At 46.0% G+C, this 72,089-nt stretch overlaps 1 protein-coding gene across 1 annotated transcript; it reads right to left on the bottom strand.

The window, feature by feature from the left end:
• Window positions 1-15,613: 15,613 nt before the first annotated feature.
• On the bottom strand, window positions 15,614-70,206 carry WDR24 (WD repeat domain 24). The gene is given in 11 exon segments (XM_073660656.1): window positions 15,614-18,031; window positions 18,122-18,306; window positions 28,301-28,638; window positions 61,705-61,809; window positions 61,886-62,001; window positions 62,074-62,189; window positions 65,379-66,051; window positions 66,380-66,557; window positions 66,684-67,290; window positions 67,292-67,339; window positions 70,132-70,206. Coding segments are annotated over 11 exon segments (2,595 nt in total). The 5' UTR covers window positions 70,192-70,206; the 3' UTR covers window positions 15,614-17,862.
• Between the last annotated feature and the right edge of the window lie 1,883 nt (window positions 70,207-72,089).

The following is a 72,089-nucleotide window of genomic DNA, read 5'->3' as shown; positions in this document are numbered from 1 at the left end:
ATATAACTACTATAATACTGCCCCTATGTACAAGAATATAACTACTATAATACTGCTCCTATGTACAAGAATATAACTACTATAATACTGCTCCTATGTACAAGAATATAACTACTATAATACTGCCCCTATGTACAAGAATATAACTACTATAATACTGCTCCTATGTACAAGAATATAACTACTATAATACTGCTCCTATGTACAAGAATATAACTACTATAATACTGCTCCTATGTACAAGAATATAACTACTATAATACTGCTCCTATGTACAAGAATATAACTACTATAATACTGCTCCTATGTACAAGAATATAACTACTATAATACTGCTCCTATGTACAAGAATATAACTATTATAATACTGCCCCCTGTGTACAAGAATATAACTACTATAGTACTGCTCCTATGTACAAGAATATAACTACTATAATACTGCTCCTATGTACAAGAATATAACAACTATAATACTGCTCCCTATGTACAAGAATATAACTACTATAATACTGCTCCTATGTACAAGAATATAACTACTATAATACTGCTCCCTATGTACAAGAATATAACTACTATAATACTGCCTCTATGTACAAGTATATAACTACTATAATACTGCCCCTATGTACAAGAATATAACTACTATAATACTGCCCCTATGTACAAGTATATAACTACTATAATACTGCCCCTATGTACAAGAATATAACTACTATAATACTGCTCCTATATACAAGAATATAATTACTATAATACTGCCCCTATATACAAGAAAATAACTACTATAATACTGCCCCCTATGTACAAGAATATAACTACTATAATGCTGCTCCTATGTACAAGAATATAACTACTATAATGCTGCTCCTATGTACAAGAATATAACTACTATAATACTGCTCCTATGTACAAGAATATAACTTCTATAATACTGCCCCCTATATACAAGAATATAACTACTATAATACTGCTCCTATGTACAAGAATATAACTACTATAATACTACTCCTATGTACAAGAATATAACTACTATAATACTGCTCCCTATGTACAAGAATATAACTACTATAATACTGCCCCCTATGTACAAGAATATAACTACTATAATACTGCCCCTATGTACAAGACTATAACTACTATAATGCTGCTCCTATGTACAAGAATATAACTTCTATAATACTGCCCCCTATATACAAGAATATAACTACTATAATACTGCTCCTATGTACAAGAATATAACTACTATAATACTGCCCCCTATGTACAAGAATATATCTACTATAATACTGCCCCCTATGTACAAGAATATATCTACTATAATACTGCCCCTATGTACAAGAATATAACTACTATAATACTGCCCCCTATGTACAAGAATATAACTACTATAATACTGCCCCATGTACAAGAATATAACTACTATAATACTGCTCCTATGTACAGGAATATAACTACTATAATACTGCCCCTATGTACAGTAATATAACTATAATACTGCCCCCTATGTACAAGAATATAACTACTATAATACTGCCCTTATGTACAAGTATATAACTACTATAATACTGCCCCTATATACAAGAATATAACTACTATAATACTGCTCCTATATACAAGAATATAATTACTATAATACTGCCTCTATGTGCAAAAATATAACTACTATAATACTGCCCCTATATACAAGAATATAACTACTATAATACTGCCCCCTATGTACAAGAATATAACTACTATAATACTGCCCCTATGTACAAGTATATAACTACTATAATACTGCCCCTATGTACAAGAATATAACTACTATAATACTGCCCCTATATACAAGAATATAACTACTATAATACTGCTCCTATATACAAGAATATAATTACTATAATACTGCCCCTATATACAAGAATATAACTACTATAATACTGCCCCTATATACAAGAATATAACTACTATAATACTGTTCCTACGTACAAGAATATAACTACTATAATGCTGCTCCAATGTACAAGAATATAACTACTATAATACTGCTCCTATGTACAAGAATATAACTACTATAATACTGCTCCTATGTACAAGAATATAACTACTATAATACTGCTCCTATATACAAGAATATAATTACTATAATACTGCCCCTATATACAAGAATATAACTACTATAATACTGCTCCTATGTACAAGAATATAACTACTATAATGCTGCTCCTATGTACAAGAATATAACTACTATAATGCTGCTCCTATGTACAAGAATATAACTACTATAATACTGCTCCTATGTACAAGAATATAACTACTATAATACTGCTCCTATGTACAAGAATATAACTACTATAATACTGCCCCTATATACAAGAATATAACTACTATAATACTGCTCCTATGTACAAGAATATAACTACTATAATGCTGCTCCTATGTACAAGAATATAACTACTATAATACTGCTCCTATGTACAAGAATATAACTACTATAATACTGCTCCTATGTACAAGAATATAACTACTATAATACTGCTCCCTATGTACAAGAATATAACTACTATAATACTGCTCCTATGTACAAGAATATAACTACTATAATACTGCCCCTATGTACAAGAATATAACTACTATAATACTGCCCCTATGTACAAGAATATAACTACTATAATACTGCTCCTATGTACAAGAATATAACTACTATAATACTGCTCCTATGTACAAGAATATAACTACTATAATACTGCTCCTATGTACAAGAATATAACTACTATAATACTGCTCCTATGTACAAGAATATAACTACTATAATACTGCTCCTATGTACAAGAATATAACTATTATAATACTGCCCCCTGTGTACAAGAATATAACTACTATAGTACTGCTCCTATGTACAAGAATATAACTACTATAATACTGCTCCTATGTACAAGAATATAACTACTATAATACTGCTCCCTATGTACAAGAATATAACTACTATAATACTGCTCCTATGTACAAGAATATAACTACTATAATACTGCTCCCTATGTACAAGAATATAACTACTATAATACTGCCTCTATGTATAAGAATATAAAATCCTATAATACCATCTCCTATGTACAAGAATATAACTACTATAATACTGCTCCTATATACAAGAATATAACTACTATAATACTGCCCTCTATGTACAAGAATATAACTACTATAATACTGCTCCTATGTACAAGAATATAACTACTATAATACTGCCCCTATGTACAAGAATATAACTACTATAATACTGCCCCTATGTACAAGAATATAACTACTATAATACTGCTCCTATGTACAAGAATATAACTACTATAATACTGCTCCTATGTACAAGAATATAACTACTATAATACTGCCCCTATGTACAAGAATATACTGCTCCCTATGTACAAGAATATAATTACTATAATACTGCTCCTATGTACAAGAATATAACTACTATAATACTACCCCTACGTACAAGAATATAACTACTATAATACTGCTCCTATGTACAAGAATATAACTACTATAATACTGCTCCTATGTACAAGAATATAACTACTATAATACTGCTCCCTATGTACAAGAATATAACTACTATAATACTGCCCCCTATGTACAAGAATATAACTACTATAATACTGCCCCCTATGTACAAGAATATAACTACTATAATACTGCCCCTATGTACAAGACTATAACTACTATAATACTGCTCCTATGTACAAGAATATAACTATTATAATACTGCCCCCTGTGTACAAGAATATAACTACTATAATACTGCCCCCTATGTACAAGAATATAACTACTATAATACTGCTCCTATGTACAAGAATATAACTACTATAATACTGCCTCTATGTATAAGAATATAAAATCCTATAATACCATCTCCTATGTCCAAGAATATAATTACTATAATACTGCTCCTATATACAAGAATATAACTACTATAATACTGCCCTCTATGTACAAGAATATAACTACTATAATAGTGCTCCTATATACAAGAATATAACTACTATAATACTGCCCCTATGTACAAGAATATAACTACTATAATACTGCTCCCTATGTACAAGAATATAACTACTATAATACTGCACCTATATACAAGAATATAACTACTATAATACTGCCCCTATATACAAGAATATAACTACTATAATACTGCCCCTATGTACAAGAATATAACTATTATAATACTGCCCCTATGTACAAGAATATAACTATTATAATACTGCCCCCTGTGTACAAGAATATAACTACTATAATACTGCCCCCTATGTACAAGAATATAACTACTATAATACTGCCCCCTATGTATAAGAATATAACTACTATAATACTGCTCCTATATACAAGAATATAACTACTATAATACTGCTCCTATGTACAAGAATATATCTACTATAATACTGCCCCTATATACAAGAATATAACTACTATAATACTGCACCTATGTACAAGAATATAACTACTATAATGCTGCTCCTATGTACAAGAATATAACTACTATAATACTGCTCCTATGTATAAGAATATAACTACTATAATACTGCTCCTATGTACAAGAATATAACTACTATAATACTGCTCCTATATACAAGAATATAATTACTATAATACTGCCCCTATATACAAGAATATAACTACTATAATACTGCTCCTATGTACAAGAATATAACTACTATAATGCTGCTCCTATGTACAAGAATATAACTACTATAATACTGCTCCTATGTACAAGAATATAACTACTATAATGCTGCTCCTATGTACAAGAATATAACTACTATAATGCTGCTCCTATGTACAAGAATATAACTACTATAATGCTGCTCCTATGTACAAGAATATAACTACTATAATACTGCTCCTATGTATAAGAATATAACTACTATAATACTGCTCCTATGTACAAGAATATAACTACTATAATACTGCTCCCTATGTACAAGAATATAACTACTATAATACTGCTCCTATGTACAAGAATATATCTACTATAATACTGCCCCTATGTACAAGAATATAACTACTATAATACTGCCCCTATGTACAAGAATATAACTACTATAATACTGCTCCTATGTACAAGAATATAACTACTATAATACTGCTCCTATGTACAAGAATATAACTACTATAATACTGCTCCTATGTACAAGAATATAACTACTATAATACTGCTCCTATGTACAAGAATATAACTACTATAATACTGCTCCTATGTACAAGAATATAACTATTATAATACTGCCCCCTGTGTACAAGAATATAACTACTATAGTACTGCTCCTATGTACAAGAATATAACTACTATAATACTGCTCCTATGTACAAGAATATAACTACTATAATACTGCTCCCTATGTACAAGAATATAACTACTATAATACTGCTCCTATGTACAAGAATATAACTACTATAATACTGCTCCCTATGTACAAGAATATAACTACTATAATACTGCCTCTATGTATAAGAATATAAAATCCTATAATACTGCCCCTATGTACAAGAATATAACTACTATAATACTGCTCCTATATACAAGAATATAACTACTATAATACTGCCCCCTATGTACAAGAATATAACTACTATAATACTGCCCCTATGTACAAGTATATAACTACTATAATACTGCCCCTATGTACAAGAATATAACTACTATAATACTGCTCCTATATACAAGAATATAATTACTATAATACTGCCCCTATATACAAGAATATAACTACTATAATACTGCCCCCTATGTACAAGAATATAACTACTATAATGCTGTTCCTATGTACAAGAATATAACTACTATAATACTGCTCCTATGTACAAGAATATAACTTCTATAATACTGCCCCCTATATACAAGAATATAACTACTATAATACTGCTCCTATGTACAAGAATATAACTACTATAATACTGCCCCATGTACAAGAATTTAACTACTATAATACTGCTCCTATGTACAGGAATATAACTACTATAATACTGCCCTTATGTACAGGAATATAACTATAATACTGCCCCCTATGTACAAGAATATAACTACTATAATACTGCCCCTATGTACAAGTATATAACTACTATAATACTGCCCCTATATACAAGAATATAACTACTATAATACTGCTCCTATATACAAGAATATAATTACTATAATACTGCCCTCATGTACAAGTATATTACTATAATACTGCCCCCTATGTACAAGAATATAACTACTATAATACTGCCCCTATGTGCAAGAATATAACTGATATAATACTGTCCCTATATACAAGAATATAACTACTATAATACTGTCCATATATACAAGAATATAACTACTATAATACTGCTCCTATATACAAGAATATAATTACTATAATACTGCCCCTATATACAAGAATATAACTACTATAATACTGCCCCCTATGTACAAGAATATAACTACTATAATGCTGCTCCTATGTACAAGAATATAACTACTATAATGCTGCTCCTATGTACAAGAATATAACTACTATAATACTGCTCCTATGTACAAGAATATAACTTCTATAATACTGCCCCCTATATACAAGAATATAACTACTATAATACTGCTCCTATGTACAAGAATATAACTACTATAATACTACTCCTATGTACAACAATATAACTACTATAATACTGCTCCCTATGTACAAGAATATAACTACTATAATACTGCCCCCTATGTACAAGAATATAACTACTATAATACTGCCCCTATGTACAAGAATATAACTACTATAATGCTGCTCCTATGTACAAGAATATAACTACTATAATACTGCTCCTATGTACAAGAAAATAACTTCTATAATACTGCCCCCTATATACAAGAATATAACTACTATAATACTGCTCCTATGTACAAGAATATAACTACTATAATACTGCCCCCTATGTACAAGAATATATCTACTATAATACTGCCCCTATGTACAAGAATATAACTACTATAATACTGCCCCCTATGTACAAGAATATAACTACTATAATACTGCCCCATGTACAAGAATATAACTACTATAATACTGCTCCTATGTACAGGAATATAACTACTATAATACTGCCCCTATGTACAGGAATATAACTATAATACTGCCCCCTATGTACAAGAATATAACTACTATAATACTGCCCTTATGTACAAGTATATAACTACTATAATACTGCCCCTATATACAAGAATATAACTACTATAATACTGCTCCTATATACAAGAATATAATTACTATAATACTGCCTCTATGTGCAAAAATATAACTACTATAATACTGCCCCTATATACAAGAATATAACTACTATAATACTGCCCCCTATGTACAAGAATATAACTACTATAATACTGCCCCTATGTACAAGTATATAACTACTATAATACTGCCCCTATGTACAAGAATATAACTACTATAATACTGCCCCTATATACAAGAATATAACTACTATAATACTGCTCCTATATACAAGAATATAATTACTATAATACTGCCCCTATATACAAGAATATAACTACTATAATACTGCTCCTATGTACAAGAATATAACTACTATAATGCTGCTCCTATGTACAAGAATATAACTACTATAATACTGCTCCTATGTACAAGAATATAACTACTATAATACTGCTCCTATGTACAAGAATATAACTACTATAATACTGCTCCTATATACAAGAATATAATTACTATAATACTGCCCCTATATACAAGAATATAACTACTATAATACTGCTCCTATGTACAAGAATATAACTACTATAATGCTGCTCCTATGTACAAGAATATAACTACTATAATGCTGCTCCTATGTACAAGAATATAACTACTATAATACTGCTCCTATGTACAAGAATATAACTACTATAATACTGCTCCTATGTACAAGAATATAACTACTATAATACTGCCCCTATATACAAGAATATAACTACTATAATACTGCTCCTATGTACAAGAATATAACTACTATAATGCTGCTCCTATGTACAAGAATATAACTACTATAATACTGCTCCTATGTACAAGAATATAACTACTATAATACTGCCCCTATATACAAGAATATAACTACTATAATACTGCACCTATGTACAAGAATATAACTACTATAATGCTGCTCCTATGTACAAGAATATAACTACTATAATACTGCTCCTATGTATAAGAATATAACTACTATAATACTGCTCCTATGTACAAGAATATAACTACTATAATACTGCTCCCTATGTACAAGAATATAACTACTATAATACTGCTCCTATGTACAAGAATATAACTACTATAATACTGCCCCTATGTACAAGAATATAACTACTATAATACTGCCCCTATGTACAAGAATATAACTACTATAATACTGCTCCTATGTACAAGAATATAACTACTATAATACTGCTCCTATGTACAAGAATATAACTACTATAATACTGCTCCTATGTACAAGAATATAACTACTATAATACTGCTCCTATGTACAAGAATATAACTACTATAATATTGCTCCTATGTACAAGAATATAACTATTATAATACTGCCCCCTGTGTACAAGAATATAACTACTATAGTACTGCTCCTATGTACAAGAATATAACTACTATAATACTGCTCCTATGTACAAGAATATAACTACTATAATACTGCTCCCTATGTACAAGAATATAACTACTATAATACTGCTCCTATGTACAAGAATATAACTACTATAATACTGCTCCCTATGTACAAGAATATAACTACTATAATACTGCCTCTATGTATAAGAATATAAAATCCTATAATACCATCTCCTATGTACAAGAATATAACTACTATAATACTGCTCCTATATACAAGAATATAACTACTATAATACTGCCCTCTATGTACAAGAATATAACTACTATAATACTGCTCCTATGTACAAGAATATAACTACTATAATACTGCCCCTATGTACAAGAATATAACTACTATAATACTGCTCCTATGTACAAGAATATAACTACTATAATACTGCTCCTATGTACAAGAATATAACTACTATAATACTGCCCCTATGTACAAGAATATACTGCTCCCTATGTACAAGAATATAATTACTATAATACTGCTCCTATGTACAAGAATATAACTACTATAATACTACCCCTACGTACAAGAATATAACTACTATAATACTGCTCCTATGTACAAGAATATAACTACTATAATACTGCTCCTATGTACAAGAATATAACTACTATAATACTGCTCCCTATGTACAAGAATATAACTACTATAATACTGCTCCCTATGTACAAGAATATAACTACTATAATACTGCCCCCTATGTACAAGAATATAACTACTATAATACTGCTCCCTATGTACAAGAATATAACTACTATAATACTGCTCCCTATGTACAAGAATATAACTACTATAATACTGCTCCCTATGTACAAGAATATAACTACTATAATACTGCCCCCTATGTACAAGAATATAACTACTATAATACTGCCCCCTATGTACAAGAATATAACTACTATAATACTGCCCCTATGTACAAGACTATAACTACTATAATACTGCTCCTATGTACAAGAATATAACTATTATAATACTGCCCCCTGTGTACAAGAATATAACTACTATAATACTGCCCCCTATGTACAAGAATATAACTACTATAATACTGCTCCGTATATACAGGAATATAACTACTATAATACTGCTCCTATGTACAAGAATATAACTACTATAATACTGCTCCCTATGTACAAGAATATAACTACTATAATACTGCTCCTATGTACAAGAATATAACTACTATAATACTGCTCCCTATGTACAAGAATATAACTACTATAATACTGCCTCTATGTATAAGAATATAAAATCCTATAATACCATCTCCTATGTCCAAGAATATAATTACTATAATACTGCTCCTATATACAAGAATATAACTACTATAATACTGCCCTCTATGTACAAGAATATAATTACTATAATACTGCTCCTATATACAAGAATATAACTACTATAATACTGCCCTCTATGTACAAGAATATAACTACTATAATACTGCTCCTATATACAAGAATATAACTACTATAATACTGCCCTCTATGTACAAGAATATAACTACTATAATACTGCTCCTATATACAAGAATATAACTACTATAATACTGCCCCTATGTACAAGAATATAACTACTATAATACTGCCCCTATGTACAAGAATATAACTACTATAATACTGCACCTATATACAAGAATATAACTACTATAATACTGCCCCTATGTACAAGAATATAACTACTATAATACTGCCCCTATGTACAAGAATATAACTATTATAATACTGCCCCCTGTGTACAAGAATATAACTACTATAATACTGCCCCCTATGTACAAGAATATAACTACTATAATACTGCACCTATATACAAGAATATAACTACTATAATACTGCCCCTATGTACAAGAATATAACTACTATAATACTGCCCCTATGTACAAGAATATAACTATTATAATACTGTCCCCTGTGTACAAGAATATAACTACTATAATACTGCCCCCTATGTACAAGAATATAACTACTATAATACTGCCCCCTATGTATAAGAATATAACTACTATAATACTGCTCCTATATACAAGAATATAACTACTATAATACTGCTCCCTATGTACAAGAATATAACTACTATAATACTGCTCCTATGTACAAGAATATAACTACTATAATACTGCCCCTATGTACAAGAATATAACTACTATAATACTGCTCCCTATGTACAAGAATATAACTACTATAATACTGCTCCTATATACAAGAATATAACTACTATAATACTGCTCCTATATACAAGAATATAACTACTATAATACTGCTCCTATGTACAAGAATATAACTACTATAATACTGCTCCCTATGTACAAGAATATAACTACTATAATACTGCCCCCTATATACAAGAATGTAACTACTATAATACTGCTCCTAAGTACAAGAATATAACTACTATAATACTGCTCCTATATACAAGAATATAACTACTATAATACTGCTCCTATGTACAATAATATAACTACTATAATACTGCTCCTATGTACAAGAATATAACTACTATAATACTGCTCCTATGTACAAGAATATAACTACTATAATACTGCCCCTATGTACAAGAATATAACTACTATAATACTGCTCCCTATGTACAAGAATATAACTACTATAATACTGCTCCTATATACAAGAATATAACTACTATAATACTGCCCCCTATGTACAAGAATATAACTACTATAATACTGCTCCCTATGTACAAGAATATAACTACTATAATACTGCCCCTATATACAAGAATATGACTTTCACTCTATTACATAAGCGTGCATGTCTTGGTATTATCTCCTGACTGCCATGTGCCTTCATTCTTGTCTTCTCCCTCTGATGCAGTGAGAGGGGCGGATGTAATCATCTGTGGTTCTTAAAACCAGTGTGTCAAGATTTTTTTCTGCATAGAAGACATCCTCGTCGCAGTATTGTACACACTGTGTGCCGGACAGTGTGAGATGGCTCTGGCTGTTTGGGGGAATGAGCTGACATGTTGCATCTGCCTGGACCTTTACACTGGACCGGTGACCCTCTCATGTGGGCACAGTTTCTGCATGGAATGCATTCGAGACACATTTGAAACCCAGGAAGGTTATGGACTCTACTCCTGTCCCGAGTGCAGAGCTAATTTCGACACGTGGCCATTCCTTCAAAAGAGCTTAAGGCTCAGTAACATTGTGGAGACTCTCCGGACCACCAAAGCAGAGAACTGCAGCGCCATTCAGTGTAGTCACTGTGTCCACTCGATTGTGCCGGCCATAAATACCTGCCTGAACTGTGAGGCTTCGCTATGTGCAGTTCACGTAAAGGTCCACAACACCTCACTCAACCATGTGCTGACTGAGCCCATCACCTTCTCAAAGGACAGAAAGTGCTCGAAACACAAGAAGGTCCTGGAGTATTATTGCAGAGACGATGCCACCTGTATCAGCGTATTATGCCGACTGGACGGCGACCACAGAGGACACTTGGTGAAGACAGTACAAGAAGCTTCAGAGAAGAAAAGGGATGGGGAACTGAGACCCATCTTGGATAAGTTGTCCTCCAGAAGGAAACTAATGGAGGAGAAGATCCAGGTCCTGCAGGAACGCAAGCAAGAAATACACAACAAAGCGGTCAACTTGACAGCGAGGACGTGCGGACTCTTCAGCCAGATCATAGAACAAGTAAAGGCTCTGGGGAGAGAGGTTCTCGAAGAGATCACCAAGCAAAACAAGCTTCAGTTGCTCTCAGTCTCGGATCTGATCCAGCAGGTTGAGATCCAAAAGGAGACACTGTTGGCGCAGATTCTGGAGGTCGAACAGTTTTGTGCTCATGCCGATCCATTAATCGTTCTCAGGGAAAAAAAACCCGTACTACGACCTCACTGCTGCAAACTCTCCCCTACCGGATATGAGGAACCTGGACGAGGGACCCGTAACTTTAATCTTGCACAGAGGTCTCAGATACTTTGCTAATATCTTGTCTGAAGGAGGCAAGAGCCAATTTCCAAAGACGATAGAGACGTGTAATGTTGTGTTGGACCTCCACACCGCTCACTATAAAATCCTCCTCTCCAGCGACCATACATGTGCCTCCTCTTCTCCCATCTCCTTGAACTATCCGAATCGGCCGGAAAGGTTTAGATCGCGACAGGTGTTAAGCTCCACCAAATTCTCCTCGGGTAAACACTACTGGCAGGTGGACTTGAGCAAGGCACAAAGATGGATTATCGGAGTGGCCTATGGCAGCATTGAGAGGAAAGTTGACGGAGACAAGTCATACATTGGTTATAATGAGAAATCATGGGGATTGACTTTTCGGAAGTACCTCTCGGCCTCGTACAACAAAACCCACCGGGAGATCGATCAGGACGCACCGCCACAGTCAGTGGGAATCTACCTGGACTACGATGCCGGACGTCTGTCCTTCTATGACCTCCAGCCAATGAGACACTTGCACACATTCATTGCCGCTTTCACCGAGCCACTCTATGCCGCTTTCTACGTATTTGAGGATTCCTGTATTAGGATTATGAGTTAACTACAAGCACCAGCAAGCCCTTCCAGTCTTTATCCTCTTAATTCTACAGTAGGTACGAGGAGAAAGGTAGCGGCATATCGTCAGTATACACCATCATTGTGTGATCGGCAAAAGGTGTCTGACCTCTAGTAATTCCACCGATCCTGATGATCAGGGGCCGAGGGTTTAATTCATTCTTTCCCAGGGGGCAGAGCTGTTAAAGAAAAATACATTGATTCTTCATCCATAGGATCATTTTCTGGTCCCAGAGAGCAGATTCATAAAGTGACGGCATATCCTCGCTATATGGCATGATTTTAAAAGATACTGTCATACAAATAATATACTGCTTGGAGACATACAGTGGTGGCCAAAAGTATTGGCACCCCTGCAATTCTGTCAGATAATACTCAGTTTCTTGCAATCACAAATTCTTTGGTATTATTATCTTCATTTAATTTGCTTGCAAGGAAAAAACACAAAAGAGAATGAAGCAAAAATCAAATCATTGATCATTTCACACAAAACTCCAAAAAAGGGCCGGACAAAAGTATTGGCACCCTCAGCCTAATACTTGGTTGCACAACCTTTAGCCAAAATAACTGCGAACAACCGCTTCCGGTAACCATCAATGAGTTTCTTACAATGCTCTGCTGGAATTGTAGACCATTCTTCTTTGGCAAACTGCTCCAGGTCCCTGATATTTGAAGGGTGCCTTCTCCAAACTGCCATTTTGAGATCTCTCCACAGGTGTTCTATGGGATTCAGGTCTGGACTCATTGATGGCCACCTTAGAAGTCTCCAGTGCTTTCTCTCAAACCATTTTGTAGTGCTTTTGGAAGTGTGTTTTGGGTCATTGTCCTGCTGGAAGACCCATGACCTCTGAGGGAGACCCAGCTTTCTCACACTGGGCCCTACATTATGCGGCAAAATTAGTTGGTAGTCTTCAGACTTCATAATGCCATGCACACGGTCAAGCAGTCCAGTGCCAGAGGCAGCAAAGCAACCCCAAAACATCAGGGAACCTCCGCCATGTTTGACTGTAGGGACCGTGTTCTTTTCTTTGAATGCCTCTTTTTTTTTCCTGCACACTCTATGTTGATGCTTTTTCCCAAAAAAGCTCTACTTTTGTCTCATCTGACCAGAGAACATTCTTCCAAAACGTTTTAGGCTTTCTCAGGTAAGTTTTGGCAAACTCCAGCCTGGCTTTTTTATGACTTGGGGTAAGAAGTGGGGTCTTCCTGGGTATCCTACCATACAGTCCCTTTTCATTCAGACGCTGACGGATAGTACGGGTTGACACTGTTGTACCCTCGGACTGCAGGGCAGCTTGAACTTGTTTGGATGTTAGTCGAGGTTCTTTATCCACCATCCGCACAATCTTGCGTTGAAATCTCTCGTCAATTTTTCTTTTCCGTCCACATCTAGGGAGGTTAGCCACAGAACCATGGGCTTTAAACTTCTTGATGACACTGCGCACGGAAGACACAGGAACATTCAGGTCTTTGGAGATGGACTTGTAGCCTTGAGATTGCTCATGCTTCCTCACAATTTGGTTTCTCAAGTCCTCAGACAGTTCTTTGGTCTTCTTTCTTTTCTCCATGCTCAATGTGGTACACACAAGGACACAGGACAGATGTTGAGTCAACTTTAATCCATGTTAACTGGCTGCAAGTGTGATTTAGTTATTGCCAACACCTGTTAGGTGCCACAGGTAAGTTACAGGTGCTGTTAATTACACGAATTAGAGAAGCATCACATGATTTTTCAAACAGTGCCAATACTTTTGTCCACCCCCTTTTTTAGGTTTGGTGTGGAATTATATCCAATTTGGCTTTAGGACAATTCTTTTTGTGTTTTCTTCATTGAAGACAAATTAAATGAAGATAATAATACCAAAGAATTTGTGATTGCAATCATTTTCAGGAAGAAACGGAGTATTATCTGACAGAATTGCAGGGGTGCCAATACTTTTGGCCCCCACTGTATTATGCTACATACATTTCTTATGGAGTCTTATCCTGCCAGATGTGAGAACGTTCTGTCCTGTAATGTTCATATAATGGCCCAGAATTAAATGCTCCATGTGTTTTATTTTCGCGTGTTGTTTCAACACTGACCACTAGATGGCGCTGTAGGTTTATATAATAAATTGCTGTCCGAGTTCGTTGCCGCCGGACCTGTGAGCATGTAACATATTACGGAGGCGTTATTAGGGGGTTAACACTGGTTATCTTTAGTCTGGTAACAGAATTTTTGTATCATGTCTTGGGGGGGGAATGACTACCGTGGTGTGAAGTCATCAGCATAAGTAATTGTCCTAAATGTTCTGTGAGTTTTCTTTTCTGGGTCTATATCTATCTATCTATATATATATATATATACACACACACACACATATATTGATACAGAAATATGCATCATACAACATTGCACCCAAGTGTCGTCGCTACATTGACGACGTTCCACTGAACGGATACAGATCAGACACATTACCGGAAGGGAGTGGTACAAAATGCCGGCAGGCTTTAATAAATACACGCACAATCTAAAACGTCGCGCCTTCCACAAGTGGCGGCCAAGTCACCGCGAGGTAATTGGTGAAAAGTAAGTAAAATATGGGTCCTGCTAGAGAGGCGACACGGATTGTACCCGACTCCATAAGGCAAAGAAGATTGAGGACAACGGAGGTCCAGTATGCTTTCTATATAATTTCCTCGCAGGTTTTAAGATCTCTGCTTGCTGTCATAAGGGAGAGGGGACGGTCACTGTTTACGCTCAGAGGAATAACATCAGTCCAGGTCATTAGTCAGACATATAAGTGCACGGCTCGCTGCAGCACATTTATCGGTGTGTGCTACAGGCTGGGCGGAGGTGCGACCATCACTTGGCCAGGGAGTCAACAATGAAGGGTTTTATTCACTCACATCAAGCAGAGATCTCGTGAGGAACCGATACAGGAAATTTTTAGGAATATTGTATCATTTTTCAACTTATAATGAATACCCTTTACTTGGTAAAAGAGTAGTATCCCTTTAAGAGGAAGCACAGATCTCACGGCTAATTCAGTAACAGGAACGTGCAGGAAACGGAAGGAGCAACCTCAAATCTAGTGACCAAAAGGAGAGCAGAGAGCAAAAATGGGTCTGTCCGCCGAGAACGAAAAAGGTGGAGGGAAAAAGGGGACTGATAAAGGAGAGAAAGAGGGGGAAGAAAGAAACTGAAGAGGAGCAAGAGAGAGCGAGAAGGAGAAGGCAGGGACAAGGGAGAGAAAGAGGATGAGACAGACAAGAATTGGAAGATGGGAGACTTCAGACATTGCTCTGTCAGCCAGGAAGAATAATGGAGAGGAAACGGGAAGGGGAGCGGGAGACCGGAGGGGAAACGGGAAGGGAAGAGGGAGACCGGAGGGGAAACGGGAAGGGGAGCGGGAGACCGGAGGGGAAACGGGAAGGGGAGCGGGAGACCGGAGGGGAAACGGGAAGGGGAGCGGGAGACCGGAGGGGAAACGGGAAGGGGAGCGGGAGACCGGAGGGGAAACGGGAAGGGGAGCGGGAGACTGGAGGGGAAACGGGAAGGGGAGCGGGAGACCGGAGGGGAGACCCGAGGGGAGCGGGAGACGGAGGGGAGACCCGAGGGGAGCGGGAGACGGAGGGGAGCGGGAGACGGAGGGGAGACCCGAGGGGAGCGGGAGACGGAGGGGAGACCCCAAGGGAGCGGGAGACCGGAGAGGAAACGGAAAGGGAGCAGGAGACGGAGGGGAGACCCGAGGGGAGCGGGAGACGGAGGGGAGACCCGAGGGGAGCGGGAGACGGAGAGGAGACCCGAGGGGAGCGGGAGACGGAGAGGAGACCCCAAGGGAGCGGGAGAAGAAAACAAAAGGGAGATAGAGAGAGAAAAAAAAGAAATAAATCAATCACAAAGCAGAGAGAAAGAAAGTGAGAAACAGAGAGGGAACGAGAGAAATAGTAAGCAGTGAATGAGAGTGAAAGTGGGGAAAAAAGCAAGCGAGAAAGTGAGCAACAGAAAAAGAAAGCCAGGAAGCAAGAGAAAGCGATAGAAAGGGGAAGCAAAAGAGTAAAAGTGAGTGTGAAGAGAAAGTGATCAAGAGAAAACAAGTAAGAAAAAAATTAAAAAAAGAGAGTGAATGATAGTGAAAAAGCGAGACCAAGAGAGAACAAAAAAGAAGGTGAGCGAAGGAGTAAGAAAAAGCAAGAGAGTGAAGCAGAGAATGAGAAAAAGAAAGAGCGCCAGACAGAAAGAGCGAGAAAGCGGGTGAAAGTGAGACAAAGCCATCGAAACAGAGGCATGAAGAGAAAGAGCCGCTCCCTCAGCGCAGCGCACGGGGAGTCAGGTTGTTACACTGCAGGCACCGTATGCCGCTACAGGCTGCAGCAGGGGACAAAAAACATAAAATAGATGAATGCGAGCAGAAAATAGATATACTGGATGAAACCCAATTTAAAGGGAATGTCCAGCTGAGGACTCCGCTTCGATCAATCACTAACCCACGATGGTCGCCCAGAACTTCAGAAATAAAGTCCACATCACTCACATGATTGGCAAACGTGCCGGTGGCTAATACCTTTATCAGGATCGGGGCTGCACATCAGAGGTCTCTGTGCCTTTAAATACAAACCGGTATTTACAGGGGAAAACCAATCTTCAGATTAGAGCAGGGGAGGCAGGACGTACCAACGCGGGTGGAAAAATGATGGTGCAGAGGGCGCTGCGGAGAGCCTCCATATACAGATCAGCTGTATTCACAGAGGTGGCCGCAGCCAGCCGGGCAGTGGGAGTTCCCCCGCATCCAGTTCATAATGTGCTGAAGATGGCCACCGTGCCCGCAGCCCTGGCACCAGACAAAGAGGCCTTTCACCACGTGGTGGCACACCGCGCACATACTGGCACACTGCCGGCATCTAGGAAGCAAAACCAAGAAGCAAGTTTGCACCATTGTTGTGATGAGTGTACGGCGCCCCCCGTCTGCAGCCCTCAGTATCACGGCTCACCGGTCGCAGATCCAGCCCTTGTTGCTCATGGGTCTCTTGCAGTTGCTGCAGTTGATGTGCAGCGTGGTGGAGGCCTGGTTCAGGCAGTTGATGGCGCTGCACGTGCTCAGTTTGATCACTTGGTTGGAAACGTTCCACAGCTTGAAGCGTTGCAGCAGATCGATATAGGAGGTGAACCAGTGCTCCTGCGGAAGAGACCGGGCCTTACACACTGCGTTACGGGGGGCCGCCCAGCCCCCACTGCCCAATGCATGCTCAATGCAAGGGGGCAGTGCGGGGAACAGCCATAATCAGCACCATGCAAGGTAGGGCAGACCCCGGGGTCCGCTGAGACCCTCCTCCTTATCCGAGAACATTTATGCATTTTGAAGATTGTTTTTTGTTTCTAAGCAAATTGCGGCAAAACTGATTTGTTTTCGATTTAATCCTGTGCAAATGAGAACAAAACCTCAAGACCAAGATAATAAAAAGGAGGACGACTGGAGGCCACCGAGGGTGGAAGGTAACAAGAAGGGAAAGGAGCATGGATGCAGAGCAGGGGGCACTGTCACTACATGGAGGCGGAGAGGAAGGCACCGTCACTACATGGAGGCTGAGAGGAAGGCACCGTCACTACATGGAGGCTGAGAGGAGGGCACCGTCGCTACATGGTGGCTGAGAGGAGGGCACCGTCGCTACATGGAGGCTGAGAGGAGGGCACCGTCGCTACATGGTGGCTGAGAGGAGGGCACCGTCGCTACATGGAGGCTGAGAGGAGGGCACCGTCGCTACATGGAGGCTGAGAGGAGGGCACCGTCGCTACATGGAGGCTGAGAGGAGGGCACCGTCGCTACATGGAGGCTGAGAGGAGGGCACCGTCGCTACATGGAGGCTGAGAGGAGGGCACCGTCGCTACATGGAGGCTGAGAGGAGGGCACCGTCGCTACATGGAGGCTGAGAGGAGGGCACCGTCGCTACATGGAGGCGGAGAGGAGGGCACCGTCGCTACATGGTGGCTGAGAGGAGGGCACCGTCGCTACATGGAGGCTGAGAGGAGGGCACCGTCGCTACATGGAGGCTGAGAGGAGGGCACCGTCGCTACATGGAGGCTGAGAGGAGGGCACCGTCGCTACATGGAGGCTGAGAGGAGGGCACCGTCGCTACATGGAGGCTGAGAGGAGGGCACCGTCGCTACATGGAGGCTGAGAGGAGGGCACCGTCGCTACATGGAGGCTGAGAGGAGGGCACCGTCGCTACATGGAGGCTGAGAGGAGGGCACCGTCGCTACATGGAGGCTGAGAGGAGGGCACCGTCGCTACATGGAGGCTGAGAGGAGGGCACCGTCGCTACATGAAGGCTGAGAGGAGGGCACCGTCGCTACATGAAGGCGGAGAGGAAGGCACCGTCGCTACATGGAGGCTGAGAGGAGGGCACCGTCGCTACATGGAGGCTGAGAGGAGGGCACCGTCGCTACATGGAGGCGGAGAGGAAGGCACCGTCGCTACATGGAGGCTGAGAGGAGGGCACCGTCGCTACATGGAGGCGGAGAGGAGGGCACCGTCGCTACATGGTGGCTGAGAGGAGGGCACCGTCGCTACATGGAGGCTGAGAGGAGGGCACCGTCGCTACATGGAGGCTGAGAGGAGGGCACCGTCGCTACATGGAGGCTGAGAGGAGGGCACCGTCGCTACATGGAGGCTGAGAGGAGGGCACCGTCGCTACATGGAGGCTGAGAGGAGGGCACCGTCGCTACATGGAGGCTGAGAGGAGGGCACCGTCGCTACATGGAGGCTGAGAGGAGGGCACCGTCGCTACATGGAGGCTGAGAGGAGGGCACCGTCGCTACAGGGAGGCTGAGAGGAGGGCACCGTCGCTACAGGGAGGCTGAGAGGAGGGCACCGTCGCTACAGGGAGGCTGAGAGGAGGGCACCGTCGCTACAGGGAGGCTGAGAGGAGGGCACCGTCGCTACAGGGAGGCTGAGAGGAGGGCACCGTCGCTACAGGGAGGCTGAGAGGAGGGCACCGTCGCTACAGGGAGGCTGAGAGGAGGGCACCGTCGCTACATGGAGGCTGAGAGGAGGGCACCGTCGCTACATGGAGGCTGAGAGGAGGGCACCGTCGCTACATGGAGGCCGAGAGGAGGGCACCGTCGCTACATGGAGGCCGAGAGGAGGGCACGGGTGCTACATGGAGGCCGAGAGGAGGGCACGGGTGCTACATGGAGGCCGAGAGGAGGGCACCGTCGCTACATGGAGGCCGAGAGGAGGGCACCGTCGCTACATGGAGGCCGAGAGGAGGGCACCGTCGCTACATGGAGGCCGAGAGGAGGGCACCGTCGCTACATGGAGGCCGAGAGGAGGGCACCGTCGCTACATGGAGGCCGAGAGGAGGGCACCGTCGCTACATGGAGGCCGAGAGGAGGGCACCGTCGCTACATGGAGGCTGAGGGGAGGGCACCGTCGCTACATGGAGGCTGAGGGGAGGGCACCGTCGCTACATGGAGGCTGAGAGGAGGGCACCGTCGCTACATGGAGGCTGAGAGGAGGGCACCGTCGCTACATGGAGGCTGAGAGGAGGGCACCGTCGCTACATGGAGGCTGAGAGGAGGGCACCGTCGCTACATGGAGGCTGAGAGGAGGGCACCGTCGCCACATGGAGGCTGAGAGGAGGGCACCGTCGCCACATGGAGGCTGAGAGGAGGGCACCGTCGCCACATGGAGGCTGAGAGGAGGGCACCGTCGCCACATGGAGGCTGAGAGGAGGGCACCGTCGCCACATGGAGGCTGAGAGGAGGGCACCGTCGCTACATGGAGGCTGAGAGGAGGGCACCGTCGCTACATGGAGGCTGAGAGGAGGGCACCGTCGCTACATGGAGGCTGAGAGGAGGGCACCGTCGCTACATGGAGGCTGAGAGGAGGGCACCGTCGCTACATGGAGGCTGAGAGGAGGGCACCGTCGCTACATGGAGGCTGAGAGGAGGGCACCGTCGCTACATGGAGGCTGAGAGGAGGGCACCGTCGCTACATGGAGGCTGAGAGGAGGGCACCGTCGCTACATGGAGGCTGAGAGGAGGGCACCGTCGCTACATGGAGGCTGAGAGGAGGGCACCGTCGCTACATGGAGGCTGAGAGGAGGGCACCGTCGCTACATGGAGGCTGAGAGGAGGGCACCGTCGCTACATGGAGGCTGAGAGGAGGGCACCGTCGCTACATGGAGGCTGAGAGGAGGGCACCGTCGCTACATGGAGGCTGAGAGGAGGGCACCGTCGCTACATGGAGGCTGAGAGGAGGGCACCGTCGCTACATGGAGGCTGAGAGGAGGGCACCGTCGCTACATGGAGGCTGAGAGGAGGGCACCGTCGCTACATGGAGGCTGAGAGGAGGGCACCGTCGCTACATGGAGGCTGAGAGGAGGGCACCGTCGCTACATGGAGGCTGAGAGGAGGGCACCGTCGCTACATGGAGGCTGAGAGGAGGGCACCGTCGCTACATGGAGGCTGAGAGGAGGGCACCGTCGCTACATGGAGGCTGAGAGGAGGGCACCGTCGCTACATGGAGGCTGAGAGGAGGGCACCGTCGCTACATGGAGGCTGAGAGGAGGGCACCGTCGCTACATGGAGGCTGAGAGGAGGGCACCGTCGCTACATGGAGGCTGAGAGGAGGGCACCGTCGCTACATGGAGGCTGAGAGGAGGGCACCGTCGCTACATGGAGGCTGCGAGGAGGGCACCGTCGCTACATGGAGGCTGCGAGGAGGGCACCGTCGCTACATGGAGGCTGCGAGGAGGGCACCGTCGCTACATGGAGGCTGAGAGGAGGGCACCGTCGCTACATGGAGGCTGAGAGGAGGGCACCGTCGCTACATGGAGGCTGAGAGGAGGGCACGGTCGCTACATGGAGGCTGAGAGGAGGGAACGGTCGCTACATGGAGGCTGAGAGGAGGGAACGGTCGCTACATGGAGGCTGAGAGGAGGGCACCGTCGCTACATGGAGGCTGAGAGGAGGGCACCGTCGCTACATGGAGGCTGAGAGGAGGGCACCGTCGCTACATGGAGGCTGAGAGGAGGGCACCGTCGCTACATGGAGGCTGAGAGGAGGGCACGGTCGCTACATGGAGGCTGAGAGGAAGGCACAGAGGAGGCATTATTACTATATCGAGCCACAGGGGGCATTATTACTATATAGAGGCACAGAGGGGGCATTATTACTATATGGAGGCACAGAGGGGGCATTATTACTATATGGAGGCACAGCGGGGCATTATTACTATATAGAGGCACAGAGGGGGCATTATTACTATATGAAGGCACAGCGGGGCATTATTACTATATGGAGGCACAGAGGAGGCATTATTACTATATGGAGGCACAGAGGGGGCATTATTACTATATGGAGGCACAGAGGGGGCATTATTACTATATGGAGCCACAGGGGGCATTATTACTATATGGAGCCACAGGGGGCATTATTACTATATGGAGGCACAGAGGGGGCATTATTACTATATGGAGGCACAGGTGGCATTATTACTATATAGAGGCACAGAGGGGCATTATTACTATATAGAGGCACAGAGGGGGCATTATTACTATATGGAGGCACAGGGGGGGTATTATTACTATATAGAGGCACAGAGGGGGCATTATTACTATATAGAGGCACAGGGGGGGTATTATTACTATATGGAGGCACAGAGGGGGCATTATTACTATATAGAGGCACAGAGGGGGCATTATTACTATATAGAGGCACAGAGGGGGCATTATTACTATATAGAGGCACAGCGGGGGCATTATTACTATATAGAGGCACAGGGGGGGTATTATTACTATATGGAGGCACAGAGGGGGCATTATTACTATATGGAGGCACAGGGGGCATTATTACTATATGGAGGCACAGGGGGCATTATTACTATATAGAGGCACAGAGGGGGCATTATTACTATATAGAGGCACAGAGGGGGCATTATTACTATATGGAGGCACAGAGGGGGCATTATTACTATATGGAGGCACAGAGGGGGCATATTACTATATGGAGGCACAGGGGGGGTATTATTACTATATGGAGGCACAGAGGGGGCATTATTACTATATGGAGGCACAGAGGGGGCATTATTACTATATGGAGGCACAGAGGGGGCATTATTACTATATAGAGGCACAGGGGGCATTATTACTATATAGAGGCACAGGGGGCATTATTACTATATAGAGGCACAGAGGGGGCACAATTACTATATGGAGGCACAGAGGGGGCATTATTACTATATGGAGGCACAGAGGGGGCATATTACTATATGGAGGCACAGAGGGGGCATATTACTATATGGAGGCACAGAGGGGAATTATTACTATATGGAGGCACAGAGGGGGCATTATTACTATATGGAGGCACAGAGGGGGCATATTACTATATGGAGGCACAGAGGGGCATTATTACTATATGGAGGCACAGAGGGGGCATTATTACTATATCGAGCCACAGGGGGCATTATTACTATATAGAGGCACAGCGGGGGCAATATTACTATAAAGAGGCACAGCGGGGGCATCATTACTATATAGAGGCACAGAGAGGGCATTATTACTATATAGAAGCACAGCGGGGGCATTATTACTATATAGAGGCACAGCGGGGGCAATATTACTATATAGAGGCACAGCGGGGGCATCATTACTATATGGAGGCACAGAGGGGCATTATTACTATATAGAGGCACAGCGGGGGCATCATTACTATATGGAGGCACAGAGGGGCATTATTACTATATAGAGGCACAGCGGGGGCAATATTACTATATAGAGGCACAGCGGGGGCAATATTACTATATAGAGGCACAGAGGGGGCATTATTACTATATAGAGGCACAGAGGGGGCATTATTACTATATAGAGGCACAGAGGGGGCATTATTACTATATAAAGGCACAGAGGGGGCACAATTACTATATCGAGGCACAGGGTGCATTATTACTATATGGAGGCACAGAGGGGGCATATTACTATATGGAGGCACAGGGGGCATTATTACTATATAGAGGCACAGAGGGGGCATTATTACTATATGGAGGCACAGAGGGGGCATTATTACTATATAGAGGCACAGAGGGGGCATTATTACTATATAGAGGCACAGAGGGGGCATTATTACTATATAGAGGCACAGAGGGGGCATTATTACTATATAAAGGCACAGAGGGGGCACAATTACTATATGGAGGCACAGAGGGTGCATTATTACTATATGGAGGCACAGAGGGGGCATATTACTATATGGAGGCACAGAGGGGGCATATTACTATATGGAGGCACAGAGGGGGCATATTACTATATGGAGGCACAGAGGGGCATTATTACTATATGGAGGCACAGGGGGCATTATTACTATATGGAGGCACAGGGGGGGCATTATTACTATATGGAGGCACAGAGGGGGCATTATTACTATATAAAGGCACAGAGGGGGCATCATTACTATATAGAGGCACAGAGGGGGCACAATTACTATATCGAGGCACAGAGGGGCATTATTACTATATGGAGGCACAGAGGGGGCATATTACTATATGGAGGCACAGAGGGGCATTATTAATATATGGAGGCACAGAGGGGGCACAATTACTATATCGAGGCACAGAGGGGCATTATTACTATATGGAGGCACAGAGGGGGCATATTACTATATGGAGGCACAGAGGGGCATTATTACTATATGGAGGCACAGAGGGGCATTATTACTATATGGAGGCACAGAGGGGGCAATATTACTATATAGAGGCACAGAGGGGGCATTATTACTATATAGAGGCACAGGGGGCATTATTAATATATGGAGGCACAGAGGGGCATTACTACTATATGGAGGCACAGGGGGGGTATTATTACTATATGGAGGCACAGGGGGCATTATTACTATATGGAGGCACAGAGGGGGCACAATTACTATATCGAGGCACAGAGGGGCATTATTACTATATGGAGGCACAGAGGGGGCATATTACTATATGGAGGCACAGAGGGGCATTATTACTATATGGAGGCACAGAGGGGCATTATTACTATATGGAGGCACAGAGGGGGCAATATTACTATATAGAGGCACAGAGGGGGCATTATTACTATATAGAGGCACAGAGGGGGCATTATTACTATATAAAGGCACAGAGGGGGCATTATTACTATATGGAGGCACAGAGGGGGCATTATTACTATATGGAGGCACAGGGGGGGTATTATTACTATATGGAGGCACAGAGGGGGCATTATTACTATATGGAGGCACAGAGGGGGCATTATTACTATATAGAGGCACACAGGGGGCATTATTACTATATAGAGGCACAGAGGGGGCATTATTACTATATAGAGGCACAGGGGGGGTATTATTACTATATGGAGGCACAGAGGGGGCATTATTACTATATAGAGGCACAGAGGGGGCATTATTACTATATAGAGGCACAGAGGGGGCATTATTACTATATGGAGGCACAGGGGGCATTATTACTATATGGAGGCACAGAGGGGGCATTATTACTATATAGAGGCACAGAGGGGGCATTATTACTATATAGAGGCACAGAGGGGGCATTATTACTATATAAAGGCACAGAGGGGGCACAATTACTATATGGAGGCACAGAGGGTGCATTATTACTATATGGAGGCACAGAGGGGCATTATTACTATATAGAGGCACAGCGGGGGCATTATTACTATATAGAGGCACAGCGGGGGCAATATTACTATATAGAGGCACAGCGGGGGCAATATTACTATATAGAGGCACAGAGGGGCATCATTACTATATGGAGGCACAGAGGGGCATCATTACTATATGGAGGCACAGAGGGGCATTATTACTATATAGAGGCACAGAGGGGGCATTATTACTATATGGAGGCACAGCGGGGGCATTATTACTATATAGAGGCACAGAGGGGGCATTATTACTATATAGAGGCACAGAGGGGGCAATATTACTATATAGAGGCACAGAGGGGGCATTATTACTATATAGAGGCACAGAGGGGGCATTATTACTATATAAAGGCACAGAGGGGGCACAATTACTATATCGAGGCACAGGGTGCATTATTACTATATGGAGGCACAGAGGGGGCATATTACTATATGGAGGCACAGGGGGCATATTACTATATAGAGGCACAGAGGGGGCATTATTACTATATGGAGGCACAGAGGGGGCATTATTACTATATAGAGGCACAGAGGGGGCATTATTACTATATAGAGGCACAGAGGGGGCATTATTACTATATAAAGGCACAGAGGGGGCACAATTACTATATGGAGGCACAGAGGGTGCACTATTACTATATGGAGGCACAGAGGGTGCATATTACTATATGGAGGCACAGAGGGGGCATATTACTATATGGAGGCACAGAGGGGCATTATTACTATATAGAGGCACAGAGGGGCATCATTACTATATGGAGGCACAGAGGGGCATCATTACTATATGGAGGCACAGAGGGGCATTATTACTATATAGAGGCACAGAGGGGGCATTATTACTATATGGAGGCACAGCGGGGGCATTATTACTATATAGAGGCACAGAGGGGGCATTATTACTATATAGAGGCACAGAGGGGGCAATATTACTATATAGAGGCACAGAGGGGGCATTATTACTATATAGAGGCACAGAGGGGGCATTATTACTATATAAAGGCACAGAGGGGGCACAATTACTATATCGAGGCACAGGGTGCATTATTACTATATGGAGGCACAGAGGGGGCATATTACTATATGGAGGCACAGGGGGCATATTACTATATAGAGGCACAGAGGGGGCATTATTACTATATGGAGGCACAGAGGGGGCATTATTACTATATAGAGGCACAGAGGGGGCATTATTACTATATAGAGGCACAGAGGGGGCATTATTACTATATAAAGGCACAGAGGGGGCACAATTACTATATGGAGGCACAGAGGGTGCATTATTACTATATGGAGGCACAGAGGGGGCATATTACTATATGGAGGCACAGAGGGGGCATATTACTATATGGAGGCACAGAGGGGCATTATTACTATATAGAGGCACAGGGGGCATTATTACTATATAGAGGCACAGCGGGGGCATCATTACTATATAGAGGCACAGAGGGGGCATTATTACTATATAGAGGCACAGCGGGGGCATCATTACTATATAGAGGCACAGCGGGGGCATCATTACTATATGGAGGCACAGCGGGGGCATCATTACTATATGGAGGCACAGCGGGGGCATCATTACTATATAGAGGCACAGCGGGGGCATCATTACTATATGGAGGCACAGCGGGGGCATCATTACTATATGGAGGCACAGCGGGGGCAATATTACTATATAGAGGCACAGCGGGGGCATCATTACTATATGGAGGCACAGAGGGGGCATCATTACTATATAGAGACACAGAGGGGGCAATATTACTATATGGAGGCACAGCGGGGGCATCATTACTATATGGAGGCACAGAGGGGGCATTATTACTATATGGAGGCACAGAGGGGGCATTATTACTATATGGAGGCACAGAGGGGGCATCATTACTATATGGAGGCACAGAGGGGGCATTATTACTATATAGAGGCACAGCGGGGGCATCATTACTATATAGAGGCACAGCGGGGGCATCATTACTATATGGAGGCACAGGGGGCATTATTACTATATGGAGGCACAGCGGGGACATCATTACTATATGGAGGCACAGAGGGGCATCATTACTATATGGAGGCACAGAGGGGCATCATTACTATATGGAGGCACAGAGGGGCATCATTACTATATGGAGGCACAGAGGGGCATCATTACTATATGGAGGCACAGACGGGCATCATTACTATATGGAGGCACAGAGGGGCATCATTACTATATGGAGGCACAGAGGGGCATCATTACTATATGGAGGCACAGAGGGGCATCATTACTATATGGAGGCACAGAGGGGCATCATTACTATATGGAGGCACAGAGGGGCATCATTACTATATGGAGGCACAGAGGGGCATCATTACTATATGGCGGCACGTCAGGACTGGGGCATCTTTAGGTGCGAGGAACCAAACTAAATCTGTGCCCTAAATATAGTAAGGTCAAGCTCCTACATCCCATCAGGACCCAGAACAGTGACCTCCTCTGAGGATGACCCGGTGTAGGAGGCTTACCTGCATCTGCTCATCTATCTCCTTACGAATGCGATCTCCCAGCACGATGAGGACGGAGGCCGCCATCTGCACATCCCCCTGCTCCGCGTAGTAGCACAGCATGTCCCGCACGATGGGGTTGAAGAAGTCGGCGGGCAGCCTGTTCTCATAAAGGGCATGGGAGATGGAGATGAGGGAGTAAGACTCCACCGGGGTCAGGGACACAGTCTCAGCCTCATTGCCGCTCACATGGGGAGAGTCCGCCTTATCCTGAAGGTGGTCCGGAGCCGAGGGGGTGTCTGTGATCTCATGACGCAGAGGAAACCCCTCCTGGGGGAGAATGTACTCCTGATCCTCAGCTGCAAGAGGAGAAAACCCATCATAGGAGAAAGCAAAAAGCAGACTCCTACAGAATACATCTACATCCTGTATTATACCCCAGAGCTGCACTCACTATTCTGCTGGTGCTGTCACTGTGTACATACATTACATTACTGATCCTGAGTTACATCCTGTATTATACTCCAGAGCTGCACTCACTATTCTGCTGGTGGAGTCACTGTGTACATACATTACATTACTGATCCTGAGTTACATCCTGTATTATACTCCAGAGCTGCACTCACTATTCTGCTGGTGCAGTCACTGTGTACATACATTACATTACTGATCCTGAGTTACATCATGTACTATACTCCAGAGCTGCACTCACTATTCTGCTGGTGCAGTCACTGTGTACATACATTACATTACTGATCCTGAGTTACATCCTGTATTATACTCCAGAGCTGCACTCACTATTCTGCTGGTGCAGTCACTGTGTACATACATTACATTACTGATCCTGAGTTACATCCTGTATTATACTCCAGAGCTGCACTCACTATTCTGCTGGTGCAGTCACTGTGTACATACATTACATTACTGATCCTGAGTTACATCCTGTATTATACTCCAGAGCTGCACTCAATATTCTGCTGGTGGAGTCACTGTGTACATACATTACATTACTGATCCTGAGTTACATCCTGTATTATACCCCAGAGCTGCACTCACTATTCTGCTGGTGCAGTCACTGTGTACATACATTACATTACTGATCCTGAGTTACATCCTGTATTATACTCCAGAGCTGCAGTCACTATTCTGCGGGTGTAGTCACTGTGTACATACATTACAATACTGATCCTGAGTAACATCCTGTATTATACCCCAGAGCTGCACTCACTATTCTGCTGGTGCAGTCACTGTGTACATACATTACATTACTGATCCTGAGTTACATCCTGTATTATACTCCAGAGCTGCACTCACTATTCTGCTGGTGCAGTCACTGTGTACATACATTACTGATCCTGAGCTACATCCTGTATTATACTCCAGAGCTGCACTCACTATTCTGCTGGTGCAGTCACTGTGTACATACATTACATTACTGATCCTGAGTTACATCCTGTATTATACTCCAGAGCTGCACTCAATATTCTGCTGGTGGAGTCACTGTGTACATACATTACATTACTGATCCTGAGTTACATCCTGTATTATACTCCAGAGCTGCACTCACTATTCTGCTGGTGGACTCACGGTGTACATACATTACATTACTGATCCTGAGTTACATCCTGTATTATACTACAGAGCTGCACTCACTATTCTGCTGGTGCAGTCACTGTGCACATACATTACATTACTGATCCTGAGTTACATCCTGTATTATACTCCAGAGCTGCACTCACTGTGTACATACATTACTGATCCTGAGTTACATCCTGTATTATACTCCAGAGCTGCACTCACTATTCCGCTGATGCAGTCACTGCGCACATACATTACATTACTGATCCTGAGTTACATCCTGTATTATACTCCAGAGCTGCACTCACTATTCTGCTGTTGCAGTCACTGTGTACATACATTACTGATCCTGAGTTACATCCTGTATTATACTCCAGAGCTGCACTCACTATTCTGCTGGTGCAGTCACTGTGTACATACATTACATTACTGATCCTGAGTTACATCCTGTATTATACTCCAGAGCTGCACTCACTATTCTGCTGGTGCAGTCACTGTGTACATACATTACATTACTGATCCTGAGTTACATCCTGTATTATACTCCAGAGCTGCACTCAATATTCTGCTGGTGGAGTCACTGTGTACATACATTACATTACTGATCCTGAGTTACATCCTGTATTATACCCCAGAGCTGCACTCACTATTCTGCTGGTGCAGTCACTGTGTACATACATTACATTACTGATCCTGAGTTACATCCTGTATTATACTCCAGATCTGCAGTCACTATTCTGCGGGTGTAGTCACTGTGTACATACATTACATTACTGATCCTGAGTTACATCCTGTATTATACTCCAGAGCTGCACTCACTATTCTGCTGGTGCAGTCACTGTGTACATACATTACATTACTGATCCTGAGTTACATCCTGTATTATACTCCAGAGCTGCAGTCACTATTCTGCGGGTGCAGTCACTGTGTACATACATTACATTACTGATCCTGAGTTACATCCTGTATTATACTCCAGAGCTGCACTCACTATTCTGCTGGTGCAGTCACTGTGTACATACATTACATTACTGATCCTGAGTTACATCCTGTATTATACTCCAGAGCTGCAGTCACTATTCTGCGGGTGCAGTCACTGTGTACATACATTACATTACTGATCCTGAGTTACATCCTGTATTATACTCCAGAGCTGCAGTCACTATTCTGCTGGTGCAGTCACTGTGTACATACATTACAATACTGATCCTGAGTAACATCCTGTATTATACCCCAGAGCTGCACTCACTATTCTGCTGGTGCAGTCACTGTGTACATACATTACATTACTGATCCTGAGTTACATCCTGTATTATACTCCAGAGCTGCACTCACTATTCTGCTGGTGGAGTCACTGTGTACATACATTACATTACTGATCCTGAGTTACATCCTGCATTATACTCCAGAGCTGCACTCACTATTCTGCTGGTGCAGTCACTGTGTACATACATTACATTACTGATCCTGAGTTACATCCTGTATTATACTCCAGAGCTGCACTCACTATTCTGCTGGTGCAGTCACTGTGTACATACATTACATTACTGATCCTGAGTTACATCCTGTATTATACTCCAGAGCTGCACTCAATATTCTGCTGGTGGAGTCACTGTGTACATACATTACATTACTGATCCTGAGTTACATCCTGTATTATACTCCAGAGCTGCACTCACTATTCTGCTGGTGGACTCACGGTGTACATACATTACATTACTGATCCTGAGTTACATCCTGTATTATACTACAGAGCTGCACTCACTATTCTGCTGGTGCAGTCACTGTGCACATACATTACATTACTGATCCTGAGTTACATCCTGTATTATACTCCAGAGCTGCACTCACTATTCTGCTGGTGCAGTCACTGTGTACATACATTACATTACGGATCCTGAGTTACATCCTGTATTATACTCCAGAGCTGCACTCACTATTCTGCTGGTGCAGTCACTGTGTACATACATTACTGATCCTGAGTTACATCCTGTATTATACTCCAGAGCTGCACTCACTATTCCGCTGATGCAGTCACTGCGCACATACATTACATTACTGATCCTGAGTTACATCCTGTATTATACTCCAGAGCTGCACTCACTATTCTGCTGTTGCAGCCACTGTGTACATACATTACTGATCCTGAGTTACATCCTGTATTATACTCCAGAGCTGCACTCACTATTCTGCTGGTGCAGTCACTGTGTACATACATTACATTACTGATCCTGAGTTACATCCTGTATTATACTCCAGAGCTGCACTCACTATTCTGCTGGTGCAGTCACTGTGTACATACATTACATTACTGATCCTGAGTTACATCCTGTATTATACCCCAGAGCTGCACTCACTATTCTGCTGGTGCAGTCACTGTGTACATACATTACATTACTGATCCTGAGTTACATCCTTTATTATACCCCAGAGCTGCACTCACTATTATGCTGGTGCAGTCACTGTGTACATACATTACATTACTGATCCTGTACTGATCCTGAGTTACATCCTGTATTATACTCCAGAGCTGCACTCACTATTCTGCTGGTGCAGTCACTGTGTACATACATTACTGATCCTGAGTTACATCCTGTATTATACTCCAGAGCTGCACTCACTATTCTGCTGGTGCAGTCACTGTGTACATACATTACATTACTGATCCTGAGTTACATCCTGTATTATACCCCAGAGCTGCACTCACTATTCTGCTGGTGCAGTCACTGTGTACATACATTACATTACTGATCAAGAGTTACATCCTGTATTATACTCCAGAGCTGCACTCACTATTCTGCTGGTGCAGTCACTGTGCACATACATTACATTACTGATCTTGAGTTACATCCTGTATTATACCCCAGAGCTGCACTCACTATTCTGCTGGTACAGTCACTGTGTACATATATTACATAACTGATCCTGAGTTACATCCTGTATTATACCCCAGAGCTGCACTCACTATTCTGATGGTGCAGTCACTGTGTACATACATTACTGATCCTGAGTTACATCCTGTATTATACTCCAGAGCTGCACTCACTATTCTGATGGTGCAGTCATTGTGTACATACATTACATTACTGATCCTGAGTTACATCCTGTATTATACTCCAGAGCTGCACTCACTATTCTGCTGGTGCAGTCAATGTGTACATACATTACATTACTGATCCTGAGTTACATCCTGTATTATACTCCAGAGCTGCACTCACTATTCTGCTGGTACAGTCACTGTGTACATATATTACATAACTGATCCTGAGTTACATCCTGTATTATACCCCAGAGCTGCACTCACTATTCTGCTGGTGCAGTCACTGTGTACATACATTACATTACTGATCCGGAGTTACATCCTGTATTATACTCCAGAGCTGCACTCACTATTCTGCAGGTGCAGTCACTGTGTACATACATTACATTACTGATCCTAAGTTACATCCTGTATTATACTCCAGAGCTGCACTCACTATTCTGCTGGTGCAGTCACTGTGCACATACATTACATTACTGATCTTGAGTTACATCCTGTATTATACCCCAGAGCTGCACTCACTATTCTGCTGGTGCAGTCACTGTGTACATACATTACTGATCCTGAGTTACATCCTGTATTATACTCCAGAGCTGCACTCACTATTCTGATGGTGCAGTCACTGTGTACATACATTACTGATCCTGAGTTACATCCTGTATTATACCCCAGAGCTGCACTCACTATTCTGATGGTGCAGTCACTGTGTACATACATTACTGATCCTGAGTTACATCCTGTTTTATACTCCAGAGCTGCACTCACTATTCTGCTGGTGCAGTCAATGTGTACATACATTACATTACTGATCCTGAGTTACATCCTGTATTATACTCCAGAGCTGCACTCACTATTCTGCTGGTACAGTCACTGTGCACATACATTACATTACTGATCCTGAGTTACCTCCTGTATTATACTCCAGAGCTGCACTCACTATTCTGCTGGTGCAGTCACTGTGTACATACATTACATTACTGATCCTGAGTTACATCCTGTATTATACTCCAGAGCTGCACTCACTATTCTGCTGGTGCAGTCACTGTGTACATACATTACATTACTGATCCTGAGTTACATCCTGTATTATACTCCAGAGCTGCACTCACTATTCTGCTGGTGCAGTCACTGTGCACATACATTACATTACAGATCCTGAGTTACATCCTGTATTATACCCCAGAGCTGCACTCACTATTCTGCTGGTGCAGTCACTGTGTACATACATTACATTACTGATCCTGTACTGATCCTGACTTACATCCTGTATTATACTCCAGAGCTGCACTCACTATTCTGCTGGTGCAGTCACTGTGTACATACATTACATTACTGATCCTGAGTTACATCCTGTATTATACCCCAGAGCTGCACTCACTATTCTGCTGGTGCAGTCACTGTGTACATACATTACATTACTGATCCTGAGTTACATTCAGTATTATACTCCAGAGCTGCACTCACTATTCTGCTGGTGCAGTCACTGTGTACATACATTACATTACTGATCCTGAGTTACATCCTGTATTATACCCCAGAGCTGCACTCACTATTCTGCTGGTGCAGTCACTGTGTACATACATTACATTACTGATCCTAAGTTACATCCTGTATTATACTCCAGAGCTGCACTCACTATTCTACTGGTGCAGTCACTGTGTACATACATTACATTACTGATCCTGAGTTACATTCTGCATTATACTCCAGAGCTGCACTCACTATTCTGCTGGTGCAGTCACTGTGTACATACATTACATTACTGATCCTGAGTTACATCCTGTATTATACTCCAGAGCTGCGCTCACTATTCTGCTGGTGGACTCACTGTGTACATACATTACATTACTGATCCTGAGTTACATCCAGTATTATACTCCAGAGCTGCACTCACTATTCTGCTGGTGCAGTCACTGTGTACATACATTACATTACTGATCCTGAGTTACATCCTGTATTATACTCCAGAGCTGGACTCACTATTCTGCTGGTGCAGTCACTGTGCACATACATTACATTACTGATCCTAAGTTACATCCTGTATTATACTCCAGAGCTGCACTCACTATTCTGCTGGTGCAGTCACTGTGTACATACATTACTGATCCTGAGTTACATCCTGTATTATACTCCGAAGCTGCACTCACTATTCTGCTGTTGCAGTCATTGTGTACATACATTACATTACTGATCCCGAGTTACATCCTGTATTATACTCCAGAGCTGCACTCACTATTCTGCTGGTGCAGTCACTGTGTACATACATTACATTACTGATCCTGAGTTACATCCTGTATTATACTCCAGAGCTGCACTCACTATTCTGCTGGTGCAGTCACTGTGCATATACATTACATTACTGATCCTGAGTTACCTCCTGTATTATACTCCAGAGCTGCACTCAATATTCTGCTGGTGCAGTCACTGTGCACATACATTACTGATCCTGAGTTACATCCTGTATTATACTCCAGAGCTGCACTCACTATTCTGCTGGTGCAGTCACTGTGTACATACATTACATTACTGATCCTGAGTTACATCCTGTATTATACTCCAGAGCTGCACTCACTATTCTGCTGGTGCAGTCACTGTGTACATACATTACATTACTGATCCTGAGTTACCTCCTGTATTATACTCCAGAGCTGCACTCACTATTCTGCTGGTGCAGTCACTGTGTGCATACATTACTGATCCTGAGTTACATCCTGTATTATACTCCAGAGCTGCACTCACTATTCTGCTGGTGCAGTCACTGTGTACATACATTACTGATCCTGAGTTACATCCTGTATTATACTCCAGAGCTGCACTCACTATTCTGCTGGTGCAGTCACTGTGTACATACATTACATTACTGATCCTGAGTTACCTCCTGTATTATACTCCAGAGCTGCACTCACTATTCTGCTGGTGCAGTCACTGTGTGCATACATTACTGATCCTGAGTTACATCCTGTATTATACTCCAGAGCTGCACTCACTATTCTGCTGGTGCAGTCACTGTGTACATACATTACTGATCCTGAGTTACATCCTGTATTATACTCCAGAGCTGCACTCACTATTCTGCTGGTGCAGTCACTGTGTACATTACATTACTGATCCTGAGTTACATCCTGCATTATACTCCAGAGCTGCACTCACTATTCTGGTGGTGCAGTCACTGTGTACATACATTACATTACTGATCCTGAGTTACATCCTGTATTATACTCCAGAGCTGCACTCACTATTCTGCTGGTGCAGTCACTGTGTACATACATTACTGATCCTGAGTTACCTCCTGTATTATACTCCAGAGCTGCACTCACTATTCTGCTGGTGCAGTCACTGTGTACATACATTACTGATCCTGAGTTACCTCCTGTATTATACTCCAGAGCTGAACTCACTATTCTGCTGGTGCAGTCACTGTGTACATACATTACATTACTGATCCTGAGTTACATCCTGTATTATACTCCAGAGCTGCACTCACTATTCTGCTGGTGCAGTCACTGTGCACATACATTACATTACTGATCCTGAGTTACATCCTGTATTATACTCCAGAGCTGCACTCACTATTCTGCTGGTGCAGTCACTGTGTACATACATTACTGATCCTGAGTTACATCCTGTATTATACTCCAGAGCTGAACTCACTTTTCTGCTGGTGCAGTCACTGTGTACATACATTACATTACTGATCCTGAGTTACATCCTGTATTATACTCCAGAGCTGAACTCACTTTTCTGCTGGTGCAGTCACTGTGTACATACATTACATTACTGATCCTGAGTTACATCCTGTATTATACTCCAGAGCTGCACTCACTATTCTGCTGGTGCAGTCACTGTGTACATACATTACATTACTGATCTTGAGTTACATCCTGTATTATACTCCAGAGCTACACTCACTATTCTGCTGGTGCAGTCACTGTGTACATACATTACATTACTGATCCTGAGTTACATCCTGTATTATACTCCAGAGCTGCACTCACTATTCTGCTGGTGGAGTCACTGTGTACATACATTACATTACTGATCCTGAGTTACATCCTGTATTATACTCCAGAGCTGCACTCACTATTCTGCTGGTGCAGTCACTGTGTACATACATTACATTACTGATCCTGAGTTACATCCTGTATTATACTCCAGAGCTGCACTCACTATTCTGCTGGTGCAGTCACTGTGTACATACATTACATTACTGATCCTGAGTTACCTCCTGTATTATACTCCAGAGCTGCACTCACTATTCTGCTGGTGCAGTCACTGTGTACATACATTACATTACTGATCCGGAGTTACATCCTGTATTATACTCCAGAGCAGCACTCACTATTCTGCTGGTGCAGTCACTGTGTACATACATTACATTACTGATCCTGAGTTACCTCCTGTATTATACTCCAGAGCTGCACTCACTATTCTGCTGGTGCAGTCACTGTGTACATACATTACATTACTGATCCTGAGTTACCTCCTGTATTATACTCCAGAGCTGCACTCACTATTCTGCTGGTGCAGTCACTGTGTACATACATTACATTACTGATCCTGAGTTACATCCTGTATTATACTCCAGAGCTGCACTCACTATTCTGCTGGTGCAGTCACTGTGTACATACATTACATTACTGATCCTGAGTTACCTCCTGTATTATACTCCAGAGCTGCACTCACTATTCTGCTGGTGCAGTCACTGTGCACATACATTACATTACAGATCCTGAGTTACATCCAGTATTATACTCCAGAGCTGCACTCACTATTCTGCTGGTGCAGTCACTGTGTACATACATTACATTACTGATCCTGAGTTACATCCTGTATTATACTCCAGAGCTGCACTCACTATTCTGCTGGTGCAGTCACTGTGCACATACATTACATTACTGATCCTGAGTTACATCCTGTATTATACTCCAGAGCTGCACTCACTATTCTGCTGGTGCAGTCACTGTGCACATACATTACTGATCCTGAGTTACATCCTGCATTATACTCCAGAGCTGCACTCACTATTTTGCTGGTGCAGTCACTGTGTACATACATTACATTACTGATCCTGAGTTACATCCTGTATTATACTCCAGAGCTGCACTCACTATTCTGCTGGTGCAGTCACTGTGTACATACATTACATTACTGATCTTGAGTTACATCCTGTATTATACCCCAGAGCTGCACTCACTATTCTGCTGGTGCAGTCACTGTGTACATACATTACATTACTGATCCTAAGTTACATCCTGTATTATACTCCAGAGCTGCACTCACTATTCTACTGGTGCAGTCACTGTGTACATACATTACATTACTGATCCTGAGTTACATTCTGCATTATACTCCAGAGCTGCACTCACTATTCTGCTGGTGCAGTCACTGTGTACATACATTACATTACTGATCCTAAGTTACATCCTGTATTATACTCCAGAGCTGAACTCACTATTCTGCTGGTGCAGTCACTCTGTACATACATTACATTACTGATCCTGAGTTACATCCTGTATTATACTCCAGAGCTGCACTCACTATTCTGCTGGTGGACTCACTGTGTACATACATTACATTACTGATCCTGAGTTACATCCAGTATTATACTCCAGAGCTGCACTCACTATTCTGCTGGTGCAGTCACTGTGTACATACATTACATTACTGATCCTGAGTTACATCCTGTATTATACTCCAGAGCTGGACTCACTATTCTGCTGGTGCAGTCACTGTGCACATACATTACATTACTGATCCTAAGTTACATCCTGTATTATACTCCAGAGCTGCACTCACTATTCTGCTGGTGCAGTCACTGTGTACATACATTACATTACTGATCCTGAGTTACATCCTGTATTATACTCCGAAGCTGCACTCACTATTCTGCTGTTGCAGTCACTGTGTACATACATTACATTACTGATCCTGAGTTACCTCCTGTATTATACCCCAGAGCTGCACTCACTATTCTGCTGGTGCAGTCATTGTGTACATACATTACATTACTGATCCAGAGTTACATCCTGTATTATACTCCAGAGCTGCACTCACTATTCTGCTGGTGCAGTCACTGTGTACATACATTACATTACTGATCCTGAGTTACATCCTGTATTATACTCCAGAGCTGCACTCACTATTCTGCTGGTGCAGTCACTGTGTACATACATTACATTATTGATACTGAGTTACATCCTGTATTATACTCCAGAGCTGCACTCACTATTCTGCTGGTGCAGTCACTGTGTACATACATTACATTATTGATACTGAGTTACATCCTGTATTATACTCCAGAGCTGCACTCACTATTCTGCTGGTGCAGTCACTGTGTACATACATTACATTACTGATCCTGAGTTACCTCCTGTATTATACTCCAGAGCTGCACTCAATATTCTGCTGGTGCAGTCACTGTGCACATACATTACTGATCCTGAGTTACATCCTGTATTATACTCCAGAGCTGCACTCACTATTCTGCTGGTGCAGTCACTGTGTACATACATTACATTACTGATCCTGAGTTACATCCTGTATTATACTCCAGAGCTGCACTCACTATTCTGCTGGTGCAGTCACTGTGTACATACATTACATTACTGATCCTGAGTTACCTCCTGTATTATACTCCAGAGCTGCACTCACTATTCTGCTGGTGCAGTCACTGTGTGCATACATTACTGATCCTGAGTTACATCCTGTATTATACTCCAGAGCTGCACTCACTATTCTGCTGGTGCAGTCACTGTGTACATACATTACTGATCCTGAGTTACATCCTGTATTATACTCCAGAGCTGCACTCACTATTCTGCTGGTGCAGTCACTGTGTACATTACATTACTGATCCTGAGTTACATCCTGCATTATACTCCAGAGCTGCACTCACTATTCTGCTGGTGCAGTCACTGTGTACATACATTACATTACTGATCCTGAGTTACATCCTGTATTATACTCCAGAGCTGCACTCACTATTCTGCTGGTGCAGTCACTGTGTACATACATTACATTACTGACCCTGAGTTACATCCTGTATTATACTCCAGAGCTGCACTCACTATTCTGCTGGTGCAGTCACTGTGTACATACATTACTGATCCTGAGTTACCTCCTGTATTATACTCCAGAGCTGCACTCACTATTCTGCTGGTGCAGTCACTGTGTACATACATTACATTACTGATCCTGAGTTACATCCTGTATTATACTCCAGAGCTGCACTCACTATTCTGCTGGTGCAGTCACTGTGTACATACATTACATTATTGATACTGAGTTACATCCTGTATTATACTCCAGAGCTGCACTCACTATTCTGCTGGTGCAGTCACTGTGTACATACATTACATTACTGATCCTGAGTTACCTCCTGTATTATACTCCAGAGCTGCACTCAATATTCTGCTGGTGCAGTCACTGTGCACATACATTACATTACTGATCCTGAGTTACATCCTGTATTATACTCCAGAGCTGCACTCACTATTCTGCTGGTGCAGTCACTGTGTACATACATTACATTACTGATCCTGAGTTACATCCTGTATTATACTCCAGAGCTGCACTCACTATTCTGCTGGTGCAGTCACTGTGTACATACATTACATTACTGATCCTGAGTTACCTCCTGTATTATACTCCAGAGCTGCACTCACTATTCTGCTGGTGCAGTCACTGTGTGCATACATTACTGATCCTGAGTTACATCCTGTATTATACTCCAGAGCTGCACTCACTATTCTGCTGGTGCAGTCACTGTGTACATACATTACTGATCCTGAGTTACATCCTGTATTATACTCCAGAGCTGCACTCACTATTCTGCTGGTGCAGTCACTGTGTACATTACATTACTGATCCTGAGTTACATCCTGCATTATACTCCAGAGCTGCACTCACTATTCTGCTGGTGCAGTCACTGTGTACATACATTACATTACTGATCCTGAGTTACATCCTGTATTATACTCCAGAGCTGCACTCACTATTCTGCTGGTGCAGTCACTGTGTACATACATTACATTACTGATCCTGAGTTACATCCTGTATTATACTCCAGAGCTGCACTCACTATTCTGCTGGTGCAGTCACTGTGTACATACATTACATTACTGACCCTGAGTTACATCCTGTATTATACTCCAGAGCTGCACTCACTATTCTGCTGGTGCAGTCACTGTGTACATACATTACATTACTGATCCTGAGTTACCTCCTGTATTATACTCCAGAGCTGCACTCACTATTCTGCTGGTGCAGTCACTGTGTACATACATTACTGATCCTGAGTTACCTCCTGTATTATACTCCAGAGCTGAACTCACTATTCTGCTGGTGCAGTCACTGTGTACATACATTACATTACTGATCCTGAGTTACATCCTGTATTATACTCCAGAGCTGCACTCACTATTCTGCTGGTGCAGTCACTGTGTACATACATTACTGATCCTGAGTTACATCCTGTATTATACTCCAGAGCTGAACTCACTTTTCTGCTGGTGCAGTCACTGTGTACATACATTACATTACTGATCCTGAGTTACATCCTGTATTATACTCCAGAGCTGAACTCACTTTTCTGCTGGTGCAGTCACTGTGTACATACATTACATTACTGATCCTGAGTTACATCCTGTATTATACTCCAGAGCTGCACTCACTATTCTGCTGGTGCAGTCACTGTGTACATACATTACTGATCCTGAGTTACATCCTGTATTATACTCCAGAGCTGAACTCACTTTTCTGCTGGTGCAGTCACTGTGTACATACATTACATTACTGATCCTGAGTTACATCCTGTATTATACTCCAGAGCTGAACTCACTTTTCTGCTGGTGCAGTCACTGTGTACATACATTACTGATCCTGAGTTACATCCTGTATTATACTCCAGAGCTGCACTCACTATTCTGCTGGTGCAGTCACTGGGTACATACATTACATTACTGATCCTGAGTTACATCCTGTATTATACTCCAGAGCTGCACTCACTATAATAATAATAATAATAATAATAATAATAATAGTTTATTTTTATAGCGCCAACATATTCCACAGCACTTTACAAATTTTAGGGGGGACTTATACAGACAATACAGAATAAGCATATCTCATATCGAACGGAGTGAGGGCCCTGCTCGCGAGCTTACAGTCTATGAGGAAATGGGGGAGACACAAAAGGTAAAAAGTACATGTATTGTATAATGCAGCCTTGATATACTGAATAGGATAAATAATAATACATGGACTGGTCGCCAGCCAGTATGTGTGCAGTCCTGACAGAGGCTATTATGTGCATGGTTGGTTTGAACCCGAAGTTGAAGAAGATTTTAATATGGGGGGAAAGCTGGGATGGACAGAGTGTGTTTAGGTGATACGCCAGTCTAAAGAAATGTGTTTTTAGGGTTCGCTTGAAACTGTGGGTATTGGGAATTAATCGAACTGTCCTGGGTAGTGCATTCCAAAGAATTGGCGCAGCACGCGAGAAATCTTGGAGACGGGAGTGGGAAGTTCGGATTATGGAGGATTTTAGTTTCAAGTCATTTGCAGAACGGAGGGCACTAGAAGGGTGGCAGACTGAGACAAGGGAGGAGATGTAGGGGGGTGCTGAAGCATGGAGCGCTTTGTGGGTAAGCGTGATAAGTTTAAAACGAACTCTATATTGGATGGGCAACCAATGCAATGACTGGCACAGGGAAGAGGCATCTGAGTAGCGGTTGGCGAGGAATATGATCCTGGCTGCTGCGTTCAGGACGGATTGGAGAGGGGAGAGTTTAGTAAGAGGGAGACCGATTAGTAGAGCGTTGCAATAGTCAAGACGAGAATGAATAAGAGCGACAGTAAGAGTTTTTGCCGAGTCAAAGGTGAGAAAAGTCCTGATTCTTGAGATGTTTTTGAGGTGTAGATGACAGGAACGAGCGAGTGATTTGATGTGAGGAGTGAAAGAAAGATCTGAATCAAAAATGACCCCAAGACAGCGGGCTTGTAGCTGGGGAGTAATGGTTGAGCCACAAACGGAGATGGCAATATCGGGCACAGGTACATTAATGGAGGGAGGAAAGACGAGTAGTTCAGTTTTTGACAGATTCAGTTTTAGGCAGAGGGAGGACATGATGTTAGACACAGCAGAAAGACAATCACTGGTCTTTTGTAGTAATGCAGGGGTGATGTCCGGAGCAGAGGTGTATAATTGGGTGTCATCAGCATAGAGATGGTACTGAAAACCGAATCTACTGATTGTTTGTCCAATAGGAGCGGTGTATAGGGAGAAAAGAAGGGGGCCTAGGACTGATCCTTGAGGAACCCCGACAGTAAGAGGAAGTAGGGAGGAGGAGGAGCCGGCAAAAGACACAGAAAAGGAGCGGTCAGAGAGGTAGGAGGAGAACCAGGAGAGAACAGTGTCCTTGAGGCCAATAGTGCGGAGCATAGAGAGGAGGAGCTGGTGATCCACAGTGTCGAATGCTGCAGAGAGATCCAGGAGAATCAGCAGGGAGCAGTGACCATTAGATTTAGCTGTTAGTAGATCATTAGAGACTTTAGTGAGGGCAGTTTCAGTAGAATGTAAAGAGCGGAAACCAGATTGTAAAGGGTCAAGAAGAGAGTTGTCTGAGAGATAGCGGATTAGACGGGAGTGGACCAGGCGTTCCAGGAGTTTAGAGATAAAGGGAAGATTGGAAACAGGTCTGTAGTTGGCCGTGCAGTTCTGGTCGAGGGATGGTTTTTTAAGTAATGGTTGTATGCTGGCGTGTTTAAAAGAAGAGGGAAAGATACCAGATGAGAGGGAAAGGTTGAAAATTTTAGTTAGGTGAGAGGTGACAGCTGGAGCAAGGGACTGAAGGAGATGTGAGGGAATAGGGTCGCTGGTGCAGGTGGTAGGGCGAGAAGATGCAAGGAGCCTGATCACTTCATCTTCCGTGACTGGTTCGAAGTCAGAAAATGAGCAAGATACAATGTGGCGGGGGGGAGCATGCATAACATTTGGGGATTGGGAGAAAATTTCCTGTCGGATATGGTCAATTTTTTCTTTGAAATAGTTAGCCAGATCGTCAGCGCTGAGGTCGGTGGTCGGGGCCTGTGTTGTTTGATTGAGGAGAGAATGAAACGTGTCAAAGAGTCGGTTAGGATTATTGGAAAGTGAGATTATGAGGTTGTTAAAGTAGGTTTGTTTGGAGAGGTGAAGGGCAGCGTTATATGTTTTCAGCATAAATTTATAGTGGAGGAAATCTTCGGGCAGATTGGATTTTCTCCACAGCCGTTCAGCGCACCTGGAGTACCTCTGGAGAAGACGTGTTTCAGGCGTGTGCCAGGGTTGTCGCCGTCTATGCCGAATTGTTCTTTGTGTAGGAGGTGCGGCTTCATCCAGGGCGCATAGCATTATTTTGTTATAATGCTTCAATGCAGATTCGGGACATGAGAGGGAGGAGATTGGGGCCAATGATGATTGCAACCTTTTTATAAATTTCTGGGTGTTAATGGCGCGTAAATTTCTATAAGTGTGGACGGTGGGAGTGTCTTGAGTAGAGTCACAGTTCTTGACAGAGAATGAAAGAAGATTATGGTCAGAGAGTGGAAGGGGAGAGTTAGTAAAGTCATGTACTGAGCAAAGCCGGGAGAAGATCAGGTCCAATGTGTTCCCGTCCTCATGTGTAGGAGAATTAGCAAGCAGTGAAAGGCCGAAGGAGGAGGTTAGTGATAAAAGATGCGTGGCAGATGGGGAAAGAGGATCGCCAATTGGGATGTTAAAGTCTCCCATGATTATCGTGGGGATGTCGCAGGATAGAAAATTTGTAAGCCAGGCAGCAAAGTGATCCAGGAATTGACGGGGGGGACCTGGGGGGCGATAGACAACCGCCACTCGCAGGGAGAAGGGCCGGTAGAGTCTGACTGTGTGGGCCTCAAAGGATGGGAAGATAAGGGAGGGTACAGGGGGGATAACCTGAAAAGTACATTTTGTTGAAAGAAGCAGACCAACACCTCCACCTGATCTGTTGTCAGGTCGCGGGGTATGAGAGAAATGTAGGCCACCATAGGAGAGAGCTGCAGCGGCGGTGGTGTCCGACTGCTGGATCCAGGTTTCAGTGAGAGCCAGAAGGTTGAGGGAATTAGAGAGGAAAAAGTCATGGATGTAAGAGAGTTTATTACAAGCTGAGCGTGCATTCCAAAGGGCACAGTTGAATGAGACAGAAGATATGCAGGGAATATTAATGAGATTAGCAGGGTTTCTGAATGTAACAGGGAAAGAGTTAGTGTTATTATTACTGGAGGGTCCTGGGTTGGGAGAAATATCACCTGCGACTAATAGAAGGAAGATACAGAGAGTGAGCAGATGATTGAGTGATTTGTGAGAGCGTTTCCTGCGTTGTATGGTGGGAATGAATGGATCTGCGTGGTATAACATTGTGAAGAGAGCATGACAACTGTACATAGGAGAAGAGAGGAGTGAGGGATTAATATGGATGAAGTGTGCCGCATTTGTGGGAGAACGGTGAATGTGGATGATTGTAGCAGCCAGAGTATAAATGGCACAAATACAAATGGTGAATACTGTTTGCCAAAAAGATGACCTGGAAGCAAGTATGTTTAATTGTCTTGCATGTCTTACCTGTCTCCTGCCCTGTCCAACTGCCATTTTCTAACTGCCAGGGCACTTTGCTAAATTATGGCACTTCGATAAAGTATGCATATATGCTATATGCATAAATGCCCCCGCATAAATGCCTCCCCTTAACTAAGTCTCAATATATAGGGACGTATCTGCTTAGATCTGCACAGATTTAACTCATTAACAATCAATCACTAGCTTAAAATTCTGCTGGTGCAGTCACTGTGTACATACATTACATTACTGATCCTGAGTTACATCCTGTATTATACTCCAGAGCTGCACTCACTATTCTGCTGGTGCAGTCACTGTGTACATACATTACATTACTGATCCTGAGTTACATCCTGTATTATACTCCAGAGCTGCACTCACTATTCTGCTGGTGGAGTCACTGTGTACATACATTACATTACTGATCCTGAGTTACCTCCTGTATTATACTCCAGAGCTGCACTCACTATTCTGCTGGTGCAGTCACTGTGTACATACATTACATTACTGATCCTGAGTTACATCCTGTATTATACTCCAGAGCAGCACTCACTATTCTGCTGGTGCAGTCACTGTGTACATACATTACATTACTGATCCTGAGTTACCTCCTGTATTATACTCCAGAGCTGCACTCACTATTCTGCTGGTGCAGTCACTGTGTACATACATTACATTACTGATCCTGAGTTACCTCCTGTATTATACTCCAGAGCTGCACTCACTATTCTGCTGGTGCAGTCACTGTGTACATACATTACATTACTGATCCTGAGTTACCTCCTGTATTATACTCCAGAGCTGCACTCACTATTCTGCTGGTGCAGTCACTGTGTACATACATTACATTACTGATCCTGAGTTACATCCTGTATTATACTCCAGAGCTGCACTCACTATTCTGCTGGTGCAGTCACTGTGTACATACATTACATTACTGATCCTGAGTTACCTCCTGTATTATACTCCAGAGCTGCACTCACTATTCTGCTGGTGCAGTCACTGTGTACATACATTACATTACTGATCCTGAGTTACCTCCTGTATTATACTCCAGAGCTGCACTCACTATTCTGCTGGTGCAGTCACTGTGTACATACATTACATTACTGATCCTGAGTTACATCCTGTATTATACTCCAGAGCTGCACTCACTATTCTGCTGGTGCAGTCACTGTGCACATACATTACATTACTGATCCTGAGTTACATCCTGTATTATACTCCAGAGCTGCACTCACTATTCTGCTGGTGCAGTCACTGTGTACATTACATTACTGATCCTGAGTTACATCCTGCATTATACTCCAGAGCTGCACTCACTATTTTGCTGGTGCAGTCACTGTGTACATACATTACATTACTGATCCTGAGTTACATCCTGTATTATACTCCAGAGCTGCACTCACTATTCTGCTGGTGCAGTCACTGTGTACATACATTACATTACTGATCCTGAGTTACCTCCTGTATTATACTCCAGAGCTGCACTCACTATTCTGCTGGTGCAGTCACTGTGTACATACATTACATTACTGATCATGTACTGCTCCTGAGTTACATCCTGTATTATACTCCAGAGCTGCACTCACTATTCTGCTGGTGCAGTCACTGTGTACATACATTACATTACTGATCCTGAGTTACATCCTGTATTATACTCCAGAGCTGCACTCACTATTCTGCTGGTGCAGTCACTGTGTACATACATTACATTACTGATCCGGAGTTACATCCTGTATTATACTCCAGAGCTGCACTCACTATTCTGCTGGTGCAGTCACTGTGTACATACATTACATTACTGATCCTGAGTTACCTCCTGTATTATACTCCAGAGCTGCACTCACTATTCTGCTGGTGCACTCACTGTGTACATACATTACATTACTGATCCGGAGTTACATCCTGTATTATACTCCAGAGCTGCACTCACTATTCTGCTGGTGCAGTCACTGTGTACATACATTACATTACTGACCCTGAGTTACATCCTGTATTATACCCCAGAGCTGCACTCACTATTCTGCTGGTGCAGTCACTGTGTACATACATTACATTACTGATCCTGAGTTACCTCCTGTATTATACTCCAGAGCTGCACTCACTATTCTGCTGGTGCAGTCACTGTGTACATACATTACATTACTGATCCTGAGTTACATCCTGTATTATACTCCAGAGCTGCACTCACTATTCTGATGGTGCAGTCACTGTGTACATACATTACTGATCCTGAGTTACATCCTGTATTGTACTCCAGAGCTGCACTCACTATTCTGCTGGTGCAGTCAATGTGTACATACATTACATTACTGATCCTGAGTTACATCCTGTATTATACTCCAGAGCTGCACTCACTATTCTGCTGGTACAGTCACTGTGCACATACATTACATTACTGATCCTGAGTTACCTCCTGTATTATACTCCAGAGCTGCACTCACTATTCTGCTGGTGCAGTCACTGTGTACATACATTACATTACTGATCTTGAGTTACATCCTGTATTATACTCCAGAGCTGCACTCACTATTCTGCTGGTGCAGTCACTGTGTACATACATTACATTACTGATCCTGAGTTACATCCTGTATTATACTCCAGAGCTGCACTCACTATTCTGCTGGTGCAGTCACTGTGCACATACATTACATTACAGATCCTGAGTTACATCCTGTATTATACCCCAGAGCTGCACTCACTATTCTGCTGGTGCAGTCACTGTGTACATACATTACATTACTGATCCTGAGTTACATTCAGTATTATACTCCAGAGCTGCACTCACTATTCTGCTGGTGCAGTCACTGTGTACATACATTACATTACTGATCCTGAGTTACATCCTGTATTATACCCCAGAGCTGCACTCACTATTCTGCTGGTGCAGTCACTGTGTACATACATTACATTACTGATCCTAAGTTACATCCTGTATTATACTCCAGAGCTGCACTCACTATTCTACTGGTGCAGTCACTGTGTACATACATTACATTACTGATCCTGAGTTACATTCTGCATTATACTCCAGAGCTGCACTCACTATTCAGCTGGTGCAGTCACTGTGTACATACATTACATTACTGATCCTAAGTTACATCCTGTATTATACTCCAGAGCTGAACTCACTATTGTGCTGGTGCAGTCACTCTGTACATACATTACATTACTGATCCTGAGTTACCTCCTGTATTATACTCCAGAGCTGCACTCACTATTCTGCTGGTGCAGTCACTGTGTACATACATTACATTACTGATCCTGAGTTACCTCCTGTATTATACTCCAGAGCTGCACTCACTATTCTGCTGGTGCAGTCACTGTGTACATACATTACATTACTGATCCTGAGTTACCTCCTGTATTATACTCCAGAGCTGCACTCACTATTCTGCTGGTGCAGTCACTGTGTACATACATTACATTACTGATCCTGAGTTACATCCTGTATTATACTCCAGAGCTGCACTCACTATTCTGCTGGTGCAGTCACTGTGTACATACATTACATTACTGATCCTGAGTTACCTCCTGTATTATACTCCAGAGCTGCACTCACTATTCTGCTGGTGCAGTCACTGTGTACATACATTACATTACTGATCCTGAGTTACCTCCTGTATTATACTCCAGAGCTGCACTCACTATTCTGCTGGTGCAGTCACTGTGTACATACATTACATTACTGATCCTGAGTTACATCCTGTATTATACTCCAGAGCTGCACTCACTATTCTGCTGGTGCAGTCACTGTGCACATACATTACATTACTGATCCTGAGTTACATCCTGTATTATACTCCAGAGCTGCACTCACTATTCTGCTGGTGCAGTCACTGTGTACATTACATTACTGATCCTGAGTTACATCCTGCATTATACTCCAGAGCTGCACTCACTATTTTGCTGGTGCAGTCACTGTGTACATACATTACATTACTGATCCTGAGTTACATCCTGTATTATACTCCAGAGCTGCACTCACTATTCTGCTGGTGCAGTCACTGTGTACATACATTACATTACTGATCCTGAGTTACCTCCTGTATTATACTCCAGAGCTGCACTCACTATTCTGCTGGTGCAGTCACTGTGTACATACATTACATTACTGATCATGTACTGCTCCTGAGTTACATCCTGTATTATACTCCAGAGCTGCACTCACTATTCTGCTGGTGCAGTCACTGTGTACATACATTACATTACTGATCCTGAGTTACATCCTGTATTATACTCCAGAGCTGCACTCACTATTCTGCTGGTGCAGTCACTGTGTACATACATTACATTACTGACCCTGAGTTACATCCTGTATTATACCCCAGAGCTGCACTCACTATTCTGCTGGTGCAGTCACTGTGTACATACATTACATTACTGATCCTGAGTTACCTCCTGTATTATACTCCAGAGCTGCACTCACTATTCTGCTGGTGCAGTCACTGTGTACATACATTACATTACTGATCCTGAGTTACATCCTGTATTATACTCCAGAGCTGCACTCACTATTCTGATGGTGCAGTCACTGTGTACATACATTACTGATCCTGAGTTACATCCTGTATTGTACTCCAGAGCTGCACTCACTATTCTGCTGGTGCAGTCAATGTGTACATACATTACATTACTGATCCTGAGTTACATCCTGTATTATACTCCAGAGCTGCACTCACTATTCTGCTGGTACAGTCACTGTGCACATACATTACATTACTGATCCTGGGTTACCTCCTGTATTATACTCCAGAGCTGCACTCACTATTCTGCTGGTGCAGTCACTGTGTACATACATTACATTACTGATCTTGAGTTACATCCTGTATTATACTCCAGAGCTGCACTCACTATTCTGCTGGTGCAGTCACTGTGTACATACATTACATTACTGATCCTGAGTTACATCCTGTATTATACTCCAGAGCTGCACTCACTATTCTGCTGGTGCAGTCACTGTGCACATACATTACATTACAGATCCTGAGTTACATCCTGTATTATACCCCAGAGCTGCACTCACTATTCTGCTGGTGCAGTCACTGTGTACATACATTACATTACTGATCCTGAGTTACATTCAGTATTATACTCCAGAGCTGCACTCACTATTCTGCTGGTGCAGTCACTGTGTACATACATTACATTACTGATCCTGAGTTACATCCTGTATTATACCCCAGAGCTGCACTCACTATTCTGCTGCTGCAGTCACTGTGTACATACATTACATTACTGATCCTAAGTTACATCCTGTATTATACTCCAGAGCTGCACTCACTATTCTACTGGTGCAGTCACTGTGTACATACATTACATTACTGATCCTGAGTTACATTCTGCATTATACTCCAGAGCTGCACTCACTATTCAGCTGGTGCAGTCACTGTGTACATACATTACATTACTGATCCTAAGTTACATCCTGTATTATACTCCAGAGCTGAACTCACTATTGTGCTGGTGCAGTCACTCTGTACATACATTACATTACTGATCCTGAGTTACATCCTGTATTATACTCCAGAGCTGCACTCACTATTCTGCTGGTGGACTCACTGTGTACATACATTACATTACTGATCCTGAGTTACATCCAGTATTATACTCCAGAGCTGCACTCACTATTCTGCTGGTGCAGTCACTGTGTACATACATTACATTACTGATCCTGAGTTACATCCTGTATTATACTCCAGAGCTGGACTCACTATTCTGCTGGTGCAGTCACTGTGCACATACATTACATTACTGATCCTGAGTTACATCCTGTATTATACTCCAGAGCTGCACTCACTATTCTGCTGGTGCAGTCACTGTGTACATACATTACTGATCCTGAGTTACATCCTGTATTATACTCCAGAGCTGCACTCACTATTCTGCTGGTGCAGTCACTGTGTACATACATTACATTACTGATCCTGAGTTACATCCTGTATTATACTCCAGAGCTGCACTCACTATTCTGCTGGTGCAGTCACTGTGTACATACATTACTGATCCTGAGTTACATCCTGTATTATACTCCAGAGCTGCACTCACTATTCTGCTGGTGCAGTCACTGTGTACATACATTACATTACTGATCCTAAGTTACATCCTGTATTATACTCCAGAGCTGCACTCACTATTCTGCTGGTGCAGTCACTGTGCACATACATTACTGATCCTGAGTTACATCCTGTATTATACTCCAGAGCTGCATTCACTATTCTGCTGTTGCAGTCATTGTGTACATACATTACATTACTGATCCTAAGTTACATCCTGTATTATACTCCAGAGCTGCACTCACTATTCTGCTGGTGCAGTCACTGTGCACATACATTACTGATCCTGAGTTACATACTGTATTATACTCCAGAGCTGCACTCACTATTCTGCTGGTGCAGTCACTGTGTACATACAGTACATTACTGATCCTGAGTTACCTCCTGTATTATACTCCAGAGCTGCACTCACTATTCTGCTGGTGCAGTCACTGTGTACATACATTACATTACTGATCCTGAGTTACATCCTGTATTATACTCCAGAGCTGCACTCACTTTTCTGCTGGTGCAGTCACTGTGTACATACATTACATTACTGATCCTGAGTTACATCCTGTATTATACTCCAGAGCTGCACTCACTATTCTGCTGGTGGAGTCACTGTGTACATACATTACATTACTGATCCTGAGTTACATCCTGTATTATACTCCAGAGCTGCACTCACTATTCTGCTGGTGCAGTCACTGTGTACATACATTACATTACTGATCCTGAGTTACATCCTGTATTATACTCCAGAGCTGCACTCACTATTCTGCTGGTGCAGTCACTGTGTACATACATTACATTATTGATACTGAGTTACATCCTGTATTATACTCCAGAGCTGCACTCACTATTCTGCTGGTGCAGTCACTGTGCACATACATTACATTACTGATCCTGAGTTACCTCCTGTATTATACTCCAGAGCTGCACTCAATATTCTGCTGGTGCAGTCACTGTGCACATACATTACTGATCCTGAGTTACATCCTGTATTATACTCCAGAGCTGCACTCACTATTCTGCTGGTGCAGTCACTGTGTACATACATTACATTACTGATCCTGAGTTACCTCCTGTATTATACTCCAGAGCTGCACTCACTATTCTGCTGGTGCAGTCACTGTGTACATACATTACATTACTGATCCTGAGTTACATCCTGTATTATACTCCAGAGCTGCACTCACTATTCTGCTGGTGCAGTCACTGTGTGCATACATTACATTACTGATCCTGAGTTACCTCCTGTATTATACTCCAGAGCTGCACTCACTATTCTGCTGGTGCAGTCACTGTGTACATACATTACATTACTGATCCTGAGTTACATCCTGTATTATACTCCAGAGCTGCACTCACTATTCTGCTGGTGCAGTCACTGTGTACATACATTACATTACTGATCCTCAGTTACCTCCTGTATTATACTCCAGAGCTGCACTCATTATTCTGCTGGTGCAGTCACTGTGTACATACATTACTGATCCTGAGTTACCTCCTGTATTATACTCCAGAGCTGCACTCACTATTCTGCTGGTGCAGTCACTGTGTACATACATTACATTACTGATCCTGAGTTACATCCTGTATTATACTCCAGAGCTGCACTCACTATTCTGCTGGTGCAGTCACTGTGTACATACATTACATTACTGATCCTGAGTTACCTCCTGTATTATACTCCAGAGCTGCACTCACTATTCTGCTGGTGCAGTCACTGTGCACATACATTACTGATCCTGAGTTACATCCTGTATTATACTCCAGAGCTGCACTCACTATTCTGCTGGTGCAGTCACTGTGTACATACATTACATTACTGATCCTGAGTTACATCCTGTATTATACTCCAGAGCTGCACTCACTATTCTGCTGGTGCAGTCACTGTGTACATACATTACATTACTGATCCTGAGTTACCTCCTGTATTATACTCCAGAGCTGCTCTCACTATTCTGCTGGTGCAGTCACTGTGTGCATACATTACTGATCCTGAGTTACATCCTGTATTATACTCCAGAGCTGCACTCACTATTCTGCTGGTGCAGTCACTGTGTACATACATTACTGATCCTGAGTTACATCCTGTATTATACTCCAGAGCTGCACTCACTATTCTGCTGGTGCAGTCACTGTGTACATACATTACATTACTGATCCTGAGTTACCTCCTGTATTACACTCCAGAGCTGCACTCACTATTCTGCTGGTGCAGTCACTGTGTGCATACATTACTGATCCTGAGTTACATCCTGTATTATACTCCAGAGCTGCACTCACTATTCTGCTGGTGCAGTCACTGTGTACATACATTACTGATCCTGAGTTACATCCTGTATTATACTCCAGAGCTGCACTCACTATTCTGCTGGTGCAGTCACTGTGTACATTACATTACTGATCCTGAGTTACATCCTGCATTATACTCCAGAGCTGCACTCACTATTCTGCTGGTGCAGTCACTGTGTACATACATTACATTACTGATCCTGAGTTACATCCTGTATTATACTCCAGAGCTGCACTCACTATTCTGCTGGTGCAGTCACTGTGTACATACATTACTGATCCTGACTTACATCCTGTATTATACTCCAGAGCTGCACTCACTATTCTGCTGGTGCAGTCACTGTGTACATACATTACTGATCCTGAGTTACCTCCTGTATTATACTCCAGAGCTGCACTCAATATTCTGGTGGTGCAGTCACTGTGTACATACATTACGTTATTGATCTTGAGTTATATCCTGTATTATACTCCAGAGCTGCACTCACTATTCTGCTGGTGCAGTCACTGTGTACATACATTACATTACTGATCCTGAGTTACCTCCTGTATTATACTCCAGAGCTGCACTCACTATTCTGCTGGTGCAGTCACTGTGTACATACATTACTGATCCTGAGTTACATCCTGTATTATACTCCAGAGCTGAACTCACTATTCTGCTGGTGCAGTCACTGTGTACATACATTACATTACTGACCCTGAGTTACATCCTGTATTATACTCCAGAGCTGCACTCAATATTCTGCTGGTGGAGTCACTGTGTACATACATTACATTACTGATCCTGAGTTACATCCTGTATTATACTCCAGAGCTGCACTCACTATTCTGCTGGTGGACTCACGGTGTACATACATTACATTACTGATCCTGAGTTACATCCTGTATTATACTACAGAGCTGCACTCACTATTCTGCTGGTGCAGTCACTGTGTACATACATTACATTACTGATCCTGAGTTACATCCTGTATTATACTCCAGAGCTGCACTCACTATTCTGCTGGTGGAGTCACTGTGTACATACATTACATTACTGATCCTGAGTTACATCCTGTATTATACTCCAGAGCTGCACTCACTATTCTGCTGGTGCAGTCACTGTGTATATACATTACATTACTGATCCTGAGTTACATCCTGTATTATACTCCAGAGCTGCACTCACTATTCTGCTGGTGGACTCACGGTGTACATACATTACATTACTGATCCTGAGTTACATCCTGTATTATACTCCAGAGCTGCACTCACTATTCTGCTGGTGGAGTCACTGTGTACATACATTACATTACTGATCCTGAGTTACATCCTGTATTATACTCCAGAGCTGCACTCACTATTCTGCTGGTGCAGTCACTGTGTACATACATTACATTACTGATCCTGAGTTACATCCTGTATTATACTCCAGAGCTGCACTCACTATTCTGCTGGTGCAGTCACTGTGTACATACATTACATTATTGATACTGAGTTACATCCTGTATTATACTCCAGAGCTGCACTCACTATTCTGCTGGTGCAGTCACTGTGCACATACATTACATTACTGATCCTGAGTTACCTCCTGTATTATACTCCAGAGCTGCACTCAATATTCTGCTGGTGCAGTCACTGTGCACATACATTACTGATCCTGAGTTACATCCTGTATTATACTCCAGAGCTGCACTCACTATTCTGCTGGTGCAGTCACTGTGTACATACATTACATTACTGATCCTGAGTTACCTCCTGTATTATACTCCAGAGCTGCTCTCACTATTCTGCTGGTGCAGTCACTGTGTGCATACATTACTGACCCTGAGTTACATCCTGTATTATACTCCAGAGCTGCACTCAATATTCTGCTGGTGGAGTCACTGTGTACATACATTACATTACTGATCCTGAGTTACATCCTGTATTATACTCCAGAGCTGCACTCACTATTCTGCTGGTGGACTCACGGTGTACATACATTACATTACTGATCCTGAGTTACATCCTGTATTATACTACAGAGCTGCACTCACTATTCTGCTGGTGCAGTCACTGTGTACATACATTACATTACTGATCCTGAGTTACATCCTGTATTATACTCCAGAGCTGCACTCACTATTCTGCTGGTGGAGTCACTGTGTACATACATTACATTACTGATCCTGAGTTACATCCTGTATTATACTCCAGAGCTGCACTCACTATTCTGCTGGTGCAGTCACTGTGTATATACATTACATTACTGATCCTGAGTTACATCCTGTATTATACTCCAGAGCTGCACTCACTATTCTGCTGGTGGACTCACGGTGTACATACATTACATTACTGATCCTGAGTTACATCCTGTATTATACTCCAGAGCTGCACTCACTATTCTGCTGGTGGAGTCACTGTGTACATACATTACATTACTGATCCTGAGTTACATCCTGTATTATACTCCAGAGCTGCACTCACTATTCTGCTGGTGCAGTCACTGTGTACATACATTACATTACTGATCCTGAGTTACATCCTGTATTATACTCCAGAGCTGCACTCACTATTCTGCTGGTGCAGTCACTGTGTACATACATTACATTATTGATACTGAGTTACATCCTGTATTATACTCCAGAGCTGCACTCACTATTCTGCTGGTGCAGTCACTGTGCACATACATTACATTACTGATCCTGAGTTACCTCCTGTATTATACTCCAGAGCTGCACTCAATATTCTGCTGGTGCAGTCACTGTGCACATACATTACTGATCCTGAGTTACATCCTGTATTATACTCCAGAGCTGCACTCACTATTCTGCTGGTGCAGTCACTGTGTACATACATTACATTACTGATCCTGAGTTACCTCCTGTATTATACTCCAGAGCTGCTCTCACTATTCTGCTGGTGCAGTCACTGTGTGCATACATTACTGATCCTGAGTTACATCCTGTATTATACTCCAGAGCTGCACTCACTATTCTGCTGGTGCAGTCACTGTGTACATACATTACTGATCCTGAGTTACATCCTGTATTATACTCCAGAGCTGCACTCACTATTCTGCTGGTGCAGTCACTGTGTACATACATTACATTACTGATCCTGAGTTACCTCCTGTATTATACTCCAGAGCTGCACTCACTATTCTGCTGGTGCAGTCACTGTGTGCATACATTACTGATCCTGAGTTACATCCTGTATTATACTCCAGAGCTGCACTCACTATTCTGCTGGTGCAGTCACTGTGTACATACATTACTGATCCTGAGTTACATCCTGTATTATACTCCAGAGCTGCACTCACTATTCTGCTGGTGCAGTCACTGTGTACATTACATTACTGATCCTGAGTTACATCCTGCATTATACTCCAGAGCTGCACTCACTATTCTGCTGGTGCAGTCACTGTGTACATACATTACATTACTGATCCTGAGTTACATCCTGTATTATACTCCAGAGCTGCACTCACTATTCTGCTGGTGCAGTCACTGTGTACATACATTACTGATCCTGACTTACATCCTGTATTATACTCCAGAGCTGCACTCACTATTCTGCTGGTGCAGTCACTGTGTACATACATTACTGATCCTGAGTTACCTCCTGTATTATACTCCAGAGCTGCACTCACTATTCTGCTGGTGCAGTCACTGTGTACATACATTACATTAATGATCCTGAGTTACATCCTGTATTATACTCCAGAGCTGCACTCACTATTCTGCTGGTGCAGTCACCGTGTACATACATTACATTACTGATCCTGAGTTACATCCTGTATTATACCCCAGAGCTGCACTCACTATTCTGCTGGTGCAGTCACTGTGTACATACATTACATTACTGATCCTGAGTTACCTCCTGTATTATACTCCAGAGCTGCACTCACTATTCTGCTGGTGGAGTCACAGTGTACATACATTACATTACTGATCCTGAGTTACATCCTGTATTATACTCCAGAGCTGCACTCACTATTCTGCTGGTGCAGTCACTGTGTACATACATTACATTACTGATCCTGAGTTACCTCCTGTATTATACTCCAGAGCTGCACTCACTATTCTGCTGGTGGAGTCACTATTACAGGAGCTTGCTGACTGTTTCCAGTAGCATTATGACTGCAGAGATGAACAGTGCCAGAGTCGTTCTGCGGGTTGCCCGTGGTGGCGGTATTACTCACAGTGCGGTGGCGGTATTACGGTGCGGTGGCGGTATTACTCACGGTGCGGTGGCGGTATTACTCACGGTGCGGTGGCGGTATTACTCACAGTGCGGTGGCGGTATTACTCACGGTGCGGCGGCGGTATTACTCACGGTGCGGTGGCGGTATTACTGATGGTGCGGTGGCGGTATTACTCACAGTGCGGTGGCGGTATTACTCACGGTGCGGTGGCGGTATTACTCACGGTGCGGTGGCGGTATTACTCACGGTGCGGTGGCGGTATTACTCACGGTGCGGTGGCGGTATTACTCACGGTGCGGTGGCGGTATTACTCACGGTGCGGTGGCGGTATTACTCACGGTGCGGTGGCGGTATTACTCACGGTGCGGTGGCGGTATTACTCACGGTGCGGTGGCGGTATTACTCACGGTGCGGCGGCGGTATTACTCACGGTGCGGCGGCGGTATTACTCACGGTGCGGTGGCGGTATTACTGATGGTGCGGTGGCGGTATTACTCACAGTGCGGTGGCGGTATTACTCACGGTGCGGTGGTGGTATTACTCACGGTGCGGCAGCGGTATTACTCACGGTGCGGTGGTGGTATTACTCACGGTGCGGTGGCGGTATTACTCACTGTGCGGTGGCGGTATTCCTCACGGTGGCGGTATTCCTCACGGTGCGGCAGCGGTATTACTCACAGTGCGGTGGTGGTATTACTCACGGTGGCGGTATTACTCACGGTGCGGTGGCAGTATTACTCGCGGTGTGGCGGCGGTATTCCTCACGGTGCGGCAGCGGTATTACTCACGGTGCGGTGGTGGTATTACTCACGGTGGCGGTATTACTCGCGGTGTGGCGGCGGTATTACTCACGGTGTGGCGGCGGTATTACTCGCGGTGCGGCGGCGGTATTACTCACGGTGCGGTGGCGGTATTACTCACGGTGGCGGTATTACTCACAGTGCGGTGGCGGTATTACTCACGGTGCGGCGGCGGTATTACTCGCGGTGTGGCGGCGGTATTACTCACTGTGCGGTGGCGGTATTCCTCACGGTGGCGGTATTCCTCACGGTGCGGCAGCGGTATTACTCACAGTGCGGTGGTGGTATTACTCACGGTGCGGTGGTGGTATTACTCACGGCGGCGGTATTACTCGCGGTGCGGCGGCGGTATTACTCACGGTGCGGTGGCGGTATTACTCACGGTGGCGTGGCGGTATTACTCACGGTGCAGTGGCGGTATTACTCACGGTGCGGTGGCGGTATTACTCACGGTGGCGGTATTACTCACGGTGCGGTGGCAGTATTACTCGCGGTGTGGCGGCGGTATTACTCGCGGTGTGGCGGCTGTATTACTCGCGGTGTGGTGGCGGTATTACTCGCGGTGTGGTGGCGGTATTACTCACGGTGGCGGTATTACTCGCGGTGTGGTGGCGGTATTACTCACGGTGGCGGTATTACTCACGGTGCGGTGGCGGTATTACTCGCGGTGGCGGTATTACTCACGGTGCGGTGGCGGTATTACTCGCGGTGTGGTGGCGGTATTACTCGCGGTGTGGCGGCGGTATTACTCGCGGTGTGGTGGCGGTATTACTCGCGGTGTGGTGGCGGTATTACTCGCGGTGTGGCGGCGGTATTACTCGCGGTGTGGTGGCGGTATTACTCACGGTGGCGGTATTACTCGCGGTGCGGTGGCAGTATTACTCGCGGTGTGGTGGCGGTATTACTCGTGGTGTGGCGGCGGTATTACTCGCGGTGTGGTGGCGGTATTACTCGCGGTGTGGCGGCGGTATTACTCGCGGTGTGGTGGCGGTATTACTCACGGTGGCGGTATTACTCGCGGTGCGGTGGCAGTATTACTCGCGGTGCGGCGGCGGTATTACTCGCGGTGTGGCGGCGGTATTACTCGCGGTGTGGCGGCGGTATTACTCGCGGTGTGGCGGCGGTATTACTCGCGGTGTGGCGGCGGTATTACTCGCGGTGTGGCGGCGGTATTACTCGCGGTGTGGCGGCGGTATTACTCGCGGTGTGGTGGCGGTATTACTCGCGGTGTGGCGGCGGTATTACTCGCGGTGTGGCGGCGGTATTACTCACGGTGTGGTGGCGGTATTACTCGCGGTGTGGCGGCGGTATTACTCACGGTGGAGGTATTACTCACGGTGCGGTGGCAGTATTACTCGCGGTGTGGCGGCGGTATTACTCACGGTGTGGCGGCGGTATTACTCACGGTGGCGGTATTACTCACGGTGCGGTGGCAGTATTACTCACGGTGGCGGTATTACTCACGGTGCGGTGGCAGTATTACTCGCGGTGTGGTGGCGGCATTACTCACGGTGGCGGTATTACTCACGGTGCGGTGGCAGTATTACTCGCGGTGTGGTGGCAGTATTACTCGCGGTGTGGCGGCAGTATTACTCACGGTGGCGGTATTACTCGCGGTGCGGTGGCAGTATTACTCGCGGTGTGGTGGCGGTATTACTCGCGGTGTGGCGGCGGTATTACTCGCGGTGTGGTGGCGGTATTACTCGCGGAGTGGCGGCGGTATTACTCGTGGTGTGGTGGCAGTATTACTCGCGGTGTGGTGGCGGTATTACTCGCGGTGTGGCGGCGGTATTACTCACGGTGGCGGTATTACTCGCGGTGCGGTGGCAGTATTCCTCGCGGTGTGGCGGCGGTATTACTCGCGGTGTGGCGGCGGTATTACTCGCGGTGTGGCGGCGGTATTACTCACGGTGGCGGTATTACTCGCGGTGCGGCGGCAGTATTACTCGCGGTTGCGGCGGCGGTATTACTCACGGTGCGGCGGCGGTATTACTCGCGGTGTGGCGGCGGTATTACTCGCGGTGTGGCGGCGGTATTACTCGCGGTGTGGCGGCGGTATTACTCGCGGTGTGGCGGCGGTATTACTCGCGGTGCGGCGGCGGTATTGCTCGCGGTGCGGCGGCGGTATTGCTCGCGGTGCGGCGGCGGTATTGCTCACGGTGCGGCGGCGGTATTGCTCGCGGTGCGGCGGCGGTATTACTCGCGGTGCGGCGGCGGTATTACTCGCGGTGCGGCGGCGGTATTACTCGCGGTGCGGCGGCGGTATTGCTCGCGGTGCGGCGGCGGTATTACTCGCGGTGTGGCGGCGGTATTACTCGCGGTGTGGTGGCGGTATTACTCGCGGTGTGGTGGCGGTATTACTCGCGGTGTGGCGGCGGTATTACTCGCGGTGTGGCGGCGGTATTACTCGCGGTGTGGTGGCGGTATTACTTGCGGTGTGGTGGCGGTATTACTCACGGTGCGGTGGCAGTATTACTCGCGGTGTGGTGGCGGTATTACTCACGGTGCGGTGGCAGTATTACTCGCGGTGTGGCGGCGGTATTACTCGCGGTGTGGCGGCGGTATTACTCGCGGTGTGGTGGCGGTATTACTCGCGGTGTGGCGGCGGTATTACTCACGGTGCGGCGGCGGTATTACTCGCGGTGTGGTGGCGGTATTACTCACGGTGCGGCGGCGGTATTACTCACGGTGTGGCGGCGGTATTACTCACGGTGCGGCGGCGGTATTACTCATGGTGGCGGTATTACTCACGGTGCGGTGGCAGTATTACTCGCGGTGCGGCGGCGGTATTACTCACGGTGCGGCGGCGGTATTACTCATGGTGGCGGTATTACTCACGGTGCGGTGGCAGTATTACTCGCGGTGCGGCGGCGGTATTACTCACGGTGCGGATGCTCGTGGTCCATTAGATACAACTCGTCCTCATCTACCTCCACGTCCCCCAGGAGATAGTCAGCAGGAACGTCGCTGCCCTCCGTCTCCTCGTTCTCTGCACAGTGAATAGAAACAATGTAACATGGCGGACGGCGGAGCCTCAGACACGAGCGCGGCGCCCCCATCCTCACCATCGTTATTAATGGCGGCGGCGTCCATCAGAGTGCTGTCGGCCCGGCTGTCCCCCTTGCTGAGCTCCAGCCGCGCGTCGCTGCCCATCCCGGGCGTCAGATCCTTCATGTTATAGCTGCACAGAGAAGGGCAGAGTTACAGGACGGCTCTGAGGATGCACCGAGGACACGGGGTGCGGGGGTCCCACCTGTTCAGGAGGGGCAGGGAGCTGCCGCTTTTGCCCAGGCTGTGGTTGAGGTTGGTGGGTGGCACCGTGCCCGCGCTGCAGTAGATGATCCCCAGCATCGCCCACGTCTGCGCCACCTGGAGGGAAGATACCGTGAATCTGGTGAAGGAGGTCGGTCCAGATACACCTCAGACACCGCAAAGCAGTTCCGCAGCAGCAGTCTCTGACCTAAGGCTCTTGAGCTGCTGAGGAACTATATCACCCAGCATGCCCTGATGTGTGAAATCCTGCGAGTTTCAGATCGGACTTTTACGGATGCAGCAACACCGAAAATATTTTTTAAATTCTTTTTTTAAATAAATTTTTAGTCCATAGGGGACCCAAGGTGCCATTGCGGGGTGTTGACGCATGCTCCCATCAGCCAGGGCGCACGCTCCCACCAGCCAGGGCGCAAGCTCCCACCAGCCAGGGCGCAAGCTCCCACCAGCCAGGGGGCACGCTCCCACCAGCCAGGGGGCACGCTCCCACCAGCCAGGGGGCACGCTCCCACCAGCCAGGGCGCACGCTCCCATCAGCCAGGGCGCACGCTCCCACCAGCCAGGGCGCAAGCTCCCACCAGCCAGGGGGCACGCTCCCACCAGCCAGGGGGCACGCTCCCACCAGCCAGGGCGCACGCTCCCACCAGCCAGGGGGCACGCTCCCACCAGCCAGGGGGCACGCTCCCACCAGCCAGGGGGCACGCTCCCACCAGCCAGGGCGCACGCTCCCACCAGCCAGGGCGCACGCTCCCACCAGCCAGGGCGCACGCTCCCCCCACAGACAGGGCGCACGCTCCCACCAGCAAAAGGGCCCGCTCCCCCCCCCCCCCAGCCAGGGCGCAAGCTCCCACCAGCCAGGGCGCACGCTCCCACCCCCAGACAGGGCGCACGCTCCCCCCCCACCCCAGACAGGGCGCACGCTCCCCCCCCACCCCAGACAGGGCGCACGCTCCCCCCCCACCCCAGACAGGGCGCACGCTCCCCCCCCCACCCCAAACAGGGCGCACGCTCCCCCCCCCACCCCAGACAGGGCGCACGCTCCCCCCCCCACCCCAGACAGGGCGCACGCTCCCCCCCCACCCCAGACAGGGCGCACGCTCCCCCCCCACCCCAGACAGGGCGCACGCTCCCCCCCCACCCCAGACAGGGCGCACGCTCCCCCCCCACCCCAGACAGGGCGCACGCTCGCCCTCCACCCAGCCAGGGTGCACGCTCCCCCCCCCCACAGCCAGGGCGCACGCTCCCCCCCCCAGCCAGGGCGCACGCTCCCCCCCCCACAGCCAGGGCGCACGCTCCCCCCTCCAGCCAGAGCACACGCCCCCCCCCCCCCAGCCAGGGCGCACGCTCCCCCCCCCCACAGCCAGGGCGCACGCTCCCCCCCCCCCCAGCCAGGGCGCACGCTCCCCCCCCCCCCCCCAGACAGGGCGCACGCTCCCCCCCCACCCCAGACAGGGCGCACGCTCGCCCTCCACCCAGCCAGGGTGCACGCTCCCCCCCCCCACAGCCAGGGCGCACGCTCCCCCCCCCCAGCCAGGGCGCACGTTCCCCCCCCCACAGCCAGGGCGCACGCTCCCACCAGCCAGGGGGCACGCTCCCACCAGCCAGGGCGCACGCTCCCACCAGCCAGGGCGCACGCTCCCACCAGCCAGGGCGCACGCTCCCACCAGCCAGGGGGCACGCTCCCACCAGCCAGGGGGCACGCTCCCACCAGCCAGGGGGCACGCTCCCACCAGCCAGGGCGCACGCTCCCACCAGCCAGGGCGCAAGCTCCCACCAGCCAGGGCGCACGCTCCCCCCACAGACAGGGCGCACGCTCCCACCAGCCAGGGGGCACGCTCCCACCAGCAAAAGGGCCCGCTCCCCCCCCCCCCCAGCCAGGGCGCAAGCTCCCACCAGCCAGGGCGCACGCTCCCACCCCCAGACAGGGCGCACGCTCCCCCCCCACCCCAGACAGGGCGCACGCTCCCCCCCCCACCCCAGACAGGGCGCACGCTCCACCCCCACCCCAGACAGGGCGCACGCTCCCCCCCCACCCCAGACAGGGCGCACGCTCCCCCCCCACCCCAGACAGGGCGCACGCTCCCCCCCCACCCCAGACAGGGCGCACGCTCCCCCCCCACCCCAGACAGGGCGCACGCTCCCCCCCCCACCCCAAACAGGGCGCACGCTCCCCCCCCACCCCAGACAGGGCGCACGCTCCCCCCCCACCCCAGACAGGGCGCACGCTCCCCCCCCACCCCAGACAGGGCGCACGCTCCCCCCCCACCCCAGACAGGGCGCACGCTCCCCCCCCCACCCCAGACAGGGCGCACGCTCCCCCCCACCCCAGACAGGGCGCACGCTCGCCCTCCACCCAGCCAGGGTGCACGCTCCCCCCCCCCACAGCCAGGGCGCACGCTCCCCCCCCCCAGCCAGGGCGCACGCTCCCCCCCCCACAGCCAGGGCGCACGCTCCCCCCTCCAGCCAGAGCACACGCCCCCTCCCCCCCAGCCAGGGCGCACGCTCCCCCCCCCCCACAGCCAGGGCGCACGCTCCCCCCCTCCCCCAGCCAGGGCGCACGCTCCCCCCCCCCCCCCCCAGACAGGGCGCACGCTCCCCCCCCACCCCAGACAGGGCGCACGCTCGCCCTCCACCCAGCCAGGGTGCACGCTCCCCCCCCCCACAGCCAGGGCGCACGCTCCCCCCCCCCAGCCAGGGCGCACGCTCCCCCCCCCACAGCCAGGGCGCACGCTCCCCCCTCCAGCCAGAGCACACGCCCCCCCCCCCCCCCCCCAGCCAGGGCGCACGCTCCCCCCCCCCCCAGCCAGGGCGCACGCTCCCCCCCCCCACAGCCAGGGCGCACGCTCCCCCCCCCCCCCCCAGCCAGGGCGCACGCTCCCCCCCCACCCCAGACAGGGCGCACGCTCCCCCCCCACCCCAGACAGGGCGCACGCTCGCCCTCCACCCAGCCAGGGTGCACGCTCCCCCCCCCCACAGCCAGGGCGCACGCTCCCCCCCCCCCCACAGCCAGGGCGCACGCTCCCCCCTCCAGCCAGAGCACACGCCCCCCCCCCCCCAGCCAGGGCGCACTCCCCCCCCCCCCCACAGCCAGGGCGCACGCTCCCCCCCCCACAGCCAGGGCGCACGCTCCCCCCCCCCCCCCAGCCAGGGCGCATGCCTGCTCTTGTTTCTCACCTGCCATCTGTTCAGCCGCACGCCCCACCCCCAGACAGGGGGCACGCTCTCCCCTCCAGCCAGAGCACACGCCCCCCCCCCCAGCCAGGGCGCATGCCTGCTCCCGTTTCTCACCTGCCATCTGTTCAGCTCTCGAGCCACTTTGGCGTTGTGGTCACACAGTTCGGCCAGAGGTTTCCCGGCCAGGACGTACTTCTCTGCCGTGGTCACGAAGCAGCCCATGTCCCCTCCGCCCGCCTCAAACACCATCAGGCCGCTGGAGATGTTCTCGAACTGCTCCATGGGGTCCTGCTTCCTCAAGAAGAAGATGGGATGTCGCCGGTCGTAGGGTTTCCTATTGGAGTCCTGTGATGAGGTGGAGGAGGAAATCAGACTTTCCTTGGCGGCAAATGCCAGGTCACCGAACAGTCCATAGCATAGGCCTTCGGGGTTGGCGCGGTCTATGGGCCGTCGGGCGTCTCTGAAGATGTGCTGGTACAGGGTGCTGTCCTTAGATCCCGAGAGCATGAAGTACGGGTCGTGCAGGTGGCGCCAAACGATGCCCGTCGTCACGTCCTTGTGTTCTTCGAAAGTGGCGAAAGGTATGAACGGCCGGCGCACGTCCCACACGTAGATGTTGTGGTCCACCATCATGGAACACGTCCCTATGTGGTACTTCCTCTCCGGGCGCCACTTCACCCGGGCCACAGAGGCGATGGTCTGCACGCAGTAGATTTCTTTGGCCCGATTGGTGTTCATGTCCCACACTTTCACCATCTTGTCCCGACCGCCGGTGGCCAGCCATCCTCTATGAAGAAGGGATCAAAGAGTGAGTGCCATGAAGGCCGAGAAGGGTGGGAGTTACTACGTATAAAGTTGTAGGGGTACCCTCTAGAAACTCGCACCTTCACCCCGGGGACCTCAAAAATCAGTGTAATGTGAGGAAAAGGGGGATGCAGCTGCAGTTTCCGGATGCTGTGAGAGGGGAGAGAGAGCTGCAGTTGGAAAGCTCCTCAGAAGACAAAGTGACGGGTGAAGATCGGGGTATAAGGAGGAAATATACAGGGGGCACTACTATTTCCCCTACATCTGTGTGTGGTCAAACGCCCCACAATGTGGTTTTCGGGGGCACATACCGATCCTCCGGGTGCCAGTCGCAGCAGAAGACCGGCCCGTTATGGGCGGTGAACATGCGCTCAAACCGATCCGGCCTCCGGATGTCCCAGAGCTGGACGTTCCCGTTCTCAAACGTGGCGGCAAAGGTGAAGTAATCGCGGATGCTGAACTGGACGTCTCTCACGCTCTCGGACTGACCTGGGAAGAAGAGGAGACGTACATGGGGCGTGAACGAGACATCCCACATAAAACCGTACCCTCCGCGGCCTGGTAACCTGGGGGAGACGAAGAAGAACTACAACTCCCCAAACGCCCTGGAATCACCTGAGAAGGTGCTGACCGAGTCCTTCTTGCGGAGGTCGAAGCACTTCATGAATCCGTCCTGGGAGCCGCTGAGCAGCATGTAGACCTCGGTGGGGTGGAAGCAGACCTTGTTGACCGTCCTCTTGTGCTCGGTGAAGAGCTGGTCCTGCTTGTTCCGGGAGGGTTTGCCCAGGTTCCAAGTGACCACCACACCATTGGTGGCGGCCGTGGCCAGCAGGTTCTCATCCATCTGGTGCCACACCACATCGGCGCAGCTGAAATTCAGCGACGGCTTCCGGCCCACTCTGAGGTTCAACTTTTCCGCAAAGTGGTCGTCCTCCAAGGAGTAGATCTTAAAGATGTTACGTCCGGCCACCACCACTTGGGTGGCGTCGCGGCAGACGCTTATGGCGTTGGCGGGGGCGTCGAGGTGGCAGAACATGGTGCGACCAGTCAGGGTGTTACCGCCTAGGGCCGTGGTCACCCGCGCCATCTTCTCTATGGCAGGTCCACGGCCGCTGGCCCCCTTCCACACGCCGCTGAGGGTCTCCACAAGAGCGGTTCTACGGACCGACGCAGAGAAAGAGCATGCTCCTCCGGGAACGCGAGGGAAGGAGCGGCACGGACGGAGGTCCTCCAGGAAAGGGGTCCGGTGTGGGGTTATACAGCCACAAAATCTGCAAAACACAAAAGCAGAGTATTCTGGGATCATAAGGGGGTGAGGGGCGAATAGAGACAACAGACGGGGTCCCCTGACTAGAAGCCCCCAGAGAGAAAAACAGGACACCCGGCTACCTAAAAACAAAATGTGGAGAACTACAAGTCCCATGTCATCAGATACAAGAGGACTACAAGTCCCATGTCATCAGATACAAGAGGACTACAAGTCCCATGTCATCAGATACAAGAGGACTACAAGTCCCATGTCATCAGATACAAGAGGACTACAAGTCCCATGTCATCAGATACAAGAGGACTACAAGTCCCATGTCATCAGATACAAGAGGACTACAAGTCCCATGTCATCAGATACAAGAGGACTACAAGTCCCATGTCATCAGATACAAGAGGACTACAAGTCCCATGTCATCAGATACAAGAGGACTACAAGTCCCATGTCATCAGATACAAGAGGACTACAAGTCCCATGTCATCAGATACAAGAGGACTACAAGTCCCATGTCATCAGATACAAGAGGACTACAAGTCCCATGTAATCAGATACAAGAGGACTACAAGTCCCATGTAATCAGATACAAGAGGACTACAAGTCCCATGTAATCAGATACAAGAGGACTACAAGTCCCATGTAATCAGATACAAGAGGACTACAAGTCCCATGTAATCAGATACAAGAGGACTACAAGTCCCATGTAATCAGATACAAGAGGATTACAAGTCCCATGTAATCAGATACAAGAGGATTACAACTCCCATGTAATCAGATACAAGAGGATTACAACTCCCATGTAATCAGATACAAGAGGATTACAACTCCCATGTAATCAGATACAAGAGGACTACAACTCCCATGTAATCAGATACAAGAGGACTACAACTCCCATGTAATCAGATACAAGAGGATTACAACTCCCATGTAATCAGATACAAGAGGATTACAACTCCCATGTAATCAGATACAAGAGGATTACAACTCCCATGTAATCAGATACAAGAGGACTACAACTCCCATGTAATCAGATACAAGGGGACTACAACTCCCATGTAATCAGATACAAGGGGAATACAACTCCCATGTAATCAGATACAAGAGGACTACAACTCCCATGTAATCAGATACAAGAGGATTACAACTCCCATGTAATCAGATACAAGAGAATTACAACTCCCATGTAATCAGATACAAGAGGACTACAACTCCCATGTAATCAGATACAAGAGGACTACAACTCCCATGTAATCAGATACAAGAGGACTACAACTCCCATGTAATCAGATACAAGAGGACTACAACTCCCATGTAATCAGATACAAGGGGAATACAACTCCCATGTAATCAGATACAAGAGGACTACAACTCCCATGTAATCAGATACAAGAGGATTACAAGTCCCATGTAATCAGATACAAGAGGATTACAAGTCCCATGTAATCAGATACAAGAGGACTACAACTCCCATGTAATCAGATACAAGAGGATTACAACTCCCATGTAATCAGATACAAGAGGATTACAACTCCCATGTAATCAGATACAAGAGGACTACAACTCCCATGTAATCAGATACAAGAGGACTACAACTCCCATGTAATCAGATACAAGATGACTACAACTCCCATGTAATCAGATACAAGAGGACTACAACTCCCATGTAATCAGATACAAGAGGATTACAACTCCCATGTAATCAGATACAAGAGGACTACAACTCCCATGTAATCAGATACAAGAGGACTACAACTCCCATGTAATCAGATACAAGAGGACTACAACTCCCATGTAATCAGATACAAGAGGACTACAACTCCCATGTAATCAGATACAAGAGGATTACAACTCCCATGTAATCAGATACAAGAGGACTACAACTCCCATGTAATCAGATACAAGAGGACTACAACTCCCATGTAATCAGATACAAGAGGACTACAACTCCCATGTAATCAGATACAAGAGGATTACAACTCCCATGTAATCAGATACAAGAGGATTACAACTCCCATGTAATCAGATACAAGAGGACTACAACTCCCATGTAATCAGATACAAGAGGATTACAACTCCCATGTAATCAGATACAAGAGGACTACAACTCCCATGTAATCAGATACAAGAGGATTACAACTCCCATGTAATCAGATACAAGATGACTACAACTCCCATGTAATCAGATACAAGAGGACTACAACTCCCATGTAATCAGATACAAGATGACTACAACTCCCATGTAATCAGATACAAGAGGACTATAACTCCCATGTAATCAGATACAAGAGGACTACAACTCCCATGTAATCAGATACAAGAGGATTACAACTCCCATGTAATCAGATACAAGATGACTACAACTCCCATGTAATCAGATACAAGAGGACTACAACTCCCATGTAATCAGATACAAGATGACTACAACTCCCATGTAATCAGATACAAGATGACTACAACTCCCATGTAATCAGATACAAGATGACTACAACTCCCATGTAATCAGATACAAGAGGACTACAACTCCCATGTAATCAGATACAAGAGGACTACAACTCCCATGTCATCAGATACAAGAGGACTACAACTCCCATGTAATCTCTCTCTCCATCCACCTTGGGGAGAACTATAAGTCGCAGTAAGTCCGGAATCCCGTGAGAATAATGAAGAAGACGCCACCTGCTCCTGTAAACAAGAAGAAAGTATCCGGGGGGAGCAGAATGTTGGTGCACCCGCAGTGTCCGGTCACAACCTCGCACACCCGCCCGAACTACAGTCATCCGCGGCACCCGGGACACTCACCGGCTCACTCGTGACACCGGAAAAAGCCCTGGTTGTAAATGGTCCGATGCTTATTTTCATCCCCTATGTGCTCAGTAATCCCAGAATAAAGATTCCGCGCATATAACGTTCCGCCTGGCGTAGGACTGGCATGGCTGGTGTGAGGCGGCGGGCCGGATGTGGGCTGCACTCAGTGACCCCAGGAGACTGTCTATGTGCCTGTCAGAGTGCCCCCATAGCAGTGTCTGCTGGAGACTGTCTATGTGCCTGTCAGAGTGCCCCCATAGCAGTGTCTGCTGGAGACTGTCTATGTGCCTGTCAGAGTGCCCCCATAGCAGTGTGCTGGAGACTGTCCATGTGCCTGTCAGAGTGCCCCCATAGCAGTGTGCTGGAGACTGTCCATGTGCCTGGCAGAGTGCCCCCATAGCGGTGTCTGCTGGAGACTGTCTATGTGCCTGTCAGAGTGCCCCCATAGCAGTGTCTGCTGGAGACTGTCTATGTGCCTGTCAGAGTGCCCCCATAGCAGTGTGCTGGAGACTGTCTATGTGCCTGTCAGAGTGCCCCCATAGCAGTGTGCTGGAGACTGTCCATGTGCCTGGCAGAGTGCCCCCATAGCGGTGTCTGCTGGAGACTGTCTATGTGCCTGTCAGAGTGCCCCCATAGCAGTGTCTGCTGGAGACTGTCTATGTGCCTGTCAGAGTGCCCCCATAGCAGTGTGCTGGAGACTGTCTATGTGCCTGTCAGAGTGCCCCCATAGCAGTGTCTGCTGGAGACTGTCTATGTGCCTGTCAGAGTGCCCCATAGCGGCGTCTGCTGGAGATTGTCCATCTGCCTGTCAGAGTGCCCCCATAGCAGTGTGCTGGAGACTGTCCATGTGCCTGTCAGAGTGCCCCCATAGCAGTGTCTGCTGGAGACTGTCCATGTGCCTGTCAGAGTGCCCCCATAGCAGTGTCTGCTGGAGAATGTCCATGTGCCTGTCAGAGTGCCCCCATAGCAGTGTCTGCTGGAGACTGTCTATGTGCCTGTCAGAGTGCCCCCATAGCAGTGTGCTGGAGACTGTCCATGTGCCTGTCAGAGTGCCCCCATAGCAGTGTCTACTGGAGACTGTCTATGTGCCTGTCAGAGTGCCCCATAGCGACATCTGCTGGAGATTGTCCATCTGCCTGTCAGAGTGCCCCCATAGCAGTGTGCTGGAGACTGTCCATGTGCCTGTCAGAGTGCCCCCATAACAGTGTCTGCTGGAGACTGTCCATGTGCCTGTCAGAGTGCCCCCATAGCAGTGTCTGCTGGAGACTGTCCATGTGCCTGTCAGAGTGCCCCCATAGCAGTGTCTGCTGGAGACTGTCCATGTGCCTGTCAGAGTGCCCCCATAGCAGTGTCTGCTGGAGACTGTCCATGTGCCTGTCAGAGTGCCCCCATAGCAGTGTCTGCTGGAGACTGTCCATGTGCCTGTCAGAGTGCCCCCATAGCGGTGTCTGCTGGAGACTGTCCATGTGTCTGTCAGAGTGCCCCCATAGCAGTGTCTGCTGGAGACTGTCCATGTGCCTGTCAGAGTGCCCCCATAGCGGTGTCTGCTGGAGACTGTCCATGTGCCTGTCAGAGTGCCCCTATAGCGGTGTGTGCTGGAGACTGTCCATCTGCCTGTCAGAGTGCCCCCATAGCAGTGTCTGCTGCAGGAAGCAGGATTATTCGGTGCCAGTCCATCACTTTTCGTCATATTTTCCGTTGTGTCCCCCGGCAGCTCCGGGTCTGTGTTGCTCAGTATTTCTTCTTCGCTCTTGGTTTTCCCTTCTCACCTTCGGATTGCTATAAACGTTACACTTCTTGGTCGATGGTGCGGTATCTGTGGTATCGGGGCGGTATCTGTGTTATCGGGGCGGTATCTGTGTTATCGGGGCGGTATCTGTGTTATCGGGGCGGTATCTGTGGTATCGGGGCGGTATCTGTGGTATCGGGGCGATATCTGGTATCGGGGCGGT

This window comes from Phyllobates terribilis, unplaced genomic scaffold, assembly GCF_046119375.1.
Source record: "Phyllobates terribilis strain yellow unplaced genomic scaffold, ASM4611937v1 Scaffold_33__1_contigs__length_13283291, whole genome shotgun sequence".
Taxonomy (NCBI): Eukaryota; Metazoa; Chordata; class Amphibia; order Anura; family Dendrobatidae; genus Phyllobates; species Phyllobates terribilis.
Note: the sequence above shows the minus strand (reverse complement) of the source record. Positions and strands in the feature narration are given on the sequence as shown.